The sequence below is a fragment of the Aricia agestis genome, chromosome 9 (assembly GCF_905147365.1).
Source record: "Aricia agestis chromosome 9, ilAriAges1.1, whole genome shotgun sequence".
Taxonomy (NCBI): Eukaryota; Metazoa; Arthropoda; class Insecta; order Lepidoptera; family Lycaenidae; genus Aricia; species Aricia agestis.
The window spans coordinates 10,984,977-11,056,507 of record NC_056414.1 but is presented as its reverse complement, the minus strand read 5'-3'; the positions used below and the strand labels follow the sequence as shown (position 1 = coordinate 11,056,507).

The 71,531-nt window shown below is 37.3% G+C and overlaps 5 protein-coding genes and 1 long non-coding RNA gene across 12 annotated transcripts in view; 2 read left to right on the top strand and 4 right to left on the bottom strand.

Annotated features, from left to right (window-relative positions):
* LOC121730429 (agrin-like) overlaps nt 1-9,619 on the bottom strand; it is a 15,311-nt gene extending 5,692 nt beyond the window's left edge. Inside the window, exons 1-14 of one of the 3 annotated variants that reach the window (XM_042119456.1) lie at nt 9,463-9,619; nt 9,154-9,247; nt 8,215-8,451; nt 6,691-6,906; nt 6,335-6,547; nt 6,001-6,073; nt 5,674-5,813; nt 5,130-5,230; nt 4,116-4,230; nt 3,180-3,410; nt 2,368-2,666; nt 996-1,137; nt 590-667; nt 172-354 (exon numbers count right to left, since the gene is read on the bottom strand). In XM_042119456.1, coding sequence (XP_041975390.1) covers nt 172-354; nt 590-667; nt 996-1,137; nt 2,368-2,666; nt 3,180-3,410; nt 4,116-4,230; nt 5,130-5,230; nt 5,674-5,813; nt 6,001-6,073; nt 6,335-6,547; nt 6,691-6,906; nt 8,215-8,451; nt 9,154-9,238 — 2,113 coding nt within the window. In that variant the 5' untranslated portion in view covers nt 9,239-9,247; nt 9,463-9,619. Of the gene's footprint in view, nt 1-171; nt 355-406; nt 668-995; nt 1,138-2,367; nt 2,667-3,179; nt 3,411-4,115; nt 4,231-5,129; nt 5,231-5,673; nt 5,814-5,860; nt 6,074-6,334; nt 6,548-6,690; nt 6,907-8,214; nt 8,452-9,153; nt 9,248-9,462 lie in introns of all 3 variants that reach the window. The other 2 variants (XM_042119455.1, XM_042119454.1) reach the window with 2 other exon arrangements.
* Nucleotides 9,620-10,876: 1,257 nt separating this feature from the next.
* On the bottom strand, nt 10,877-30,474 carry LOC121730617 (chromodomain-helicase-DNA-binding protein 1). Of its 4 annotated transcripts, none has more exons than XM_042119738.1 (24): nt 30,056-30,474; nt 29,081-29,163; nt 28,618-28,974; nt 28,355-28,534; nt 25,268-25,449; nt 24,507-24,836; nt 24,174-24,424; nt 23,976-24,089; nt 23,725-23,889; nt 23,371-23,651; nt 22,932-23,289; nt 22,452-22,826; nt 21,811-22,062; nt 21,350-21,517; nt 20,509-20,629; nt 15,272-15,456; nt 14,500-14,668; nt 14,255-14,417; nt 13,792-14,164; nt 13,483-13,701; nt 13,023-13,331; nt 12,724-12,941; nt 12,139-12,483; nt 10,877-11,858 (listed from the first exon to the last, which is right to left on the bottom strand). In XM_042119738.1, the coding sequence occupies exons 1-24, from the start codon at nt 30,062-30,064 to the stop codon at nt 11,648-11,650; spliced, it is 5,418 nt and encodes a 1,805-aa protein (XP_041975672.1). In that variant the 5' UTR covers nt 30,065-30,474; the 3' UTR covers nt 10,877-11,647. The 4 variants fall into 4 exon arrangements, with proteins under 4 accessions (XP_041975672.1, XP_041975673.1, XP_041975674.1 ...); XM_042119739.1 differs by having other exon boundaries at nt 10,877-11,861; nt 25,268-25,446; XM_042119740.1 differs by having other exon boundaries at nt 25,268-25,446.
* A 14,294-nt stretch (nt 30,475-44,768) lies between these two features.
* On the top strand, nt 44,769-46,995 carry LOC121730620 (CD2 antigen cytoplasmic tail-binding protein 2 homolog). The gene is made up of 3 exons (XM_042119744.1): nt 44,769-45,108; nt 45,602-45,911; nt 46,479-46,995. The coding sequence occupies exons 1-3, from the start codon at nt 44,926-44,928 to the stop codon at nt 46,964-46,966; spliced, it is 981 nt and encodes a 326-aa protein (XP_041975678.1). The 5' UTR covers nt 44,769-44,925; the 3' UTR covers nt 46,967-46,995.
* A 3,735-nt stretch (nt 46,996-50,730) lies between these two features.
* Nucleotides 50,731-53,199, bottom strand: LOC121730622. Of its 2 annotated transcripts, none has more exons than XR_006036136.1 (3): nt 51,863-52,936; nt 51,602-51,772; nt 50,731-51,165 (listed from the first exon to the last, which is right to left on the bottom strand). It is a non-coding gene; the product is annotated as an uncharacterized LOC121730622 (long non-coding RNA). The 2 variants fall into 2 exon arrangements; XR_006036135.1 differs by lacking the exon at nt 50,731-51,165 and adding an exon at nt 52,952-53,199 and having other exon boundaries at nt 51,599-51,772; nt 51,863-52,860.
* A 2,220-nt stretch (nt 53,200-55,419) lies between these two features.
* LOC121730619 lies at nt 55,420-57,345 on the top strand. The gene is made up of 3 exons (XM_042119743.1): nt 55,420-55,516; nt 55,638-55,884; nt 56,446-57,345. The coding sequence occupies exons 2-3, from the start codon at nt 55,654-55,656 to the stop codon at nt 57,343-57,345; spliced, it is 1,131 nt and encodes a 376-aa protein (XP_041975677.1). The 5' UTR covers nt 55,420-55,516; nt 55,638-55,653.
* A 356-nt stretch (nt 57,346-57,701) lies between these two features.
* On the bottom strand, nt 57,702-68,885 carry LOC121730618 (major facilitator superfamily domain-containing protein 12-like). Its single transcript, XM_042119742.1, has 10 exons — nt 68,705-68,885; nt 66,469-66,638; nt 65,943-66,026; nt 65,322-65,544; nt 64,862-64,973; nt 64,339-64,547; nt 62,014-62,200; nt 61,357-61,468; nt 58,482-58,632; nt 57,702-57,879 (listed from the first exon to the last, which is right to left on the bottom strand). Exons 1-10 carry the CDS (start codon nt 68,773-68,775, stop codon nt 57,750-57,752), a joined length of 1,449 nt encoding a protein of 482 aa, XP_041975676.1. The 5' UTR covers nt 68,776-68,885; the 3' UTR covers nt 57,702-57,749.
* Nucleotides 68,886-71,531: the final 2,646 nt, after the last annotated feature.

Here is a 71,531-nt window from a genome sequence, read left to right as displayed (position 1 = left end):
ACACTTGAGTCCGCCGACGCCGGGCCGACAGGAACACTGTCCGGCCTCATCACACAACTCCGACGAGGCTCCGAGTCGATGGCAGCCACACTGCGACGGGCAGCCCCCACCGCCCGGACCCTTGGCAGCCGTGACACCATGCACAATTGGAAGTCTGTTAACACTACTCACGTATACAACCCGTGTGTCCAGTACCGATACGCGGCAGGCCCCAGTAGCCGGGCTCGCAGCGGTCACACTTGAGTCCGCCGACGCCGGGCCGACAGGAACACTGTCCGGCCTCATCACACAACTCCGACGAGGCTCCGAGCCGATGGCAACCGCACTGCGACGGGCAGCCCCCACCGCCCGGACCCTTGGCAGCCGTGACACCATGCACAATTGGAAGTCTGTTAACACTACTCACGTATACAACCCGTGTGTCCAGTACCGATACGCGGCAGGCCCCAGTAGCCGGGCTCGCAGCGGTCACACTTGAGTCCGCCGACGCCGGGCTGACAGGAACACTGTCCGGCCTCATCACACAACTCCGACGAGGCTCCGAGTCGATGGCAGCCACACTGCGACGGGCAGCCCCCACCGCCCGGACCCTTGGCAGCCGTGACGCCGTCAGCACAGCACCCGTACCACGATTCTTGACAGTCCTTCTTGTCTTCTACGGTCTTGTCTATAATAAGAGGTAGCTATAATACATTTGATTTTACGAACAAAAATGACAGACAAAGAATAAACGACTAGATGTACCGTATCTCGCAACGTTGCGGGGAAACTAATTCGTTCTATGGAATAAAATCAATGTTCTTGATACTTATTATAATATTATGATCTAAAAGTTTACTAAAAATCTAAGTCGCCTTAGAGGTTTAAGCGTAAATAGGTACCAGACTGACAGACAGGTAAATGAACTTCTATATTACGAATTACAAGTACCACAGAAGATTTTTCTCTACTATTTCGACGAATATATACATCAGTACACATAGTAAAACTCTCACCTTTTTTACAGCATCTTGCTGCCTTGGCGGTGTGATGACAGTAGCTGCCGGCCGGACAGTCCTTCCTGTGGGGCCCGCCGCCGCAGTCCATCGGCCGACCGTCAGCGTCCGTTATTGGCTCGTCGTCCCCACATGGCTTGAACTAAGGTCACACTATTGTGGTGTATAACTTAACATTATAACATTAAAAAGTTAACAAAAAAAAAATTACTTTGTGGTCATTACAAGGCTATCTTATACATCACCTTATAATGATAGTAACACCGTATTGGTAATTAACTAACTAAAGGTTTGTCACAAACAATATTATAGATTATAATTATCTGTAATATCTACTGACAATGCCAAAATAAACTGTAGATCAATCTTTAAGCTGCCCATACACGGGACAATTTGTCATTTCGATCGATCGTCAAGAAAATCGTCCAGTCGATCTTTTGAACGTAAAATCGTTTGCGATATTGCTACACACATACAATTTGTCGTTCGATTTTAACATCGAGGAGATAAATCGTTACGATAATTGTCCCGTGTATGGCCACCTTTACTCGACTGTATGTTCCAATTGTATAAACTTAGTTCCAGAGTTCTGTATTAATATAAAAACAAAACTTACCTCTAATCCCCTACATAGAGCTAACGGCCTTAATCTCAAGCCCCCTTTCGTCTACACGCCTCTAGTTCCATATGACATATCACATAACGTCGGATACATGCGCATGTCAGACGCATACAGGCGCGGACTGCTGACGCAGCCACGCAAACGTAACTTATTTTTATTTTTTTTAACAACAAAAACTTACCTCTAACCCCCGACAAACAGCAAACGGCCGCAACCTCTGGTCCTCTTGTCGTCGACACGCCTCTAGTTTCATATGACATAACGTCAGGTACATGCGCAATTGCGCATGTCAGACGCGCATACGGGCGCGGACGCAGCCGCAGCCGCCGCGCAATTGAAACTTAGTTTTTTTTTTTTTTTTTAACAACAAAACTTACCTCTAATCCCCGACAAAGAGCTAACGGCTTTAATCTCAAGTCCTCTTGCCGTCGACACGCCTCTAGTTTCATATGACATAACGTGGGGTACATGCGCATGTCAGACGCACATATGGGCGCGGACTGCTGACGCAGCCACGCAAACGTAACTTAGTTTTTTTTTTTTAACAACAAAACTTACCTCTAACCCCCGACAAGGAGCAAACGGCCGCAACCTCAGGTCCTCTTGTCGTCGACACGCCTCTAGTTTCATATGACATAACGTCGGGCACATGCGCAATTGCGCATGTCAGACGCGCATACGGGCGCGGACGCAGCCACCGCCGCCGCGCAATCGAAACTTAGTTTTTTTTTTTTAATAACAAAAACTTACCTCTAATCCCCGACAAAGAGCTAACGGTCTTAATCTCAAGTCCTCTTGCCGTCGACACGCCTCGAGTTTCATATGACATAACGTCGGGTACATGCGCATGTCAGACGCACACACAGGCGCGGACTGCGCCGCCGCCGCCGCCGCGCAATCGAACAGGCACGCGCATCGTGGCTGGCCGCTAGCGTCGACCGAACACGTGGCTTCATACGCGCATTGCACGCGCGCGCACACAGCACTGCCCGTGCCCGAGTCGGTGGTCTCGTCTCGGATTTCGTTGCCGCGGTCAAAACTTTTGTTGCCTGTAAAAATGTTTGTAGGTTATAATATGTTTTTGGTTTATAGTTTAAACACAACGCGTAAAGGAGGGTAAATAAAACTTGTATTTGTAAGTAAATTGAAAATTATGTGAGACCATGGCCACACCAGTCGTGACTTTAAAATATCTTATGATATAATATTGTAGATAATTAATTGGGCCCGCAGACTACAACCAATTCTCTTAATCTTAATAATATATATCTATATATTATACAATAATAATAAGATAATTAATAATATATCTCTTAATCTTAATAATCTTCAAAGTTAAGAAATGTTCCGCTTCTCAGCTTGCGATTCCGCGGAGCTCACACGATATGTACCATCGAGGAAGTTGATTCCTATGCAATTGACAGACCAACGTTATTTGGTCGAATATGTCAATTCAATGTTAATTGTGATCTGTCAGCTGCGCTTGACATAACGCAACCAACGCAACACACTTGGAGCTGACGCGAGGTGTATAATTTAGTCAAACTGAAGGATGAACTAACCAGCAACAGTCATATTCCCGTCGTAGTTATCCGTGCATTCTCCGTAGTAGCTCAGTCGCGGCGGGGGTTCCCCGCGTAGTTTCGCCTCGCACGCTGCACGACGCAGCGCACACTCGCTGGGGAAGGTGATGCCGCGCGCGCACACGGGCTCGCGCGCCGTACACACACTAGCGCACGAACACTCGCCGCGCGCGCACGTGCCCGCTTCGCACTCTACACCACCGCAAGATTCTGTAAGCGGAAATGAAATTGTTTTTTAATATTTTTTTTATATTCTAAATAGTAGTAATTTTATCCATCTCAAAGTTTCATCAGATATTAAATTTTAACCATGTAAGTTTCCAAGTCTAGTGTTTCCCAGTTAATAATGCGTTTCCTGTTTCCACTTGAACTTAGCTAATGGTGCATTGTGAGGAAAGTGTTCGAGGTAAAAAGAATCGCTTCCCTATGCGAGGTTAGGCAAATGAAGCGATCATTTGGTCATCACAAAACACATTCACCGTAGCGTTTAGCTAAGCTCCAATGGAAATTAATCCTTAAGTAGGCTCTGACCGAAAGGTTGGAAGATCAAAATTAAAATAAGCAGTCGTTTACAGTCGCTTTATGAAATAAAGAGTATATTTAGGCCCTTATTAATAAATATATTATTTCAGAGTAAGAGCCATCAGCCAGTCCACACGGCGCGTTGCATCAGCGTTGCGTCGACGCAGCGCTGCCGTTGCGTTGATTTACATACAAATAACCAAGGTGTTCACACGGCGCGCTGCGTCGTCGCAACGCAAACATGACGGAGAGCATGAGAGGTGTTGACGTTAAGACTGCTTCGTAATAAAGCTGACGCAGCGCCCGTGTGGCCGGCTATGCGTCAAACGGCAGCCCTGCGTCGACTCAGCGCTGATGCAACGCGCCGTGTGGCCTGGCTCTAACATAGCTTACCACAGGATCCCATATGTTTGACGTGTAGTCTCTTCTTTTCCCGGCAAGCGACGTCCCTCAACGAACACATACTGCTGTACGTTTTATTGTCACTACCGCAAACCTCTTCAGTTTCCTAAAAAAGTATTTAGAAGTTTCATTTTAAAAGTGTAGTATTTAGTGTTACTCGTAAATAATGTAGCTTTCGAATGGTGAAAGAATTTTTAAAATCGGTCCAGTAGTTTTTGAGACTACTCATTACAATTAAACAAACAAACAAACAAAGTTTACCTCTTTTATATATTAGTATAGATTATTATTGAACAAAATACAGTGTGTAACAAAAATAAGTGATAATACTTTAGGGTGTGTACGTGTTCCTTGTCGAGAGTTCACTGTGAAAGTAGCGCTAAAAGACGAAATTTTTTTTTCAGTTTTGTATGGGCAAGGGTCCGAGCGTCACAAGTTTCCCCATACAAAAGTGAAAAAATTTTTTGGTCTTTCAGCGCTGCTACTTTCACAGTGAACTCTCTACAAGGAACATGTACACACCCTAAAGTATTATCACTTATTTTTGTTACACCCTGTATATACTTAATTAAGGATTTAGTGAATATTTTAGGTAAGTGCCTACTTATTGCCGTTATTGATTACGAGCAAAAAGGCCAAAAAATCAGGTTTGTTGTATAGGAGCCCCCTTCAATATTTTTTTTATTTTAAGTAAGTATTTGTTGTTAAAGTGGCAACAGAATACACAATGTGAAAATTTCAGAAGTTTAGCTATAGCGGTTTTTGAGATAATACAGACAGACAGACAGACAGACAGATAGACAGACAGACAGACAGACAGACAGACAGACAGACAGACAGACAGACAGACAGACAGACAGACAGACAGACGGACAGACATCGAAGTCTCAGTAATAGGGTCCCGTTTTTACCCTGTGGGTACGGAACCCTAAAAACGATATAGGTGTTTCTTTGGTAAGAGATTTCAAAAAGCTATCGTAATAATAATTATGAAAAGATACTCACTGTGCCCTCTTCACAATGTTTTGGACAGACGCAGCTCGCTTCTGATATGCCATCACTCTCGCATACCGCGTAGAATTCGCATTTTTTGTTCTCACATCCATCTGTTAAAGTATCGATGTTATTTTAATATGACTAATGTTAAGTAACGAAACTATTCCGATGTGTAGAGTGTATGGACAAGTCATAATTATTCAGAGACAGACAAGTCTTAATTGCAGGCTTAGTAGGAGCACAGTGAAATTGAGACTTTAGAGATAAAGTTGTATAATATTTCCTACGGAAATCTGCTACTTTGTTTATTCTGTATAACAAATCTCTTTATTATCGTGGTCTGCTAAAGAAAAAAAAATGACTTACTGCACGGTCCGTCGTACAGAACAGTGACGTCGCGGCGATGCCGGCACGCTTCTAGCTGCAGCTTGCTGCGGTTGCCGTACGAGATGCCGTCGGAGCCGCAGACGGGCGCGAACTCGTTGGAGCAGCGCGGGCAGCGGCACATGCCCCTCCCACTTAATGACATGCAATACTAATTTATACAACTTACTGCACGGTCCGTCGTACAGAACAGTGACGTCACGGCGATGCCGGCATGCTTCCAGCTGCAGCTTGCAGCGGTTGCCGTACGAGATGCCGTCGGAGCCGCAGACGGGCGCGAACTCGTTGGAGCAGCGCGGGCAGCGGCACATGCCCCTCCCACTTAATGACATGCAATACTAATTTATACAACTTACTGCACGGTCCGTCGTACAGAACAGTGACGTCACGGCGATGCCGGCATGCTTCCAGCTGCAGCTTGCAGCGGTTGCCGTACGAGATGCCGTCGGAGCCGCAGACGGGCGCGAACTCGTTGGAGCAGCGCGGGCAGCGGCACACGCCCCGCCCACCTGCTGAGACGCACTCGCCCCCGTGCGGACACAAGCGCCCCGCGCACACGCCGTTTGAACCTAGAAATGACGTCAGTAACTCTAGTTATGTAATAAAGAGTGATATGGTTAGCGAAATTATCTAAGTAAACGAACCGCACTATAAACTCGCACAGCGGCAAGCTAAGAATAGGCCACGTAAATGGAACTTACATAGAGCTGCGACTTAAGTAGAGCCCACTATATTTTTAGCCGTGTTATTAAAAGTTTTTAGTCGCAGATATTTGCGAATACGTTGCGAATTCCAATTTATGTGTGGGAGCCTATAGACGTGTTACATACCGCAAGCACCGGCGTGCACGACTTTCAGTTCCCGGCCTAGTAGACAGGCGGCGCGGCGCAGCTCACACTCGCTGTCGTGCGTACGTGCGTCGGAGCCGCACACGGGCCGCAGCACGGGCTCGCACGCCGGTGGGCACGCACACACCGCCCCACCCCCCTCCACGCGACACTCCGCTCCGTGACGACATTCCACCTCCGCGCACGGGTTCAGTCCTGATAACATGGAATTATAATCCTATAACTCCATTCCTGTGATCCTATCGACTTCACTGACCTTTAACATTTTAAAGATCGACAAAATCGCAACCAGAGATAGCCACTTATATTGTTACATTAATGTATTTAAAAATACCTACCAGAACTGCACTGTCCTTTAAATATGATTTTCAATTGTTTCCTCGCTCGACATGACTCTCTGTGCATCTGGCACTCATTGGAGTAAGTTTTACCGTCGGAGGCACAAACGGGCGAGAATTCTAGCGGACAGGGCTCCGCGCACCGACACGATGGCTGCCGTTTGTCGTCCAGCTGACAGACTTCTGGATCTGGGCAGGTTACGCCTGCACAAGGATCTGAAAAAAAAGTTATAGGCTTGGTAAAAAATACATGCATCACCAGACAGGAAAATGTTGAAGACGGCCTAATGCTACTCATCTTTTTTAGACGTTAACAGCAAATAAAAATAATAAAAGCCTGTCTATGTATAATTAATAATTATATACCGACAATTTCAAAATGTTTTGAAAAGTATGGTTAAATATTTGTATGTAAAGTAAGTCGCGGAAAAACACATGGATTTTAATAAAACATGATTGAAAAACTTTTTAAAAACTGCCACCCGAACTTGGCAAACTTGGCAAACACACACACTATGTAAGCTATGAACATAAAACTGATGAGTAGGGGAAGCAAATTGCAGCACTTCATTGGCTCTTGGCCAATAAAGTCAAAAAGATTGCACTGTCAGACATAAGACCTCTTCAGATAATAACGGTCAGCACCTGTTTTAACTGGAGTGCTCTTACCATAATTTATGGGTAAAATCCATTTTATAACCTTGAACTAAGCCCAAGATGGCATGGGCGCGCCGAGGGGGAGGGGGGGCAGGGGGTGCAGCTCCCCTGGATCATATTGACGTTCCTACTAAGTATATTATCTAGTACTTTTATCTATAAAAATTAAAAATTAAGAACGAATTTTCGCCATTTCTTTTCCCCCACCCCCCACTGGCCCAGAACCTGGGTGATTTGCCCCCCCCTGGCACCAGAATCAGGGTAATTTGCCTCCCCCCCCCCCCCCCCCCGGGCCCAGAACCTGGGTACGCCCATGCAAGATGGTAGGCAAAACCAGGAAAACCAGGAGAAGAGTGATGCAGCTTCATATAAAAAAAACAATTTTGAATGACATTTTGTGACTCATCTCGTGGTTTGGGCTATAATGATATGTATTATAATTATCTAGATTCTAGATGATTAATTACTTACCTAAACAATCCACAATAATTTGTTGCCTACAATTAGGTAATTATTGTTTTGCGTTATGAATTACCTATAAGTATAGTCTGTCAAGAAAGTGAAGAAATTAAAAAGTGGCAACATCGTAGTGTCATCCCTTCTTTCTTAGATTGATTTGAAAGGGATGACACTACGATGTTGCCACTTTTTAATTTCTTCACTTTCTTGACAGACTATAAATCTGCTTAGATTTTGAAAAATGTAAGCAGGATTCCCTGCTTTCTTAGAGTAAAAATAATTTAATTAAGTACATAGATAATGTAGTAGGGAATAGGGATTAGGGTGCAATGTGTAGGTATTTAAAACTTTGTGTAATTTGTATTTAGCTATAAATTCGAATAATCAAAATACACCAGGCAAACTCACCACACTTGCCGTAATACTTGAAAGTTATATTAGCGTTCGTCTCGCAAGCGGCCCGTCGCATCTCACACACGTTGGGGTAGTCCTTGGCGTCGCTGGCACACAGCGGCCTGGAGCCCTCGTGGTCGCCATAGCTGGGGCATGAGGCGGGGCACTCGCAGGTGTAGCTGTGGGCGTCGGCCGTGGGCCGGCAGAGCTCGCCGGGGCCGCAGATCACACCGCGACACGGGTCCGGTACGTCTGACAATACACACACACTGTAACAATAGAAACGTAATCTACCATACGACGAGTTTTCTACGTGTGAGGTAGGTATGCTTCTGTTCTCGATTTATGGTTAGGCAGTTTAGGCCAAGGCCTATGGGCGGCAGCGTCCATGGCGTCCTAGGAGGGGCGGCAGCGTCCTAGGATAGCGGCAGAGTTCGTACATAGGTGTGTGTAAAACAAATGTATTAGACTTTGTATTAGCTCCGTGTGCTATACCTACTCATAAAAATATAAATCGTATTCGTTGGGTATGCTTGTGAAAGGACACAAAAAAATATCGGACGGAGTATTGTAAATTGTAATCTACCATACAACAGGTTTTTTCTGTGATCCGAATTCTGAGGTATGCTTATTGCTTTTGGAATACCAAAACTTGTCCTCATTTTGTTTGTGTATGTGGAGAAGCAAGTTACCATGTCATTTATCTCGTTTGCAAAATATTAATTCCACAGCCCCAATGTCAAGCATTTAATTGTGTTAATAAGATTAAATCACTGTACCATACGTAGGTACCTAATGTTGGGAACAATATGATGTCTATTTGAATGCAAAATTAATTTAAAGTTGACAACAAATTCGTCACTTATGTATATTATCTTATATACTTACCAATAAATGCTCAATTAATTTAAAGTTAAGACCACGATATGAGTAAAAGACAAACAGGATCTTTACCGCTAGGAAACACGTAGCATCCAGAAGCGCAGGCAAAAATAAGCGCCGATACTATAGCAGACTCCAATAAAAAGGATTTTGTCATATCGCGATCCTGCAACAAAACTTCAAATGAGCCCTGAACTATTCTAATCCCAGTAATTTATAATAGAAACCCACGTAAGAACCTTTAAATATGTCTAGTATGTAAATATAAAGGAGCCTGGCTATTTATTATGATAACTTACATAGGTACCTACTTTAATAAACGTTGACTTATAAAATTTTTGGAAAGGTTATTTTATTATTAAAAATCAATACGAAACTCACCAAATTAAGTCGCGCAGTTTATAAATGGATTAGCACATCGTTTCTTTGGAGATAAAAGCTCCTAACTCAACACACGAACACATCGTAACTGACTAAAGTGCGAAGATGTGAATTGTGAAGCCTCCAAAGCGAACACTTAGGAGCATGCGCGAACGTTTTCTATGTTTATAAGGACACATTGCTGCAATTATGGATTGGAAAATACAATTCCTAGAATGCAAAATTCCTTATTAATAATTTGAGTTATGTTAATAAGACGCGTTGCACTTTTGCTTTATCAAAATAGTATTTTATTATTTTCCTTGTTGTCATAAATATAGTCGTGTATGAAATGCGCAGGCACTACACTACTATTTATATCCTCTTTGAGCACGACGACATTTTCTGCTGTCCCACTAGTTCAGCCTTTTCAGAAGTGGGCGATAACGCCTCCTTGTGAGCGCTGAAGGTTTCTAAAGGGACTGGGTGTGGGACCCAGGGACCCAGAAAAAAAACAATTTGTTTGCGCTAAAACATAATTTGTTCTCAAAGTGGGCAGTAGACAAAATAAGTATGGGAACCTCTGCACTAGTTACTAGAGAGCTACAGGTTAAAATATTATGTAAAACCTACGAATATAAAACGCTGGAATTTATTGTTATTATCCATACGAATAACTTCAGTAAGCATTGGAAAGGCCTAGGGCCATTTTTGTTTCTATTACACATAATATTTGTTAGTAGAGTAATATAATATCTACTGATAGCAAATAAATACACAAAGGACTGCTCCTTTGCGTATTTACAGGACTTATTACAACCTCGTAAGTGGTGTGATTTTAGCCCACTTGAAGAGATCTCTTGTCTATACTTGCGTTTTTATGACGCCTACAAAATATTACTGCTGTCATGTGTGCAAGACATACTTATAGACGGAGAGCTGGCGACCAAATCTGTCATGTGGCTTCAGATAAAGCCACATGACCGATTTGGTCGTCAGCTCTTACGGCCGTTCCCAATATTTGATCTATCTCTGGTTTTGCCCTACTAGAGATAGGAATAGCTCACAATTGACATAAAATATATGTGTCTAATGTCTAATGTGAGCTATTCCTATCTCTAGTAGGGCAAAACAAGAGATAGATCAAATATTGGGAACGGCCGTTAGTCGATTAGAATTTATCGATATCGAGCGATTAGGTGTCACAATTTTTTATTCACTTGTTTTTCTTTCCATAATGCGTGCTATGTGACGATACCATTGGACGATACATCATACACGATCGTCCAATGGTATCGTCTCATAGATAGAACGAAGCTTCGCTACGATAGACACATGTGCGGCCGCAGTATATTACCTTCCGCCCTCCCTTACCATGAAAAGGTTTTAGGTTTGTTACCTATAACGCCCAGAGGATGCATAATAAGAACCAAAATCAATTTAATAATATGTTTATTATCATGATATACACCATTTAAGATGCTTTTCACCCTCATTACATACTCTCGCAGTTTGTAAAGGAGCAGAAGACTATACAATACATAAATGTATAAAAATAGGACTGTACGAGGCCTATTTGGACTCGTAAAATGCATATTATATAATGAGAAAGAAAATACAAATGATATTCTTCCATTAATAAACACTGCTAAAATGCAATGACCAAAGTAATGTGCCCTGCATCATGCTACACTTACATGATACTCAAATTGCACATGATTTATTTATATGCAAATCTACACAATTAATATTTTGTACAACTACCAGTTACATAATAATATATACTATATCACCATTTTCCGACCCAAGAATAATTGGAAATACAAATAAATAGTACAAACAGCTATCAAAGATGAGAATTCAATTTAATCCGGTAATATTGACAACAAAATTGAAACAATATAAAAATTATAGGTAATTTGTCTAAAATCTGTACAACAACAACTAATCGACAGACTCGGCAATAAATAAATTCACTGTACAATCGCACTTATAAAATAGTCATATTATTAACATAACCCTCATTAGTCATTTCATTGTTCTACTCTTATCACAAGGAGAAATCCACAGCACTTCTCGTCACTTCCACTTAGCACTGTAATAAAAAGTTTAAATCCGGCATCAGCGGTAGGATATCCGAGCTATATACATTTACGAACGAAAAACTAATCTATATTTACACTGCGTCCCGGCCGACACTCGACGACTAAGTCTGTGGCGCGCGGCGGTCATAGTCTCTCCTGTACACTTCTCGCTCGTACTCGCGGTCGTCGTAGGGGTAGTCGGGCTGCGCGTAGCCGCGCCAGTCCTCAGGGTAGGGCCGCACGGGCGGGAAGCCCATGCCTCCCGCCATCGGCGACCCCTCGTACGACCCGTATCCCGGGTAGGGCGCGCCGCCCATTGCGTAGCTTCCAAACCTGCTAAATGTTCAATTTTTAGTAACTAAGTTTAGACAAATAATTGAAATTAATAGTCACCAACAACTACTATAATCTTTACTAATGTTATAAATGCAAAAATGAAATGTGTTCTTCTGTCTGTGGGTTCCCTTTTCACGCTTAAACGGTTGGACCAATTTAGATGTTTGGTATGTAAATACCAAATTTGAAATGGAAATACTTTGAGAGGCGCGGAAAAGGTTGCGCACTAGAGTGGGCGTCATCCAGTAATTTATATAATTCATCGAAATCATAGTACCTTCTCTTATCGTGCGGGCGCGGGTTCCGGTCGCCGCGGTAGGTGCGCGGGCCGGGGTAAGCGGGCGGCGTCCAGGCGGGGTGGCCGGGGTGGGGCGGGTGGGCGTGGTCGTGCGCGGCGTATGGAGGACGCGCACGCGTTGGCCCCGCGCCGCCGCTGTCCCGCCGCGTGCGCGACCGCTCCCGCGCCCGCTCCCTATCGCGGTCCCGCTCTCGCCCGCGGTCGCGGTCCCTATCGCGGTCCCGCTCCCTCTCCCGCTCCGTCCGACTCCGATCTCTGTACAAGAAATCGTCCCGCTTCAAGCTCCCGTCCCTATCCTTCCGACTCTTGTGCTTGTGTTTACTTCTGCAGGTATGGAAGAAGCGACATGGTAATGAGCGAGGATATGTTAGCGATGACGATGGTTGTTAATAAAGAAAGATAAATAAATAATTAAAAAAAAATGGGAGTTAAAGATAAAATAAGTATAGAATAAAAGAAAAGTTGGTTGTTAATAATAAAGGGGTAAAAAAATATACAAGAAAAGAAAAAGTAATGGATATGAAAGCGTGTCTGATGGCTTGTTATGTAATTTGATATAATTACCTCTCGTGTCGTTTGTTATCATTGGACTCTGGGTCACACTCTCCGTCTTCCAATTTTCGTTTTACTCCCGACGGATGTGCATTCTTATCATTTGGCTTGTCTGATTTATCCTTATCGATCTTTGGCCTTTTCTCCTTGCGGTCGTTACTATCTTGTCTGGATTCTTTTTTATGCTTCACATGATTATTTGAATTATTAATATTGTTCTTCGAATTAGCCTAAAATATAGAACATGAAAATGAATTATCGCCTGACTAAAAAAGATGTTCGAGCCCAAAAGAAGAAAATTAAAGACTAACCTTAACATTTTCTTTATGTTTTACATTTTTCGATTTAGGTTCTTTTGTCTTTTTGAGACCGTATTTGTATAGCCTATACAGTTGCTTGGCATCAAAATTTGTGAATTTTGACACAAAATACCAGAGATTACTTCTCCACTCCACTTTCTTCTCAGGATCTGGATAAGCCTCCAGGCATATGTCTATTTGATTACCTATTTGTGACAGACACGCCCTTGTTCTTGTTACTTGTTCTGATTCAGATAAAGCTTGATCAGGATTATCTAATGCCCTTAAAGCTTTCTTCACAGGCCTCATTTTTTCTTTACACTAAAAGAGAATAAACCAATAAAATTTAAAAAACTTCGATAAACAAATAGAAAGTTAGACATGAGATAAAAAATAAGATTTTAATAATGACATATAGGTATTAGATATGTAACCATAAAATATATTTAAAATAAAATTTTATATCAATTACCTCTTCAAACACAGAGGGATCTAAATCACCCAAAACTTCCAATGCTCTGGGCTCGTTATTGGCAGTAAAATGCATAGGGCCAGCAGGTTTCTTTCTACTTTTTGACTTTTCATTTTTGGGTCGATCTTTCCCTTCTTTCTTTGTGCGTTTTTTGTCCTTCTCCTTTCTGTCGTTCGAAGTTTCATCATGCGTTGATACTTCCTCGATTTTTAATTTGCCCTAGAAACAAAAAATAAATTATAGTCATAGGTTTGAGATACATTTAATGCATACAGGTCAAATATATCACTTGTATTATATAAAGGTAACCTTTTCTGGTTTTTCATTTTTGGTTTGCTTATTTCCTTTTTTGGCGTCTTCTCCTGAACTGATATCATCCTCTATTATATCTTTCGTTACAGGTTCTTTCGCACCTTTTTTCACTCTCGGCTTTCTTTGTCTCTGTTTTCCATTTTTTTGGTCAAGCAATTTCTTTATAAGTTTTAGCAAATATTCGGCTCTAGACTGTAAATGTTTCGCTTGAGGTTTTTTATCCTCATTTGTTAGTATTTTATCACAAATGCAAAATGATGAATCCATTTTGATAGCTTCCCAGGAACCCATTCCATATTGGTAGATTCCAGCTAGCAACTTGGAGTCATCTTCGACACCCCATTCGACATCGAAATTTGCAGGCCTTGTCCTAGAAGACAAGAATTATTGTTATCGTTACATAATATGGAAAAATACGTAATAATATATTGACCAATACTTAAAATTGTGACTTATTTACCTAAAATCTAATTGCCATTTCAGCCTCTCTTCTTTTGTCTGCGGCAAAAACTCATCCAAGGGAGCAAGCTCGTCCAAGCATGCAACCATTGTCTTTGCATTGACAGGTACTCCACCAAGTTTGAAACTCTTTCTAGCATTCTTTTTGCCTTCATTTTGATCATCTTCAAATAAATATTGACATTAGTTTCGATTGCTTTACTAACACACTGGAAACGTAAAAAGATTTATTTGGTTTAAACTTACTTTGTTCAGCTGTATTATTCATGACAGCTTTACATCTTTCTTGAAGAGTTTCTGCTAACTTTTTCAGATCTGCCAGTGGCTTCTCCTGGAGTTCTGCATCACACGCTATGCTATCGAGATGTTTTAGAGGCGCAGAAAACTTTTTGTAACTCTTGACAAATCTTCTAATCTGTAATTAAAAAAAAAGACTTTCAAACACTTAATTTGTAGAGCAATTTTTGTTTTCTACAACCAATACAAATAAAAAAAAGCTTGTGCAATAATATAATAATATGAAACTGACATCGACATACACCACATATTATATTTGTATGTCGTTAGTTCGCATTTGCGAAGTTATCGATTTTTCGAACTCTTTTGGGAGTTTAGAAGTGCATGTGTATATACTTTATCGTGAGTTAAGTAATTAGTAAATCATAATGTCTGAAATGCATAATTGGTAGATTATGCGATCGGTCGGTGATAACAGGATAACTGACACCTAATTAATTAGTATCAGTTATCCGTGCTCAATGATCATCTAATGGTTAGGTTAGTTGTTGTGAGTACGTCGTTTCGTCGATCTGAGCGTGATGAAGCGTTTTAGTTAATAAAAACATATGTATACATACATACAAACATATGTACATACATACACTTGAAATTTGGCACATTTGTTCAGACACCGATATAGACGTAACATATACGAAAATTGGGCACTTCTGGAAATATTACATACATACGCGTCGAATTGATAACCCCCTTTTTTTGAAGTCGGTTAAAAAATACCCACCTCTTGATCAGTGAATCCCTTGATTTTCTCTCTGTGCGAGGCGGGCGGGCGGCCGCGCTTGCGGGGTCTGTCGTCGCCGTCGCTGTCACCGTCACTCGCGTCACTCTCGGCGTCACCCTCGGCGTCCTCGCCGTCAGCCTCGCCGTCCGCATCGCCGCCCCGCCCGCGACGAGAACGTCCACCTTCTGTAAAATATTACGCTCAGTTGTCGATCTAACCGTCCACGTTACGGCGTCGTCAACGTGGAACGGTGCGGTAACGTGGCACGGAAATATGGACGCTTCACACCACGTCAGTCTGGCCCCGTGCTAAGTACCCGAAAGACTTGTGTTACGGGTTAGTACCCGTATAGACGTAACGTGTGTCTAGTGACAACGGAAATATATTTAATACTTTTATACTGAATAATATTTAAGATTTTAGTTATAATATCACAAGTTGTCTACACACCAAAGCCGCCGGCCCGGCGGCTTCTGAATGTTGCAATTCGGATAACTTGGCCGACGACGGCATGACAGTCGCGGCATGTACGTTCACCAATTTGATTGCCGAGTGCTCGGAGAAATTGCAAGTGTGTTTCGGTTATTACTATGTATTTTTAAACCCCGACCAAAAAGAGGGGTGTTATAAGTTTCTCGTGTCTGTCTGTGGCTTCGTACCATCCAAACGGGTGGACTGATTTTTATCTACTTTTTTTTGTTTGAAAGCTGACATGATCGAGTGTGTTCTCAGCTATAGTTCATCATTATCAGCCTGCTCATTGCTGGTCAAAATCATGGTTTATCTGGTTCGTGATAGGCCGATTAGCAACTTGCAGTAGTTTGATGGGTTTTATATTTTGCATTGTGGCGGTACCCACAATTCGCCTAACATTCCTGCATCGCGCTATCGAAGTTTTCTGAGCGCGTCGGTATATATACGACGGCTGAAATGTATCACGTGGGCTCCGGCCTGACCGAGCATAACACCTCGCTCGGTCGGAAGATCTTCCTTTGTGGCCACCACGCATTATTTCCACATTGGTGACCCTCGACAGAACACGCCTCCTTCATCATCATCACTCGCCGCCCCTCCGCCTCGCGCCAGCCAGCATCGCCTCATCGGGTACATTGTCCACTAGCCGCAATGTATCGCGGCCTGGGCGACTCCGCATCGGCATCATCGGGCTATCTCACTACACCGACCGGTCAGCAAGCAGAGCACATCTCTCCTGGTCAGCACGTAGCATCGGCCCTGCACGGCAGCTATCCGACTCACTGGTTACCGTGTAGCGGCTTACAGTTCCGACTCACTGAGACTCACTGACAGTTCCGACTCACTGGAACTCTCTGGCACTAGCGACTCAAGCGACAAGACTGCAAGATTCGACCTCCGGTCTTCGGGGGGGAGTGATGAGGCGGTACCCACAATTCGCCTAACATTCCTGCATCGCGCTATCGAAGTTTTCTGAGCGCGTCGGTATATATACGACAGCTGAAATGTATCACGTGGGCTCCGGCCTGACCGAGCATAACACCTCTTTCGGTCGGAAGATCTTCCTTTGTGGCAGCCACGCATATCCCACAGCATTCTGGTTCGTGACACTTATGAATATATTATACACATTAATGGAAAGTTATCCTGGTGCTGCAGAATCACCTGGTAATCGATAGGATCTCCTCACCAATTTAGAGCAGAGGTTTCGTGTTTGGGCTCATTTTAATTGTGACAGCCAGTAAGACGTAGATAAACAGTAAATATTTGCATGCTGCTGCAGCATCGCCTGGATTTTATAGGAGCCGAACTCCGTATGAACCCAAAGTGGAGGTTTCACGTGTGGGCTCATATTGACGGCCTCATCCAAGAGGATATATTTTATCATAGATGATATTAATTGGGATATGATCCTGTTGATCGGAATTATTATTCTGCACTGTAACCAACGCAAGTTTAAAAAGCATAAAATAAAATTAGGAATTTAAAAAAACCCCGCCAAAGAACTTTAAAAAGTAATAAAATATTATTTACTACTGACTTTAAGTTTAAATAATTCCTAAGTCTAAAGTAATATTTTAGCCCATAATTAACGCTGGGCTTACTGACTTCTTCACGAAATTGAAAGAGAGAAATGGTCCTGAGACTGTGCAGTGCAGTGCAGTGTGCAGCACTACCACAAAATGAATACGACACTGAAAATAAAGATGGAGAAGTCATTCCAGGTAAACGACGAAGGAATCCACATGATAGCTGTTTAGTTAACATCCCTAGAGAAGTCAATAATACTACTTCAGGCCCAGATGCAATATTCATCGCCGAGGATACAAGGATGGAGTTGACTCATTATTTTCTTTCTAAAGATTAGAATGGCAATATAACCAGTAAACGCCTAATAGTCTTTAACGTTGCTAGTGGCGGCCGAAAAGGAAGATCTTCCGACCGAGCGAGATAGCATGCTCGGTCAGGCCGAAGCCCACTGACGTCATCTCAGACGTTGTATATATCTTGCCGTTCTCCGAAACTTCGATAGCGCGATGCAGGATTGTTAGGCGAATTGTGGGTACCGCCACAAGTCAATTAAATGAAACTAATAAAATAAATCATTAATATTCACATTTATTTTTTATAATTAAATGTTCTTATAAACATCCAATAAGTCTCCTGGCGAGATACATTTTTATTTTAATTATTTGAAAAATAAAGTTTTTATTTTAAATCAATCAGTATGATCATCAGGGTGCACGGTAGTGCCCCGCCAAGGCGAGCCAAGCGAAGCGCAAGGGCACTACCTACCTTTTCTCGAAACGTTTCGTTGTATTTTTTAACCTTCGTAACTTTGGTTTGGATAATTTATTCATTAAAGGATGTTAAAACATTTTTAATATCCTGGGTACTATTACAAGGATTTCGAGGTGTATTTTCATCAAATGTTTCTGGAGGTGAAACTGCTTGTGGGCTAGCGTTGGATTGGGCGGAGTATGCAAATATTAAGTAGTTTGTAGATGCAGCCGTCGTCGAGTATTCCGGATTACTATGTGCTGACGACGGGACAGCCAGATTCGGCTTCAAATATTATATTATTGATCCGATGTTTTACAATAGCTTTTGTTGACTGCTCCATTTTTCTTAACTGGCCCGCAATATAATCTCCAAATAAACCATCCTCATCTTTTTCTGGTATCTTTGAGGCATTTTGTCGTTCGGAGATATTCCTCATAGTAGTCAATGCATCGGACACCATCTCATCTTTGTGATTGATTCTAGGACGTTTATTTGGTTTCGGAAACTGTGATAAATTATTTTCTGATGATTGTGAATCTGAATTTTGTTGTGAATTGTGTCCAGCCATATTATCCTAGAGGAACAGATAATTTATCATTTATATTATAACAAAACATCGCATTAAAGAGTACATAATTAGGATTGATATATAATCGGCCAAGTGTGAGTTGGACTCGCGCACGAAGCTTTATAATACCGTTATAAAGCAAAAATAGGCCAATAATTGTGTTTTTTGAATAGAGAGCCCCCTAAAATCTTCATTTTATTTTAATATTATTACTAACTGTTTGACCGAGCTTTGCTCGGTTTTCGATAAAACACGAATAAAATGTCATTTTCTAAAAATGATTCCTAGCTAGATCGATTTATCAAATTACACATATAACTAAGGGCTTTGTGAAAATTTTAAGCGCCTACCTGTTGCCATTATTGATTACGAGCAAAAAAGGCCAAAAAATCAGAGTTTGTTGTATGGAAGCCCCCCTTAAACATTAATTTTGTTTTATTTTTAATATTTGTTGTTATAGCGGCAACAGAAATACACAATCTGTGAAATTTTCAGAAGTCTAACTATAGCGGTTTTTGGTACGGAACCCTTATAAAAGGAATAGATAAGTAAAGTAATTAATTAGAAAGGTAAAAGTGGCATTATTGTACTCAGTGTAAACAAAATTAAAAACACAAAGTTACATTGGTAACATTAATACATACGTAGGTAATTTTCTCCTTCCTCTTATTCCTTCTCCTTCCAGTATCGATCGTAGCTGTAGGCATATTATAGCGCAGAAAATGTAATGATTTGTAGGCAAACCATTTACTTTGATATATTTTATTGGTACCCGCTCCGGATTTATTCGAACTATTACTTTTTCTCTTTTCGCGGTAATAGTGACTTGTTAAATTTTTTATTTTTCTTTTCACTTCATTAACGGATGTAGACAATTTAGTCGCAATGTCATTTAACGCGTCGTAGCGTTTTGGTCGCAATTTATAGTCACGGTGTTTTGGGTCCCATAATAATTGTTTTGAATGATAGAGTTCTATTAGTTTCATCACTTTTTCGTCTTCCCATTCCATATTGTTTTTGTTGATGAAAAACACAGTCACGTCATTATTCTTCGCAAGCCGGCGGGCAACTGAACACACAACAGACCTGAATGAGCGAGAGGTGTGCTGCCGGGAAACACGCCGGCAAGTGTATAGTCCCGGCGCCGGCCCGGCCTTGCCCGGCGGGTTATGTCGTCGGGCAGGCGGTTTTGGTGTGCCACCGGCAAGCTTGTTTCAAAATGAGGCCGCCGAGCAAGCCCGGCGTGTTATGCCGCCGGGCCGGCGGCTTTGGTGTGTAGACAGCTATACATATATTATTTAATACACATCCATGACCCAGGAACATTGAAATCTTTTTGTTCCGTCGGCGGGATTCAAACCCGCGACCCCCGGCTTGAGCTGCCACACACTAAACCATAGAGCCACAGAGGTCGTCAAAAATGGCGGAGCTACGTAATTAGGTCGCGCTATGTCAAATCCAGCCAACAGATCACGACTTACTTTGAATTGACATAATCCAACTAAGTTACGTGGGTCCGTTAACTGCCTATGAGTCAATTTCTACAAGGGTACATACCCTCTTATCAATAAAAATATTAACGCAGTGTATAAGTAACGACAGATAACTAAGACCAGAAGCATATTTTTACATACATCGCAGACCTTGTATAGTTATTTGTTGTGTAAATATTTTTATTAGCATGAAGATAGTATTAGTAGTCATAAATGCTACCTAGTCGTCAGTGCAAATTTAGTAAGCACGAAAAGGTAACAGTTCAAGGTTGTTGATAGAAAACTCGTAAATACATAATCGTACTTCTAAGTCGTATCATAGCATCACTCGTTTAGTTCTTAAAGAAGTCTTCACTTCGTATTACATGTGAAAAAACCAAATAAGAGTTCTTTAACATGGTAAAAAATGTGATACTTACTGCCATCAGCATTATTTTGTTGTAAATTCTTTCGTCTAGGTGGCAAATACAAGTCCTCCATTTCCTTATTCTTTTCCTGTTCGGCTATGTTTTTTCGAACATTCTCTGGTATGATATCATCCTAAAAATAGCAAGTCAGAAAATTAAAGGATGAAACACTGAAATTATGCTTAACCTCTCGAATACCGGGATGTCAAAATTTTATTAGCTATGTCCACATTATGCAATTTCATCTTCAATTTTTGTTATCTTCTTTTTATTCAACTTTCGTTTGGCATATTCAATAATTGAATGCGTCAAAATCCACCCGCGTTGAAAGAAAGTGTCATAGCGAGCGCTACGATTTCAACGCGCGTCACGGGCATGCCTCACGTTCGCTGTTGCCTGTGCTATAACGCATGCCCCTGATGAACAAAAAAATGCACAGTGTGGACAAAGCTATAGAGCCTCAAATACCGCGTTCTATGGCGCCGTTTAAATTTTTCTAAATTTTTTCTTCAAGTTTTACAAAATTGAGCCAATCAGGTACTAATTTAGTGCATTCTTTTTGTAGCCAACTTCATAATCTTAAAAATAATGCATAGAACAAACGAAATTAAATCTTAAATACACTGAAATAAGTTACAAAACAGCGTGAGGTCGAGTGCATCAGGTGGCTCAATATCGAGCCGGTGGTACAGAGGTATTTTCACAGGTGGCTCGTTAAGGTGTTGGTGGGGTTCGAGAGGTTAAATTAAGTCATACCGTTCTGTCATTTGATGAAACAGAAAATGAAGCTATTTTTCCAGATCCTTTAATATAACATAGAAAATAGGAAAGTTTATAAATACTCAGTGCTTACCCAGTCTTTTGGCTCCTCACCCGCTTCTTCTTTCTTCACTTCCATCACAGCCTTTTCTTCGTCAAATGCAAAGCTAGCCACTTTAAATGCTGACAATAATTCATCGCCAGCCATTGAGGGAGCATCGTCTCTTGTTTCTGCCCTTTGAAGGATTTCATCAATGTCACACTGGAAATTGATTTTGATGAATAAAAAAACTTAATAAAATAGATTTTGTTATATTAGGTAATGCTCGGGCCACACTAACGAGAAACGCCGTTAATTATCGCGTTAATTCTAAAACATGTTATAGCATTATCGCCTTTACATGCCACTAATTAAAGGCGATAATGCAAGTTTTAGCATTATCGCGTTAATTAACGGCATTTCTCGTTAGTGTGGCCCGAGCATCAGAGGTTGGAAGAGGGTAAATAAAGAAGCTGGGATGTTCAACTATATTATTATTTTAAATCATTACTCACGACTGGTTCTTCGTCATTCTCATCGTCGTCTTTGAACAACTCTTCGGCGCCAAATTTAAGAATAGCATTCAAATCCTCCTTATTGAAAGGATTATTTGCTGTGGTCGCAGTGGCATCGCGTTTGTTAAGTACTGTCCGTCCCGTTGTGTCCATCCTCTGAATTACGAGATGATCGAGTACCATTTTTCTTTTTGCCCTCTCAACAATATCTTCTTCAACTGATCTAGCAGTAACTAATCTGTATATATTGACCTGGAAAGACAGTTATTTTTTTTATTCTTCACACGTTTCGTGAGTGACCCACTGACTCAAACGTTCTTGGAAGTAATTTGCCATTCCATCTGGACGAAAATTTTTATTCATTTGTTTATTTAACTAGTGTTGTATTTATGTAACTAGTGCTAACACCCTTTAGCACTCTGTCGTCAGCAAGTTTTTAAAGAAAATATTAAACTAATTATTGCCAATTAATTAAAGCCATTGTACCCTATTTTATATGTATCTATTTTATTATATGTTTATCTCAATGGCATTTGCACATAGTAAAGAGTAAAAAAAAATGGTTTTGTGTTATATGGACAAACGCAGCGCTTATGACTATGACTTGATACAAAACAAAGAACATTAAATTGAACAATTACCTGATTTTTCTGTCCAATACGATGTGCGCGAGCCTGTGCTTGTAAATCATTCTGGGGATTCCAATCAGAGTCGAATATTATCACAGTGTCTGCAGTCGCCAAGTTAATACCCAGGCCACCGGCTCGTGTGGACAGGAGGAAACAAAAATCTTGAGACCCCTCAGCATTGAAATGATCCAGCGCCTGCTTTCTAATCTCACCCTTAATACTACCATCGAGTCTTTGGAATGGAAAATGCCTTCGCTGTAAGTACTCCGCTAGGATGTCCAGCATTCTAACCATTTGAGAAAATATAAGAACCCTATGACCTGTTTCTTTTAACCTACACAATAGCTTATCTAGTAAAAGCAACTTCCCAGATCCTCTTAAAAGTTTCTAAAACAAAAATTTCGATATTAATAAAAATGTTAAACAGCATGATAATACTTTAGTGTTTGTATTTATGAGAAAAAAATGAATGATGACTGAATGAATGTTCACCTCTACAGCATCTGTGGTAGCTAGGGAAGCCCTGGACTCAAAGTCCTCTGGTTTTGTGAGTAGCGCGTGATTACAGCACTTTTTCAACTCAATTACAATATTTATAAACGTGTTTATAGACCCCTTGACGCCCTTTCTTAGAGCGCTGTAATTTTTTGTGAGTATCCACTTGTAATATTGTTTTTGTATAGACGTCATTTCTACCCTCAAAATTTGTTCTACTTTGGCAGGCAGTGACTTTTCTACGTCTTTTTTTTGTCTTCTCAATATAAAGGGTTCTAATTGCTTGTGAAGCTTTTCATAGCCTTTCGTTGCGGCATCTTCATGATCTTTTTCAAAATCTTCCCATGATTCAAATCTAAAAGCAGATTATTTTTTAGATAAAATATAGTAACGAGTAAATAAAGTGGAGAAGGTTTTAAGAAATCCAAATACTCACTTGTATGGCATAATAAAATGCAATAAGGCCCACAATTCTTTCAAAGAATTTTGTAATGGTGTACCAGTAACTAGTAACCTATGATTGGTATCAAACTCCTTTAAAGCTTTGTACAATAGTGAATCGTCATTTTTAAGTCTATGAGCCTCGTCAACTAGCAGACAGGCCCAACTGAATGACCTTAAAAATTGTCTGTCTTTCAACAAAATTTCATATGTGGTAAGTATGGCATTAAACTTCAATCGTTTCGAACTAGCGAAACTCCATTCGAATTGTCTGATCTGTTAAAATAAAAATATGTTTAATGGATGTATTTCACAGTTTACTCTATAGATAACGAACAGGAATACTTACAATATCTCTGCTAGTGACATCTCCAATGTAGGTAACAACATTCACATCAGGCGCCCACTGGACAAACTCCCTTTGCCAAGCAGTCATTGTGCTCAAGGGAACCACGCAGAGAAAAGGGCCGTACAGTTGTTGCGATTTAAATAAATAATACAAAAAACTTATGGTCTAAAAAAGAAACATTTTCATTAGGACAGGACTGTAAAACCTTTTAAAAACACAAGTAACTGGTTTAATTTTTATAGTTTTGTTACCTGGATTGTTTTTCCTAATCCCATCTCGTCTGCAAGTATTACAGAATTATCCTTACACCAGGAATGAACTAGCCAATTAAGCCCATCCATTTGATAATCTCTTAGAACAAAAGTCTGCAAAAATGAAGACAACAGATATAAACATAACAAAATAATGTGCGTAGTATATTACAAAATAAATTACATCACTGAACATACTTTATCTTTGCCTAAATATTCTGGTTGTTCTTTGAGTTGATGAAACTTTGGCCTTCTCCTTAGAACTGGACAATGTCTGGAGGGAGTGGTTTTCGCCGCCTCTCTATACTTAAAGTTTTCGACTTTCTCCGGCCACCTCCTTTCTATTAGTGCTGCATCCTCCCAAGTGGCATCAGCGTAAGGCAGAGACTCCCACTTACAAAAGTATTCCCGTGTAGTCGCACCGCCTTCTAGTTCGCGAGTTTGTTCAGCTATAACAAATAAGGTTCTTGAGATTTTACTGCTATTAAAAACGCGATGAAAAATTATATTTATAGAAAACTATGATCATACCTATAATTCTTTCAACATAATTGTAGGTTTTGACTAACTCCTGTTGCAGTTCAGCTTGACACTCGAAATAATCAATATCTTCAGGGCCAGCCTGCTTCCTCCAATAGGACAATTCACCCTCCTTTTTTATGTAGTTCTCTAATTTCTTTAGTCCTTTAACTTTTTGTTCGGCCAGAGATTTCTCAGACTCCCAGGTATTGTGAATATGAGACCACCCCTTCCACTTTATCAGGTACTGCAGCTCTGTGGACTCCTCGTCATTTGGATCGCAACCCTCGTTTGGATCCCCATGCTCCTCGATATAGTAAACTGTGGTCACATTGCCAGTGACTGCGACAATGATAAGAAGACATTAGCTAAAATTTAATAATTAAATGCCAAAACGTAAAAATTAAATCTGAAACAATATTAGTTAAAGCCTGGCCAATGAATAACCATAACAGTATTTTTTGTGTAAAAACAGGTTTTACAATATATTTTTGTAAGTACTTAAGTATATAAAATATACAAATATAAAAAGGTGTAAAAGTAATGCATTGAACAAACGAAATTAAATCTTTTACTTATTAAAATAAGTTGAAAAAAACTGCGTGAGGTCAGTGTTCTTTTTAAGCAGTTTTTTTTACACAGCCACCTTAGGTGGCTCAATATCGAGCAGGTGGTACACAGAGGTATTTTTACGGGTGGCTCGATATGGTGTCGGTGGGGTTCAAGAGGTTAATAATTATTATTGTAACTTGGTATTAAATGTTACAACTCACCTCCTTTTTTCCCTCTTCTGATACCAAGAACCCTTTCAATGGTTTCGCTGTGGTCTTCTGGTTCTGGTTCTGCTTCAGCTTCCCCATCGCCCTCCACTTCCAAGAGATCAGACGAGTCAGTTTGCTCATCGCTGGCTTCTTTATAACTAACAGCAGCACCAGTCCGACGTGTGGCAGTTCTATTAAAAATTAAGTTAATATTTAGCAGCAGCCAAGTACCTACTGAAGTCTGAATGTTATAATGTTCGTGTGTATCTTTTTTTCTTAGATATTATAGTAAAAACATCAATGTCATGCTTCACACCATATTTTTTAGTTCATTTTCATAATTTTTAGCTGTACCTATTTGTTTAATATATTTATTTCATAACTTTATAGCTATAAATAATTAAGATTATATGCTTATTTAATTACTTATTAAAAAAAATATTAGTATTTAAGTGATAACAGTGGGCAAAGAGTTAAGGACAGTGATAGATCGTGAAATGTATTGAGCCATAGCTTAGTTACGTAATTCAAGGCCACATGTCGCGACTTCAATACAGTTACAATATAATGGCGGCAGTGTAAAACAAAATGGCGGCAGCTTAAAACAAGATGGTGGCAAATTAAAACAAGATGGCAGCAGTGTAAAACAAGATGGCAGCAGTGTAAGGGGGATATTAGATTATCATATATATTGGATCCGAGATGATATTGGATAATGTAATATAGACATATGATTCATTTCTTCCTTGATCATAGATTTTTGATATTTGCTGAGAGATTGGATCCAATACGGTCATAGAAATAGGTGTTGCCAGTTATTTAATATAAAAAAGAGTTTTTAATATCTTGTTCGTTAATGTATTTCAAATAATGTAATGTAATTATTTTTCTAATTATATACTTGGATAATCTTAAAAATAACAAAAAACAAGCCATATTAAAAATGACGATGTCTTTTGACAAATCGAATTCTCTGAGATCTAGTAACCCTGACGTCAATACCTGTCAGCGTTAGCGCTCTCCATTGGCTATTGAAACCACATATGATGTAAAATAGGATCAATGAAATATGATAATGTAATATGCAGATATGATCAAATGATCATATATATTGGATCATATTTATGATCATAGAAATGATCCAATATAAATGGTAATGTAAAATGGCGGCAGTGTAAAACAAACTGGAAACTGAGAAATTAAAATTAAAATTTAAGACATTAAATGTTTTTTAAATATTTCTTTAATATCTTTAACATATTATATACTTGGATTGATTATGTTTGATCAAAAAACCCTAAGATTAGCATACCTAGTATAAAAATTAGTTTAAAATAATAAACTGAAGTTTTAACAGTAATTGAAGTTTACATTTAAAACAGCAATTACTGTTCACATTGCATATTTTTATTATTACAATAATGAGGGTAGACGTAAAATCTATTTTGCGTAGTAACGCAGTCCTTCTCCATGGGTTAGCAGGTGGCAAAACTATTGTTTTGCTTGCTTATTACATATTTATTTGCTTGTTAAATAATATTAATATTATTACAACATTGCGGGTAGATGTAAAATCCGTTTTGCGTAGCGTGACACGTCACAATTTTAGTACTGGGTGCTGCGTCGCGTCGCTCTGCTTTTCACCTGTGCGTTGTTGAGCACAGGTGAGTTGAGACCGCACTAGGGCGTAACTACACTGCAGCAGAGCGACGCGACGCAGCACCCAGTACTAAAATTGTGACGTGTCACGCAACGCAAAACCGATTTTACATCTACCCGCAGTGTTGTAATAATATTAATATTGTTTAAGGCGGAGATTAATCTCAATCCAAAACGATAACTTTGCACACGACCAAAGACCAAGCGTATACGCATCGCAATAAGATTCATTTTAGCTTAGCATAAAACTGTAGTCACTCGAGCGGATCTTCTCTATTTTTTCATGTTTTTTTAAAATATCTTTGGAAAATGGAAATAAACATTAAGAAACAAAATTTTTCGGTTAAAGAATTTTTAATATAGATTTACTAACAATTTATTCAAATAAAATGTATAATTATCCTAGTTAATACTTATATTTCGATGAAATAGATTTTTATCGGAGGTGAGTTTGTAAATTAATTACAGACAAAGTATTAAGTTTTATTAAAATGTTTATGGTTTAAGGTATTTTAAATAATGTGCTTTATACCTCATATTTTTTAAAACTTCGTTATTATATTGGAACTAGGTAAACCGGAAGTCGCGGAATAACAAACTGGAGTTTATCTTCGCCTTAACAAGCAAATTAATATGTAATAAGCAAGCAAAATAACAGTTTTGCCACCTGCTAACCCATGGAGAAGGATTAACATTAACTAAATATTTATAAAGTGAAACATGATTCACGGAAAAAATTAGGTACTTGTAATTTTTTTATTACTTTATATGTCACACAATTGCTGTTTTTTTTCCCTCATGTCCCTTTGTTGAGATTAAAGGGAATCTTTAAAACTACGCAACTGATTTTGATGCGGTTTCCTTTAATAGACGGGATTAAGGCTCAGGGCATGATGAATTAATCATTTTTTCAGTGGCTATATATTTTATACCTGTGCGAAGCATACTATTTTCTTCTCAATTTTCGTTGTTTAATTAATTTTAACTGATAAATCATCACAAAACCCACTTTTAACTTGATTTTGTTTGTTAATTTTTTTTATTTTGATCGGGAGTTAGCCCATTATTAATATCTGCTTGATCAATTATTGTTCTACTATACCAATATATTTTGTTGAATGGGTTTTAAGGAAGAAAAAACGCATTTATTTCGTGTAATTTATTGTGAACCACAATTCGTAGAAGGTAAAAATTGAATAAAAATAATAAAAAATCATATTATTATGATTTATGACTATGTTTAATGACTTTTTTACAAAGTAGAATTACTAATGGGTCTGTGTAACTTGGTATTATCATCCCATTCACTGAATCCCATTTACTAAATGGGAATATGGAAAATGCAACCTCTCTTGAACATAATTATAAAAATAAGCTTTAACTACTAAGTTTAGAGACTGATGGAAATAAAAGCAACTTGACCTCAAACCTCTACATTACCTCCTGTTTTCTTCATCTGAAGCTTCTGAGCTTTCATCTTCCTCACTGGAAAACTGTCTTCTTCGTGATGGTTTCTTTTTTCTTAATGGTATACTTCTTTGGCCTGGTCTTTTCGAAGGGGGTGGTGGGGAGCCTTTGTCAGCACTGTCACTATCAGAACTATCTGAATTCCATGAATCGCTATTTGAAAGAAAAATATTTAAAGTTTTACATGACCATGTTGTATTCTTAGATAAAATTACTTATTTTGTAACAAATACTACCTCTTTTTCCTACTTTTCCTGTCACTGCTCCTTCCTTTATCACTAGAATCACTATCGGCTAGTTTTAACCTATCAGGTTCTTTCCTGGATCGACCTGACCTTCTTATGCCATAAATATCAGGATTGTCTTCCCAAAGATCAGACTTAACCTTTTCATGGCTGTTTTTTGATTTATGTTTGTTAATTGTGTCATCAGAGGAGTCCTTGTCAGTGTGATGATCAGATTTTGAGGAGTTAGCATTTCTATGCTTTGGTGAAGACTTGGTATCGTCACTATGTAACCTATCCGCATTTGAAGACTTTTCTGACCCAGACCTGCCTGCAGATCCAGAACCCGAGGAACTTGACCCACTGTCACTGAGGAAAAGCATAATATAATATTAGAATAAAAGTAATTAACTACTCAGTGCCCATTAAACATGGAACAAACAAATGCAGCACATTTTAGCTAAAAACAATTTACCTGTCACTACCCGAACCACTTGAGTCACTTTTTTCTCCCTTATCGCTCATGGAATCGCTGCCAGAACCATGCATGGAACCCTTCTGGAACAAGTCATGTTATGGTACAATTTACATCATAGAAAAATACAAAATGCTTTGGCATTCCTAAAAATAACCCATATTCCCATATTCCAGCACTACTGTAGTTTTTTTTAGCAAATTAAAAAGTTAATTCAACTTTTTTTACTGAATTTATTGTTTTTTCTATAACAAAAAATATATAATTAAAGAAGATTATATTATATTTAACTTCACACATAAGTACAAAACTAAATTCAGAGAAAATTACAAAAAAAATAATGACTAGTATAATTAAAAAACAGTGTTAATTTCCCTTTTACAAAAAGACAAATTTGAAAGCTATAATTGAAAGCTTTATTCAAAAAATGTATAGGAAAAGGTTTATAAAACAAACCTAACCTAAAAGCTGCTGTGTTTGTTTATAAATATAAACAAAGATAGTGTCTAATACAATGCAAATAACAATTTAAGAACCCTAAGATTAAGAAGTACTTTTATTTCCCATAGATTACACAAAGTTACTGAAACCCAAATGAATTTGATACATTATAATAAGAAGTGCTGGTGGAACATGGCAATGTCCTAGGAAGACCCATTTTCAAAGCTAAATTGCTAAAATGGGTCCATTTTCAAAATCATTTTCACTGGCCAATATGGAAAGATTACGTAACATAGTTGCATTGTAAACCAATTTTTGCGTGGAACAAATACTTTTTAATACATAAAAACACGAAAATCAATTGTAAACAATCGAGGAATACTATTTTTTCACTATTGCGTCTTGAAATTTTATAATTTTTCAGGGCCACACCCAACACTTCTCGAACTTTCTATTGTATTTATACCGATACAAAAAGATATAAATTATAATATACAGCGGAAAATATTTAAAATAAAGCTTTTAAACACTTACCGTGAGCATTTTGAAGAAATTCTAAAGGTGACCGCGTATTTTAATCGACAGTAAAATAAAACTATTACAATGCAATTAATTCATTTAAATAGTTACTAAAAAAGTAGTATAAATTCATATTTTGCCTTATTTTTGTGAAAAAGTGATGAAATTGAAAACTAATTTTTGCAGCAAAATCTTGTCAAGCGACGCCATTTTGTCGTCGCGTGAATTCTGGTGACGACGAAAATGAAAAACTACTAATTTTGCAACAGAATAATGAAAAAAACACCGTAAAATATAAAAACAAATGGTAAAAAACTTAAACTGAAACTTTACAAGCGTCGGAAATACTTCGTTTTATTATGCTAAAATTAACACGAGCACCGCACACTACCACGAAATCCGAACGCCACGGCCATATTGCCATGTTGCCAGCAATTTGCAAGCTTTGATAAAAAAATGTTGCCAGTCGAAATCCAAAATTGTTTGAACTGCGTAACTTCCGCTTTCAAGCGCGAGTCGCGAGTCGCGACTCGCAAGTCGCGACCATTGACTTTTATGTACGGGCCACACTAACGTCAAATGCCGTTAATTATCGCGTTGTTGGACGTTAGCCGTAGGTGTAGCCACAATTTAACGCGATACTTTTCAACGGCGTTTACAATGCCGTTTGCCGTTTGGCGACAGCTCTAGTGGCGGTACATCAAAGAGATTAACGCGAGAATAAATGCGATGAAGCGGCCACACTACGTATCGTCACTGTGCGTTGAGAGCCCGACGGGATCACACGTGTTGGCTTCGACTTGTTTGCATTTAAATCGCACGTTTTTTAAATTTAAATACGTACCGTACTTTGGTTATGGAGTCTTCACTCCACTCTAGTCACTCCTAATGAGAAAGTAATTGCTTTTTTCTTGAGATTTTGTAAACCGAACCATGTTTGTAGGATCTGAGACTCAAAAGTTACAAGAATCGTGGAATGCAAAGTGATGCTTGACGACGAATAATAGAATTATTACCTTTTGAAGAAATGAATTAACATTATAAAAAGATAAAAGCGACTTCAAAATTGTACGTAATTTAGAATTAAATCTCCCTACCTCCAAAACTACTGAACCAATTTTGATGCAACTTGCACTATTCCCTAAGTTATATTGTCTAGTATATATCTAGTACAACAAAAAAAGATTTACTGAAATCGCAATGGTAGTTTCAGAGATATGCGAACACAAACATAAAAACATACATACATACATACATAAATACCTACACTTTTGAAATATTTTGGCATATTTGCTCAGACGATATACGAAAATTAGGCAGTTTTGGAATATTATATACATACGCGTCGAATTGATAACCTCCTTTTTTTGAAGTCGGTTAAGTAAAATCAACGCCGTTTTCAACGCCGTTGGGCATTAAACGTTGAACGTTCAAGTGTAGCCACCCACTTTAACGCGTTACTGCCGATCCACACTCGCAAAGTTCGCGACATGTTCGCAATGTTGCCACTTTTTAATTTCTTCACTTTCTTGATGCACTGTAGTTTGCGCCCTTGAGCCAAATTTATCTTACTTTATATTATAAGCTAGATGTCCCACGCGGCTTCGCTCGCGTAAATTATTAGGAATTTTACGGAAATCGTACATTTTTTCGCAACAAAATAGCTTATCTCTCTTCACGTAGCAATTTTGTATGTTATTTGGCACAGATATAGAGTAGCTATATCTGTGCCAAATAACATACAAAATTGCTTTAGTAGTTTGTGAGATAAATAAATAAATTAATTAATTAAACTTTATTTCAGACTAATTTTGTCCACCCTTGCTAATAATTTTCCGTTTTATCCACATTTCCTCTGTTTCTTCGTTAATATTAGTTTGCGTGATAAAATAGCCTATAGCCTTCTTTGATAAATGAGCTATCTAACACTAAAATATTTTTTTATCGGACCAATAGTTCCTATGATTAACGTGTTCAATCAAACAAATAAATAAATAATCGCTTGACAAAAAAATAGCTTGACAAAATCGAATCTTGATCTAAATGACTATGAAAAGTACCAATGGGTCATAATAGGCTCATAATCATTTTTTATAAGGTGCTAGCTGTTGCCCGCGACTTCGTTCGCGTGGACTTCAGTTTATAGCGCGCGGTGTCAAAAAAATTGGTGTCAAAAGCTTTTTAAAACCCTGGTAACCCTTAAAGGAGTGAGCACACTGAGACGGGCCGTGCCGGGGCTCAGCGTGCCGGGGCTCATCGCGAAAATCCGCCTCCATGCAATTTGTATGGAAGCGGAAATCCGCTGCGCCCCGACACAGTGTGCGATACGCGCATCCGCTTCCATACAAATTGTATGGAGGCGGATTTTTGCGATAAGCCCCGGCACGGCGCGTCTCAGTGTGCTCACTACTTCAATTAAAATACCCAAAACAGCAGTGTAGTGTGCACATAATATTATTTTTTTAAAATTAAACTTTTTTATACCAAATTTTAAGGGCGCTTATTTAGCTTAACACAACTTAGCTGCATTACACAACTTTAGCTTTACCCATGAACTATTTAGTAGTCATTATTGGTATGCTGTTGTTTCTGATATCTATGTTGGTAGGTGAGTTATTTGATGACGTGTATAACAATCGAAAGAATCGAAAAATCAAAAATTAAACCCAACATGGTACATAATATGAGCAAGCGATAGCGCGATCTAGGCGACTCTTGGCGCCATCTGTTATGAGTTTAGAACTAACTTAATTTAAACAAATTTACCCATAAACACCCCCTTACAACCCCTTTTTCCAGTAAAAAAGTAGCCTATGTCCTTTCTCAGGCTTTAGACTATCTGTGTACAAAATTTCATTACAATCGGTTCAGTAGTTTTGGCGCTGTTGTTTCTGATATCTAAGTTGGTAGGTGAGATATTAATTAATAACGTGTATAACAATCGAAAAGCCCTCCTCAACATCGTACCACCTCTTATAGAAATACATATTATGAGCAAGCGATAGCGCGATCTAGGCGACTCTTGGCGCCATCTGTTATGAGTTTTTGGAACTAACTTAATTTGAACGCATTATATAATACAACCCCTTTTTCCAGTTAAAAAGTAGCCTATATCCTTTCTCAGGCCTTAGACTATCTGTGTACAAAATTTCATTACAATCGGTTCAGCAGTTTTGGCGTGAAAGCGAGACAGAGAGACAGACAGAGATACTTTCGCATTTATAATATTAGTATAGATTCACCAGCTGCCGGGCTGGTCATAATCTTCGCGGCGCAATCAAGGCGTACCCCCGCCTTGATAGCGCTCACTTCGAAACGGGCGTACCGAAAATCGCGAATTTTATTTCGCCATAACTTCTAAGCCAAACGTCCAATTTTAATCATTCAAAGACAAAATATTATTTACACAAATGATGAAATAATTTATTTTGATAAGGATTATCAGCATGAGTAAGATAAATACTTTTAAATGTAGTCCAAAAAAAAATCAAGATTTTGAAATAAAAAAAATGGTTGTTGTGCCTCAATCGACATAGATAGGTATAGTGTGTCGCGGACATTTTTGTAGATATTTATAAGACCTACATTTACTTAGAACATTGTATGGTTCTGTCTTTTATAGTTTAGGCAGCGTACGCAAAATAAGTAACTTTTATGGTTGATTTTTTTCACCTTGTGTCAGAAAATTCCAAATATCTTACGGAACCCTATATTTTCCAAAATAAAAAATAGCCTATGTTACTCGTAAATAATGTAACTTTCGAATGGTGAAAGAATTTTTTAAATCGGTCCAGTAGTTTTTGAGCCTATTCATTACAATTAAACAAACAAACAAACAAACATACAAACAGAGAAACAAAGTTTATCTCTTTATAATATTAGTATAGAAGTATAGATAATATGGTAGTGATGATGAATGTAATTTGCATAGTAGCATATGCGTTCTCTCAGCACCTTCCCAATCTAATCATGGTATACCTTGGTGCAAAATCTTACTTGTTGATTGCATATGCTTAGACTACTTCCCACGAAACCGAAGTCACCACATGTTTCCATATAAATTTTAAGGAGTTCCCTTGATTAGTCATGGCTCCCAGCATCAGATCACCACTTTTGTGAGTGTAGTACCAAATTGGGATAACACTCTGTACGCCAAAAGAATTTTTTTTAAATTCGGTTCACAAACGGTGGAGTAATCGTTGAATATAAAAAACGAACATAACACCTCCCCCATGTTGAAAGTCAGTTAAAATTGTAGCCTATGTGTTATTCTGATGTATAAGCTATATTATTGTAAAGTTTCATTAAGATACATTCAGTAGTTTTTGCGTGAAAGAGTAACAAACATCCATACATCCAAACAAACTTTCGTCTTTATAATATTATAAAGTATATCAAGTATAAAGTATGATTATTTATATTCTGTTCACTAACCAATGCTGGCATGTCTTGTATGGCAAAAGCCCTTATTAAAATAAAGATTTAAAAAAAAAACTCTTTGTCGCGGGACAGAAAACCAGAAAACCGACAACAATCGGGGAACGGGCCGCGAAGTGCGAAACATATGCGAATCGGATCTCTCACTCATGCTTCGCAGGAATTTCGCGGCGCCGCGGCGTCGCGCACGTTTTGCGCGCGAGTGGGGATGCGGTCGGAGAACCAGCCGCGAAGTGCGAAAAATATGCGAACCGGATCCACACTCACGTTTCGCGGAAATTTTGCGGCGTCGCGCGCGAGTGGGGATGGGGCCATACAGTCGGGTCATTTTTAACCGACTTCCAAAAAGGAGGAGGTTCTATGTTCGGCTGTGGATTTTTTTTATGTATGTTCAACTATAGTGACGCTAGCTGCAGCAAAGGGTATGGAATTAATGTAGCCGTTGGTGACAAAATATAAATTGAAGTTAACCGAATAGTCGAGTCACAGAATTACTGGGTTAATACCAATATATTTTGAAAAATATAACCTAAAATAGCTGAAATAAAAGCTGCTAAATGATTTAAAATTTACCCTGTTGCTACTGTAGCGCCACCCTAATTTAAAGGGGGTGACAGACACGCGAGTAAGTACGCGGACTTATGGCTCGACGACCTTACTCGCCTGTGTAGGGGGTGACAGACACGCGTGTAAGTACGCGGACTTACGGCTCGACGAACGTGCCTGACAGACGTACGATCTTAAAGTACGCGGGTTTTAAGTTCGCGAACTTACTCAGCTCGCGTCATTGATAGACGTACGTACTTAAAGTACGCGGGTTTTAAGTCCGCGAACTTACTCGGCTCGCGTCGGTGACACACGAGTACACTGGGTTACCATGTCGTCGACGGAAGAAGCTTTGTGTTATTTAGGAATAATATCATATTACGTTTTAAAAAGAAAAAACTAAATCGAAAAGTTTAAGTGTATACGTACGTACATATTTTTCACACAGATGAAAACCAATTTCGGTTTCGTTTGACAGCTCGAAATTGTTGCTCTATTCCGCTAGGTATATTAACTTTATGGTACCAAGGAGAATTTATAGTTTGGACAATGAATTTTCTACGTCTACATGTAGGTATATCCGCAGCATCAGCTATCGATGAACACCAATAAATTAATATTTTGTTTAATAATATAAAATAAATTGAGATTTTGTTGATTATTAAAGATTTAAAATTTAAAAAACGTTTTCTTTGACTGAAAAATGTTAACATAATTTTTAGCATTAATTATAGTAAAGGGGTTTGGGTAAATTTGTTTGAAGGTTGGCTTGATTTTTTTTTTGCGCGGCCACCGAAATAATTTCATTTGTTTAATAGTACTGTATGTGTGATAAATTCCTGACAAAAAAATTTGGGCGTAAGTAGTATCGAAGCCGAGATATTTCGGGTCAAAGGTTTCCATTGTGTGTAAGAGCTAAACGTTGTTCGCCTTTGTATCAAATGCGGATTTTCTATTTTATTATGGATTGCGACATAAGATCAAGTTCAGGATAAAATTAAAATGCAAGTAAGCACTGTTTAATGTATTTATTTATAAAAATATGGTAATTACAGCTAAACAAGGTATCGGTAAACGTTCTTATAGACCTAGTTTTCATGATCATTATCTTCGTCAGCTTCATTTTCTACATCTTGCCTAATTATAAGGTCTAAAAACTGAGCCGGTGGAGACAGATTTTCTTGGTGTCTCCCCCAGCCCATATACCACACTATCGACATTATATGTGAACAGCAGCCTAATGTTCGTTTTCCCACTATACACGAGCAGTAATGCCCTAATAGGGCGTCCCGGCCTTGAAGCCCCCTTTCCAATAAAATATAAACATAATATGTCCGACTTGATACATGTCTTGACTGTATTCTTCCTCTTAATAGCCAAGGATCAATGAGGTCCAGATTTTCGTTTGATAAATCTTCTATGTTTGGTTCCTTAAATATTTCTATTAAATAGGAACCATTTTTAATGTGCTCGCCGTAATAGCTCCGAGCTTGTTGTATTTGGTATGTACCCATGGCATATATAATTAAATCGTCAGGACTTAAGGCTGGAAATTCATCACCATCAAGAACTGCGGCATCTATAACCTGAAAGTTAGCCCGTCTCCGATTCATATTATTCGCAATAACATATTCGCTCAAACGATTATGCTCACCTTCCCTCAGCCTGATCTCTCTTATTATTTCATTAACTAAGTAATGGTCAGTCAACGGTTTTCCAAATGCATTTAAAAGTGCTCCTGAAATCTTTACTTCGTCGAATAAGTGTGATGCAGCCACATTAAAATATTGAGACCGTAATTGTCGAAATTGATTTTTTAATCTTCCGTTTATTGTCTCTACAACCCAACGGCACATCGACACTTTTCTTGACTCATTTGCCTGTAGTGTGGTTAGTTGATATTGTGCTTCATCCTTTGTGGCAGGCATATATGCACGGTACCCACGGGATTCTATTTCAGCGACACTATCTCGAAATCCTCTGTCCAATATCAGGACATCATCTTCACGAAATGTTTGATGGAACGGATCACTCTCTCTGCGCATCATTTCTGACATAATCTTTGCATCAGATTTAGTAGCTTCATACAAGCCATATATATCAATTATGTGACCGTCTGGGCAAACTATTAAAAAAGGTTTTACCAATTGTCTATACTTATGAAGGCTATAAGATTTTCTCTGAAAAAAATAATTGCTGCTTTTTTGCAAATAAATATACGTGCCGTCTAATATAATTATGGCTTTTCGGTCGAATAAAGGGGATTCGGGGCTCCCGTATAAAGCATTGGGAATGGATAGGCACCGAGATATTACTTCTTCTCGCGTTATATGGCCAAAACCCATATGTAAGGGAACGAACTCTGCCATTAAGTCTTGTCTTACTAGACGCATAGTCTTTTCCAATGTTTTTCTTGATATTTTGAAAACTGTAGATAGTCTTTCATTCGATTCACCTGTGTGAAGTTTCGTAAGGACTGTAGCAAGAGCCATTCCGGCCTTTTTTTTATGTCGCCGTGCAATGCTTGGTGTACTTTGGAGAATTTCGTTGAAACATTGCTTAGAAAAGCCAATGTAATAATGAAATACACTGTCATTGATTGAAGATAGCCGTTCAAAGTCTAGAAAAGGCTTGCGGTTTTTTAAAATGTCCATCATATCTTTAATCATTGTTGGTGAGAACGAGCTTAATACATGGCGTGTATTCGTTTCAATATCTTGCCATACTGAGTTGGAGTGCTCTTCGCATACACGTGATCCTCTAGGAATATAAAATGATTTTTCCTGGAGAATCGTGGTTCTAAGAGCAATATTAATTCTCTGAAGGTTATTATTGTTGCAATGAGCATAAATGCACAATTGAGAATTAAATGGTGCTCGTAAATATCCAGGTAAATCGACTGCCTGCATTCTGTTCACTTGAACCGCTTGATCTCGAACGTTTTGATTTATTATACTGGGTTCTGCTAATGCTGAATTGTTACCTTCTTGCACTGGTTCATCGTGTCTCTCTTCTATTATTTGCGGTTGCTGGTTATTACCGTCCATAGTATGCTCACGTTGTTGTTGAGGAACATAGCGCTGAGCACGTTGAAAACATGGTCGGCATATTCGTTCGCCTCCATTAAACTGAAAATAAAGAAAATATATTTTATAACATCAGTGAAATCGGATACCTAGACTTATTCGAGACCGAGCAAAACTACCAGTCCTTCCGACTACCATGGCAGCTGCGAAGTGGAAAGTAGCCGAAACATCGGAATAAACTACTTAAAATATAACAAACCGCTATAAAATCCATAAAAGTAGTTTCATTTTCAATGAGTAATATAAAACATAAAAAAAAAACTTAAGAGCTGTCAAGGGACACCCTAATGGAACGAAGTTATTTCTTATGTTCAAAAAACCTGTATACATAAATACTAAAAAAAATATTTAAAAAAACGCCAACAATTGACGCCCAGGAATATATAATAAAAAAGTGTCGTTACAACTTTTTCAGTCTAGCCCCCGCAACGCGCGAAAAGGAACTACGTTCCAAAAAAAAAAACAAAACGTGTGTTATTGCACATATTGAATTGACAGTATGATTGCAATTATGTACTTTCTAAAATGGAATACTAATACTAAACTGACGAGTTACAATTATTTGTAACTCGCCAAAGAAGTTGTAAGTTACAAAGAGGCATAAAATACTTCTTTGGGGTACATAAGTATGAAATAGTTATGAACATTTATATAATAAAACAATTGCAAAATACGTACCTGATTTATATTAATAACTTCCACGCAATATGCTATCAAATACTGGTGACTCTCCATGAAGTCTGCTGTTAGCGTTATAGATCTTCGACGATTCCCACCGATGCGACGTAAGCTGCGCTGGCAAGCAACACACAGCACATCAATTGTGTCTTCCATCATGAAATCCAAATAACTAAGCCTGATCGTTAAAGAAGTATCAAAGTCCGAAATCAAGCCAAGTCAAGTCACTGAGAATAAACAACAAAGAAACAGATTTACGCACACACTTAACACAAGCCAAATGGTGAGTGATAAAGAAATATGCGAGCAGCGAGCGCCGACCGCTGAGCGGTCGCATGCGGCTCCCCCCGCCCCCCTGTGCCCGGACGCAGGTAAACAAATGACGTTTTGTGATTGGTCTAAGTGATCCACAGTTGACCCTCAATCGTCCATTGTTATCAATTAGTGGGATAAGTTCGAAATATGCAACTTTTGACGAATACAAATAACGGATATAATGGATTCTATTTTTTCAAATATCTGAGTTTCGATACACTTTAAGCAAATATTGTACTAATAAAAAAGTTATGGTTTGTGGTGTACTATAACTATTGTAAGTTTCATAAGTGGCCGCTGACTTTGAAAATCAAGCCAGTTTTACCCAAACCCCTTTTAACAGTAGTTTAGCAAATTTTGTATCAGTCGTGTTGGCAACACTGCCTAACGGCTCGCGGCTCGCGGCTCGCGACTCGCAGTGCTGCCAGACGTACGAGCTAAGCGGGGAATTGACTATCGAGCCGCCCGCTACGGGCCGCCCGTCACGGGCAGGTCTGTCGCATGTCTTGGAATTTTACTCGTAGTGCGAAAATGTGCAGTTCCTACACAATATACTTTTCTGATTTGCACGTAAACGATTCAATCGATGTACGGGATCAACTATAAACTAAAGTCCACGCGGACGAAGTCGCGGGCAACGGCTAGTAACATAAATATTTCTCCTGTAGTTCTTAAGATAATAAGCAATTTCATATAATTTTCCCCGTTTTTTCCACATTTTCCTCGAAATTAGCTTCTATTAGTCTTAGCGTAATAAAATATAGTCTATAGCCTTCCTCGTCAAATAGGCTATCTAAAACTGAAAGAATTTTTCAAATCGGACCAGTAGTTCCTGAGATTAGCGCGTTAAATAAGCCCTTTTAAATAATTTCCCCCGTTTTTTCCACATTTTCCTCTATTTCTTCGTTCCTATTTGTTTTAGCGTGATGTTATATAGCTTATAGCCTTCCTCGATAAATGAGCTAGCTAACACTGAAAGAATTTTTCAAATCGGACCAGTAGTTCCTGAGATTAGCGCGTTCAAACAAACAAACAAACAAACAAGCAAACAAACAAACTCTTCCCAATTATAATATTAATAAGTATAGATTTTTCAGTCAAATAAAACATTTTTTAATTTTAAATCATTAATAATCAACAAAATCTCAATTTATTTTATGTTATCAAACAAAATATTACTTTATTGGTGTTCATCGATAGCTGATGCTGCTGATGTACCTACATGTAGACATAGAAAATTCATTGTCCAAACTATAAATCTCCTTGGTACCATAAAGTTAATATACCTAGCGGAATAGAGCAACAATTTCGAGCTGTCAAACGAAACCGAAATTGGTTTTCATATGTGTGAAAAATATGTACGTACGTATACACTTAAACTTTTCGATTTAGTTTTTTCTTATTAGTTTTTAAAATGCAATATGATATTATTCCCAAATTACACAAAGCTTCTTCCGTCGACGACACGGTAACCCAGTGTACTCGTGTGTCACCGACGGCGAGCCGAGTTAAGTTCGCGATCCGTGCGTTTAGCACCGACGCGAGCCGAGTAAGTTCGCGGACTTAAAACCCGCGTACTTAAAGTTCGTACGTCTGTCAGGCACTTAACGCATTCAGCGGACACTTTTTACATACAGAGATATAGTCCAATAAAATTACGGCTCAAAATGGGTTAAATAAACATGAACGAATACAGTTTGGGGATTTTAAGGATCGATAGGGGTGTATTCTGAGCATAAATTCCAATTTGAGGGGTTCTACTAAGGTCAGCTCAAGGTCATTTCGATGGAAACGCGTTTAATTCGATATCTCGAGAATTATCAGTGTTAGGCAAAAAATTGTAGAGACCTTTTCTCTTCCAAATTAAATTTACTAACTTTTTTATGTGAAATTTTTTTAACATTAATATTTTTCAACTTATTACTCCTGCAAGGCAAAACTTTACTTTTTTTCTATTTAAAAAAATCGACTAAGTGCAAGTAGGACTCGCGCACGAAGGGTTCCGTACCGTTATAGAGCGAAAATAAGGAAAAAATTGTGTTTTTTTTGTATGGGAGCCCCCCTAAATTATTTATTTTATTTTAATTGTATTATTGAATATTAAAGTACGCATATAAATTGAGGATTTTGTGAAAATTTCATTTGGAAGAGAAAAGGTGTCTACAATTTTTTGCCGAACACTGATTATTCTCGAGATATCAAATTAAACGCGTTTCTATCGAAATGACCTTGAGCTGACTTCAGTAGAACCCTTGAAATTGGAGTTTATGCTCAGAATACACCCCCCATCGATCCTCAAAATCCCCAAACTGTGTTCGTTCATGTTTATTTATTTCGTAATTTGATTGGACTAATATAGTTCTCCTCCATCTACACTCCATAGCCAAAAGCCAAGTGCCAATAAAGGGAGTTTTGCTGGGAATGTGAAAGAGTGATTTTGTGTTTTTGTATTATTTTCCTAAAATTGTGTTATATGGGTTTTAATGTGTAATATTGGTAGGATAATAACCATTATACCGCATTTATACTTACATTCGCACGATTAGCGAGGCGAATCACGAGGCGAATGACGAACACGAATGTGTAAACAGTGCGCTCGCTATTCGCCTCGCACTTCGCCTCGCTATTCGTGGCATTCGCGTTGAGAGCGGTTTTTCGGGCGCGAATCAAAGGGCACGAATAGCGAATACGAACTTACTGTTTACACATTCGCCTGCATTCAGTTGACAGCTAGCGTCCGACCCTACAGGACGTACAGTACAAAGCCGTACGTGCATAATATTTGACTGTACACTGTACTGAAAATAAGCCTATTTTTAGTGCAGTGTATATTAAAAATGTTATTATATTATTATTATGTTATAGTACAATGTTATTAGTTATTACAGTCGTTTCTTTTCTTACTATTGTGTAAACTTATAAGTCATAATTTAAGATCCTTATAACTTATCGTACATACAAAAAGATGTTGATGTTAAAGTATATTCTTATATTTATTAGTTTTAATATAGTATTTATGAGCGCGTAGCTCGCCGATAAACTACTATACAGTTCGGCGGGCTAATATTATAAGACTGGGTTGCACCAACTAACTTTGACTTTAACCTTAACTATAACCGGAAATATTGACAGAAGTCGTATGAGAATATGGGGTGTTTGGACGCCATATTTAACTTTAACTATAACTACGCCTCTGGTGCAACCCAACCTAATGCGCCTATTCCACTTGTCCTATTTAGAAGTCCTAGCTAGGATCCTACATAGGAGACTAATTAGTTCGCTTCTTATTCCACTTGTCCTAATTTCGTGACTAAATCAGTTGTCATTTTGGTCAGACGTCTTCTTAATGGCTCCAGTTATATCAAAGCAACAAAAAATTGGTCTTCTCATAGGCTTAGCTGTTGGCTCAATGAAAATAAAAATAAATAAAAGGCGAAAAAGATGGTTGAAAGAATTTTTGCTCCACGTAAAATTATGAATTATGAACTTTCTGAACTACTTGGAACCAGCAGACTTAAGAAATTACCTACGAATGGATTCCAGATCTTATAACATAATTTAAATTGACTTTAATACAGATTTAGCAGTTCCCACTACAGATAAAAAGTTGAAACCATCTGGCAACACTGATTTAGTCATTCAGGAGCCACATTTTTTTCCGATTTAGGATCCCAGCAAGGATCCTAGCTTTCTAAATGTTATTCCACTTGACTAAATTTTTTAGGATCCTAGCTAGGACTTCCTAAATAGGACAAGTGGAATAAGCGCTTTAGGAAATATATTTTGGTTTTTAATAAAGATTAATTACTATTTTTATTATTATTTAGTATTATTATTATTATTATGTAATAAAAATGGAGTGGAGTGAAGGGCGAATTTTAGAATTCCTATAATTTTACAAAAAGGATGAGCTCATTTGGGACTCAAAATATCGCTATCATAAATTTCATATTTCTCATTCAACATCGCTATCATAATATGAACACGTCCTCCATGTTCGTGTGCGAATATCAAATTGAATCACCCCACGAATGTGTGAACGGTAGTTCGCGACAGTATTCGTATATGAATGTTTCGTGGGATGTTTCGTCGAATGACGAGGCGAATAGCGAACGCGAATGTATAAATGCAGTATTAGATATTCGTTATCGTGCACAAGTGTAGGAAAGTGATGTAATAACCAGAAACGTGCTCTTTTGTGTTCGCTCCAAAACTTCGCCGAATGTTTCAGTAAAGCGTCTACCACTTATTACTGAATCAACCGACTTGACTTCTTGACTGTATTGACTTTATACTTAGACTTTGACTAGACTTTAGGCCTGACTGACCTGACGATATAAAAAAAAATTGAATATTATTGTAAATTTCCCGCCATAATATTATACTCGACAGTGTCGAGTATAATATTATGGCGGGAAATTTGGCCAGTGTCGAGTCGACACTGGCCATGGTTATAGCTGAAGTGCCATTATAAGAAACACTTGACAGCATTCGTTTGTGAATGAAAAAAAAATCGTTTGTGAATTGTGCATGTCAGTGTTGCCAACTTAGTGGAATTTCCACTAGATCTGTTGGTTTAGACGTACCTACCTTTCGGCGGGAAAAATTTGGTTTTAGTGGCTAGTGGATTTCTTAGTGGATTAGATTATTAAGGTTAGTGGTAGCTTCGACTTTAAACCACTAGTTTTTTTTATTATTTTTCTAACCCTTGAAGACGCACACTGGAAACTTAATTATATTATTATTATCTTTATTCGTTTTGCCGCATTCTAAGGCAATATAGAGCGATTATTTGGCATGATAAATGTTGTCAAGACATAAGAAAGAAACCGGATGAAGTTTGATCGCCTTTCTTTCGTGCAAGGTTAGCACGCGAAGGCAAATGCTGCAATAACAACATTTAAATACCAAATACCGTATTACAAAAATTAGAACTAAAGAAATTTATTCTTCACGAACTGAACAAGTAAATGACAATCATTCCTCTGAAGACGTTCATCTTTACTCTTAAGTTAAGTACCTACTTATACATAGGTAACTAAACTTTTCCTTTTGTAGTAACAAAAATATTTTTTTCATAATTATAATAACGTTGTTGTATTATTTTCAAATTATATTCAGATAGGTTGTTGTTGTCTTTACTTTATGTAGTGGAATTCTGGTGGTTTGAGAGGCCATTTAGGTTTTAGTGGTTTCTGGTGGTTTTCGCTGCTGAATTTGGTGGGTTAGTAAAAAAAAGTTGGCAACACTGGTGCATGTCGTGCATGTGAACCCCGCCACCCAGAAGATTTACTGTCTAATTACAATTTCTTCAAATGTTTATACCGTTATATATGCTCAACGATGGAAAAAGTTTAAATTGTAAATAGGTACCGTAGTGTTTTGTTTTTTTTTTTGTAAATAGTGCTTAGTGTGAACCATAAACTTAGTGTGAACATTGGTGAGAGCCTGTGGTGAGAACCAACATAGAAGAAAGACATTCCTATTTTTTTTTTAATCTGTTGTATTTTGTATTATTATTGTATTTTTTTTGGAGCAAAGGACTCGTTTCCAGCTCCCAATAAATTAAAAAAAAAATCGTGCATGTGACATATCAAATATATACTAGTACCTAATCTGTGTGTCATATTATGCTGTCAGACGTTGTATGCAAGTTGATTTTCATTAATTTTTAGCATTTTCGCGTTTTCAATTTTTCAATTATTGTAAGTTTTTCGTCATTCGTGTCTTATTTAACCCCTCTAATAATTTCTGGAGTCATCCAATTTGGAAATTGTAAGGGCTTTTCAACGTTTTGAAAAAAAAATCTATTCATAGTAAAAAATGGCCAAACGTTCAGCGTCCGTTGCTTTTGAAGCGGATCCACCGTCGGTGTCCAAAGAGGGAAAGAAACATTCTTTAGATTCAGACGAAGAGGATAGTGCCGCAGAAGAAGAAAAACAGAATGTTCTTAATGCTGATGACATAGAAGGCGAAGAAGATGGAATAGGGGGAATGGAAGGTGAAGTAAGTCTTTGAATTTTTTTATTATTTTAAATATTGAACAAATACCCCATTTCACGTTACAAACAATATAAGTTATATTGTAGTTTTACTCCCTCACTGTGAAAATCCTAACGTATATATATGTATTATCTATGATCCTAACTGTGCATACCATAAACTGATGTTTTTTATGTTTTGTGCCTTGGTAGATGAAGACAAAACATTGAGTTAATCGTCCGTCATAAGTTTATAACAGCTGTAAGTCAGTTCATGTTCCTACAGGTACCTACTAAACCTTTTAATATGGGTCACAAACATGTTTTGCTCTTGTCACAACTCACAGGCCATAACCAAAAACCATTTAAAGATGTATTACTTACATCTTCAAATGGCTCTTTTATCATGGTAAACATTCATGAATATTGAATAGTATACCCGTAATCCCGGTTACTCATAAAAATAGTTATTAAGTAATAATTTTTATTAGTAACTGGGATTTTTTGTATATTTCCAGATTACTATTACTCCTTTCAACATGAAGGAAGAATTAGAAGAAGGTCATTTTGATACACAAGGTCATTACCATTGGAAAAAGGAAAAAGAAATCAGGGATGGATGGTTAGACAACATAGACTGGGTAAAAGTGAAGGGTCGTCCTGAAGACAAATATAAAGTGCACAAGGATAATGAAACCTCCAACATTTTAGATGACACCGACAGTGATTCTGAAGAAGAAGAGAAGTTTGACCTGATAGCTAATTACAAAGAAATCCTCAATCATATGAAACCTAAAGAGACTATAGCAAAATCTCTACAACGACTAGGTGTGTTATCTTTTCTTTATTTTCATATAGTGCTGATTTTTCAATTGTCATATAATTGCACCAGAAAAAGAAGCAAAAGTCCCTTGGTCAGTATACGGCTATTGTAATACACCACATATTTTGTCTTAGCAGTAAAATATTAGCCTCAGACAGTATTACACTGAGTTAAATTATGGAACTTCTTTTTCTGGTGCCGCAATGTAGTGTTTTTGTTGATGACTTTCGGAAAATGCATTCTAAAATACTTTTGTATTTTACAAAAACTTGGAAAATACTATTCAATAAAAAAATAAAGCAAAATGTAATAGTTTAAAATATAGAGTTTTTTAATTTTATTTAATCTGCATAAAATTTACAGTTGAGCATTTGAGATTTAGCCGAGCCGCACATTATCCGAAATTTCTGATCAGAAAAATCTGACACACACTGTTCATACATTTTGTTGTGGACCCCACATCAATACCCACATTCATACATTTTGACAAGTCAGAAATTCTATTCTGACTTGTCAAAATGTCGGATAATGTGTGGCCGGGGTTAAGCAAAGTAAGAGTAATTTTATTTCAGGAGCAAAATCGAAAATATCCAGTGCTGAAAGATGGAAAAGGAAAAAAGCAGGTATTGTGGATGAAGACAACAAAATTGTTACCAGAATTACTGAACTTGCAAATCAGATATTAACTAAGCTAGGCAACATGGATGTGTACCAGGAAACCTATGAACAAATCACGAAAATTATTGACAAAGACAAAAACAAGAATGGTGATACAGAATTAGATATGTACGCTGATGACTTTGATGTTAAAGAAAAGATGAATATGACAAATAGTGAGACAGCTGCTGGAACAAGTGATGATTACGAAAAACCGAAGGAGGTTCAGTGGGAGTTCAAGTGGGACCAAAACAGTGATGATATATCTGGTCCTCACTCCACACAACAGATGCATAAATGGTCCACTGATGGACACTTCAAAACTGGTGTTTGGGTGAGGAAACATGGTGAAGACAGTCAGTTTTATAGCTCAAGCAGAATTGATTTTGAACTGTATATTTAATAAAAAATATTATGTACTTGTTTACATAATATTTTAAAGTCTTTTATTAACATAAGACCAATAGCCATATGTACAATCTTAGAATGTTTGAGACGGTAACATAACAATAATTTTAAACCTCCAAAATAAAGAAGACGAGCCAAGTACCCAATTATTGTATGAAATGCTTACTTTTTAATTTGGTAGGATAATAATAATTAATAACTCCGTCGTAGAATAAAAGATGGCGCTTGTAAAACTTTCGCATCAGATTTTATTATAAATTGTACTAGATGTCACTACTGAGTTATTTGTAACTAAAATACATATGTAAATATAAAAAATTTGAGAATCTTTTATGAAAATAGTATTTTAAAATAAAATATTTTTCAATAAAAGGTACTGTGTTGTATTTTTTTAACATAACTATAATATTATTTTTCCTTCTGGTAACATCGATGAAAAAAATATCCCAACAAAGATGTCAAAGTCAATCAAACTTTTTGAGGTCCCTTCTTTATCATTTTGATAATTACAAATTGATATTCTTGTCTAAATTTATAAACCTAAATAAGATTAAACTATAATAACCTCTAATCTGTCGATTAAAATCAAATGACAGACTAGAGGTTATTTATTTCCTTTGATAACCCACCCACTTATTTGTATTCCTCATTATTTTGTTATTTATAAACCTTAAATGTTTAACATACTATAATTAAACTAACAATATTTCTCTTTTCAGATCTCAAATACCAAAATTAATTGTTTCATGATTTTTTACTTATTCGTTTCGATATTTTTTTATTTCAATACTTGTAACTGGCAGAATGTCGCAAAAAGCGATGGTTTGCCGTAAATAAAATAAGAAGAAGAGTTTTTGAAAGAATGTGAAAGTGATGTTGTGTTTTTATATTATTTTCCTAAAATTGTGTTATCTGGGTTTTTAATTTGTAATATTGGTAGGATATTAACCATTAAATATTCGTTATCGTGCATGAGTGTAGGAGAGTGATGTAATAACCAGAAACGTGCTCTTTTGTCTTCCCTCCAAAACTCCATCAAACGTTTCAGTAAAGCGTCCTACCACTTTACTGAATCGACCGACTTGACTTCTTGACTGTATTGACTTTATACTTAGACTTTGACTAGACTTTAGACCTGACTGAGACGATAATATAGAAAAAATTGTTTAGAGAAATTCAAAATTGACAAGCTGTCAATGACAGAAAATGACAGCCCTCTCGAATACCGGGATGTCAAAATTCTATTGAGCCTCAAATACCGCGTTCTATGGTGCCATTTAAATTTATCGTTTTTTTTTCAACTTTTACAAAATTGCGCCAATCAGGAACTAATTTAGTGCGTTCTTTTTGTAGCCAACTTCATACTCTTAAAAATAATGTATAGAACAAACGAAATTAAATCTTAAACACACTAAAATAAGTTACAAAACAGCTTGCGGTCGAGTGCATCAGGTGGCTCAATATCGAGCCGGTGGTACCTACACAAAGGTATTTTTACGTGTGGCTCGTTAAGGTGTCGGTGGGGTTCAAGCCTTTTAACCATGGCCAGATACGTAGTATCCCAATGATATTCTACTTATACAGATATGTTACGTCCATACTATTTTCCGGCTTAAATCTCTTCCGAACAATTTTCAAATTCCAAATTGCAAACATTGACAAATTTGTCAGATAAGTGAAACAAAAGATACGAAAAACCATTTATATAAAAGAGACAGTTCTATTTTTAAACGTCGAATCGTATCGCTGTTTCCAGATTGTTAAAAAAAATAATTGAAAATGTAAATAATCGAGGTATTTACTGCAATCAAGACATGCGGTAAGAGATTCCATGTGTTTTGTTTACTTTCGAGTCATAATTGGTACATTTTCGAAACACGCACGACGTCATTTTCAATTTATTTAAGTAAGACAAGACGCGGCACGTTCGTGACTGTGCTCGATGCAGACTAAATAACAGACGGCCCAATTGGGCCGTATTTGAATCTTCACAACGCGCGCGGTAGTAACATATCTACTTTGAGTTTTTCATCATTGTAGTATCCCCTTAGTAGTCTGATATGGCCAGTGTCATGTAAAATATGGCGGGACGAAAAAAAATAAAAAATAAAGAACCAGGCATGGAATGAACCAGGTATTTAAAAAAAAATATCGACCATCGATGTCGACATTTCAATAGGTATTGAACTATCGATATATAATTATAGTTTGTGCGTTTTATGATGATATGCGTGACACATAATTTTATTGGACAATAGTAGGGAAGTTACCTAATAAAAATTTATCGATAATTTAAAAATATCGAATCACTTCGTAAAGGAATTGCAATCGAAATTATCGATTTCGTACTGACATTTCAGTGGTGCCGACGATTTAAGATGGCCGCCCTTTTTTATCGATTTGATTTCGATTCAACAGAGTCAATCTCTATTGACATAAGTTCCATTTCATGCATCTGACATTTTTCAAATATTTTCCTAACAATAATTTTTCACAGTTAATATTTATAATTTTATATTAATAAGTTAGCATTTAGCAACTTTTCGTTTTTATTCATTTACAATTATAGGAAACATTTGTTTTTGTAGATGGAATATAATTTATTACATTTAGATTTTTTTTGTTTTCTTGTAAAACGACCCGTAGCAAGGAATATAAAAACTGTCACCCATATCATCTTAAAAGTTAAAACGCACAAACTATAATAGTCCAAAAAAAAATATTAGTAATAAATATCGATATTTTGAAATAATAATATGGATATTTCGATATATCGATATTTTATCAACAGCCCCAGCTCTCAGCAGTCAGCGTTTGACATTTGGGATTTGACTTTTGACAACTATCAAAATTCAAGAAAAAAAAGCGCGGGAACTTGAAAAAGGCGGTCGCGGTATTTTTTCTTAAAATTTTAAAATTATTTTTTATATGTAAATAGTTAATTATACAGTTTTATTTTTAGTCATATTTTCTCTCATTAGTAGTTTAGTTAAGTTTTATTTAGGTAAGTCTTCTTTTATTTTGTAGTTTATAAGAATACCATGGAGGAGCCTGACCCGGGGGGACCTGGTCCCCCCGTTGGTCATTATGTGACCATTTCGAATGAATCGAGTATGGATACAGATGCTTCATACTCAACAAACCCACGTAAACGTCCAGCTATATCTAAAAAGCGCTGTAGGAAATGTATGAAAAAAATTAAAAGTGACCCAAGAAAAGCTAAAAAAGATGTTAATTGCATGTGTTCTAGCGATTCTGAAAACAACGCAACTTGTAAAGACAATAATATAATAGCTGAGACACAAACAATTGACAATACCGCGAAAAACCAAGGATTAGTTGATTCTAGGGTAAGTAGGTTAACATATAAAGACACTGACTCGACTCCATATGTAGTTCACATACAGAAAATAACAAAATCTCCTAATGAAAATGTTAATTTTCATCCCATTGTTTTTGGCCATTATTTAAAGAAAAATAATATACAAAATATAATTGATGGTAGCATAAAAAAGATCGCTAGAAATAGACTTTCTATTTCATTTTCTGTGTATTCGGATGCTAACAACTTTATAAATAGCCAAAAATTAAGTGCAGATCAATATAAAGCCTTTATACCTTCTTTTCAAGTTAGCAGAATAGGCCTAGTCAGAGGGATTCCCGCTGATTGGTCTGATGAGGATGTTATTCATAATATAACAGTTCCCTTTGGTTGTGGGGAGATTTTAAAAATAAGAAGGCTAAAGAAAAAAACTGTTGTCAATGGAACAACTCAATTTAATAATACGGAGTCGGTCGTAATAACTTTTGATGGACAAGTATTACCCAAAAGGGTGTTTATGTGCTACAATGCTCTGCCTGTAGATCTGTATATATTCCCTACCATACAATGTTATAACTGCTGCAGATATGGTCATGTAAAAAGTCAATGTCGATCCACACCTAGGTGTTACAGGTGTGGTCAAGGTCATGCTGGAGAAAACTGCTCAGTTGAGGAGGATTCCATGTACTGCTGTATTTGCCATGGTTCACATATTGCTACAGACAAAAAGTGTCCTGAATATCAACGACAAAAGTCCATAAAAGAGTCGATGGCTCATAATTGCTTGTCGTATTCTGAAGCCTCTAAACTTCATCCAACTGTCTCTAAATTATATTCAGATGTACTTATATCATCCAATACTTTGACAGCACCTGTAAATATACAAAAATCAAACTTTGTAAATAGCAACATTAGAAATAATAGTAGTTTAGGTCAAAAGTCATATAAAAAAACAGTTTTTAAACAACCTAAATCTCCTCATAGACAGGAGTATGGGTATGATAGACAAGCTCATAACACTTTAGTAAAAGATTATAATCCTCCATTAGGAAGTAATGGTTCAGCCTATCCTACACCTAATTTTGATGTTAACTCTATCCAAGAAACCGTCCTAGCCTTAAATAAATTAATAACATTGCTATCTACTTTTTCACCGTCCAACGTAGCTTTATTAAATACAGAAACAAATAGTAACAATACATCCAATAATGGACCACATAATACAGTGGAATTGCCGAAGCGCAATTAGCAAAAAGCATGAAATCTTATATCTAATTAATAAATATAAACCATCTATTCTTGCCTTACAAGAGACATGGCTAAAACCGGAATCTCATTTTAAGATTTCCGGATATTCCTGTCTTAGGGAAGATAGATCTGATGGGCATAGTGGTACAGCCTTGCTCATCAAACATCATCAATCATTTCATCATATTTCTCTCCCTCCACATCACTCAGATTTCTCAATCATTGCTGCATCTGTAAATAACATATGCTTCGTTTCATTGTATATACCTCATCCTTCATATAACATTTTTTCTGACATTAATAATCTAATCAGTTCATTACCCAAACCAATAGTAATACTTGGAGATTTAAATGCACAACATCAAGCATGGGGTAGTCATAAAAACAACTCATGGGGCAATGTATTGCTGGACTTGGTAGATTATCACCAACTGTGCATTCTTAATTCCGGCCATCCAACCCGTCATACTGCTCCTCATGAAGGTTGCAGTGCTCCTGATTTATCCATTTGTTCACCTAATCTTTCATCTACTTTTTACTGGAGTGTTTTAGAATCAAGTCACGGTAGTGATCATTTTCCCATCATTATATCATTTCCAGGTAGAAACAGTAATAAATCGCCTTATCATAATCAGTCCTCAAAAAAATACAATTTAAACAATAATTCAGATTGGGATAAATTTATAGATTTACTTTCAAATCAGTTGCCATTCCTCCCTGACATAAAATCAGAAAATACATCTATTTGTGCAGATGCCTTGGCCAAGGCATTCATTAAGGCAGCTGATGACACTTTTCCAAAAAAGAATTTATCATCTATTCATCCACCATCTCCACCTTGGTGGGATCAAGAATGCACAGTTGCTATTAGGAACAGGAAAGAAAGTGAAAAACAGTATAATAGAAACCCAAATATAATTAACTATCAGCATTACCTTGATTGTGTTAGAGAAACAAAAAAACTATTCAGGACAAAAAAGGTAACAAGCTGGAGAAAATTTTGTCTATTTCTAAGTCCGGATGTACACCCTACCACAGTCTGGAATAACATAAGACGGTATAGATCAGTATTTAAACCTTCCTTCTATCCCATGCCTGAATCTCTGTCTAGTAACTTTCTAGATAACTTAGCTCCTCCTTCAGTTTCCTGTCTATCTCCATCTCCAATGCTAAACGAAAATTTTGAGGACCTTAACTCTCTTTTTACTCTGGACGAACTTAAAGGGGTAGTAAAAAATTTAAAAGACTCTTCTCCCGGACTGGATGGTATTCCTTATAGTTTCTTTGAACATGCAAACGACGAAATTTTACAGTATTACCTGAAATTAGTTAATGAAATTCTATTATCAGGGAATATACCAACTTCATGGCGGATGCAAAAAGTGATACCCATATTAAAGCCTTACAAACCACCGTCCTCCGCCACATCGTATCGTCCCATTATATTGTCTTCAGTATTATTAAAAATTGCTGAACATTTAGCCAAAAATAGGTTAGAATGGTTTGTTGAAAAACATAACCTCCTGTCAAATTCACAATTCGGATTTCGGAAAGGTAGAGGGACCATAGACACCATTGCCATACTGACCACAGATATTCGCATTTCATTAACAGATAATAAATTTGTCGTTGCTTGTTTTCTGGACATAAATTCTGCATATGATAATGTAAATCTATTTATACTAAAAGAAAAGTTAATTATTTTGGGTGTGCCAATAATTTTGGTAAATTTTATCATAAATCTACTGTTGGAAAGAATTATAATTTTAAATTTAGATGACCGTACACAAACAAGAGTTGTCCGTAAAGGTATTCCGCAAGGATTTGTTTTAAGTCCTTTATTGTACGACTTATACACTGCTGACTTAGAAAAATGCTTAGACTTAAATAATATAATAAAACTGTTACAATACGCAGATGATAAGGCTATTTACATAATTTCCAATTCTATATGTGATGCTTGTAGGGATCTGACAAATGTCTTAAAGAAATTAAAAATCTGGATGGACAAGAATGGCTTACAGTTATCGGTTGATAAAAGCTCGGTGGTTTTATTTTCACGGATGCGTATGCCTCCGCCTGTAACAGTTTTTTTATGATGGAATTCTTATTCCTGTAAAAGAAAATGTAAAATTTTTAGGATTGTATTTAGATTCAAAATTGAATGGTAACGCACATTTTGAATACATCTATTCAAAATGTGAACGAAACCTAAACATGTTAAAAAGTCTTTCCGGTGTTTGGTGGGGATCCCACCCCTTTACAATGAAATTATTCTATAATGCAATGATAAGAAGCATATTAGATTATGGGACTTTTCTTTTAGAGCCATGTAACTTGAGTGCATTACAAAAAATTGATAAAATACAAGCTAAAGCTTTACGCATAATCTGTGGTGCTATGAAATCATCTCCTATAAATGCTCTTCAGTTGGAGTGTTGTGAGCCTCCTCTTCAACTCCGACGACAATATCTGGCAGATAAATTTTTCCTTCGCTGCTACCAACTTCTTAATCATCCTTTAATTCCTAAACTTAATACTCTATCTCAACTTTGTTACGATAATAGTAAATACTGGCTTCATAAATCTAAACCCCCACTCATTCATAGCTATCGTAAATTCTTGATTTTGGACGCTCCTACTTTTCGCTCCCCTTCTTTTCCGTTATTTGAATCTTCATACGAAGCTCTAACCCTTATGCCCGATGTTCGTTATGATATCGGTATCAAGAAGTCTGATAAATATTTTGCTAGAAATATATTTAAGTACATAACTAATAACAATTGGCAAGGATGGCATCATTTATACACTGATGCGTCAAAGAATTCTGCAGACAGTCATGTAGGAGTAGGGATCTACCATTTACAATATAATATTGTGCAAAAAGTTAAATTTCCTCCCGAATCCTCTGTTTTTACTGGGGAGTGTTATGGTCTTTTCAAGGCTATCGAGTACATTCTACTCGGTAGGCTTGAGAAGGCTCTAATATTTTCTGATTCCTTAAGCGCTTTGCAAACCCTAAATAAGTTCACTTTCAAATTAAAAAACTGTTTTCCTATTATTATTCAGATTCGTAATCTTTTATATAAATGTAAATTAAAAGGCTACTCTATTACTTTTGTATGGATACCTAGCCATTGTGGTATTATAGGCAATGAGTTAGCTGATAAAATGGCAAAAGACGCTATATTCTGTGGGGACGTATTTCCTTTTCATAACTACACTCATGATTTGGTTGCTCTTGCCAGGAACTCTCTCGTAGAAGCGTGGGATGAGTCATGGAGACTGAGCAGTCAAACAAAAGCAGTTCATTATCAAAAAATTCAACCTGTAATCCCAACTAAGCCTTGGTTTGCTAAAATTCATCTCTCAAAAAACGTAACATCATCGATTATTCGAATGAGACTGGGTCATTTGTGCATTCCTACACACCTTAAGAGAATTGGCGTTCGACGTGATGATTTATGCGAGTGTGGCGAAATTGGCGATTTAAACCATATTATTTTATCCTGTCCTCTCCATGATCATTCCAATTTATATAATAGCTTATCATTGATTCCTATCCCATTTCCTACTTCTGTAAATACTCTACTTCATTATAATAATAAACATGTATATATTTGTATAAGTAATTACCTATCTGTAAATAACATTAAAATTTAATTTTGTATTTCATTGTAATTTATTTATATGTAAAGTTATAAACTATTTAATTAACGTATTCCAAATTCCGTTCCTGTTATTCCTTCCGCTAGTTCCTTACCTTTTACTTGTCTGTGGCACAACATACGCAAAATTGTGTCAAGTTGCCAAGAAGAAAAAAAAAAAAAAAAAAAAAAAAAAAAAAAAACTATCAAAATTCAAATCAAAATAAAATATTTCCAATCCAAAAAGAATTTCCAATCTTTCCTAAATTGTTATTGTTTCGTTTACTTCGTTTTCTTTTTCTTGCTTATTGTTTTATTTGAATAATAGGTATGCATTTTTGGGTACATAAATTTTTAATTTATAACATTCAATTATGTATAACTATTATAAGGCGCTTGAAAAGCACAAACATTTCAGCTACAGCACCTGTAATTTTTGATTTTCGCAGATGTGGGACATACAAGATGTTGGAATTGTTACCAGAAGATGTGCTCATTATAATTTTAAGGAAATTAGACTTCAAGTCACAATCTAATCTTTGTGAGGCGTTGAAAAGTATCAGAAGGATTTTTATGGAATATAAAATTACAAAAGAGTGTGATCTATCTCTGAGTACTAGTGCCACTGTAAAGACTTTACGAACACAATTCTTCAAAATCATAGCTCCTCATTTATGGAAACTGAACTTATCTGCAGTAAGTGACTTGAGTAAAACATCATTAATGCCTATAATGGCAAAGTTGAAACATCTAAAAACATTGGATGTGTCATATACAAGGATTAATTTAAAAGATTTCATAGATATATATAGAGTGTGTCCAACAATAAATAATTTAACAATACCAATAGATATACACCCAAATTGTTCTACTAAAGTTTTAAGGGGTATTTATTCAGAATGCCAGAAGATATTCAAGCATTTTGAGTGCATACATTTTTTAGGAAGTTATTGTAATTTGATTTGTAGATCAATTCAATTAATGTTAAAACTTTCAAACTTGAAAATTTTACAATATACCGTTCTAAATGGAACAAGATATTCATTTTTAATTGAAGATCATTTTGAAGATATAATGCTCTCTTGCAAGCATTTCTATATAATATTTAAATCTCCACATTGTTCATCTCTTAACACAGTTTCGATTTCATTTCCTTTTAATGCGGTACACGTTGAATCATATGAGTATTTAATTATTCAGTCTGATCTGAAACATTGGGATGTGTATGGTTCACCGGTATTTAATAATTTTTTCAAGGAAAAATTTGATGCAACAGTAAAAAACAACTTCCCCGTTCGTGATAATGGCCACATAATGTTATGGATGAAGGATGCTCATACCTTTGATGAAGTATTCTTTAAACAATTACATAAAACAATTAGGCAGTTCTTAGTGTACTTCACTCTGGACACCTGGAATTCAAACTGCATACCCAACTATGATAGATTTTGTATCACGCCTAGAGAGAATGATAGCTCTAGTACCCAATCGAGTGTGGAAGTTGGTTTTAAAAGAAAAAGAATAGTAAAAGAAAACTATGTGCTAGATTATGATAAGTACTTTCAGGAGAAAAATGAAGTAGAATTGAGTTTAATGTTTTCTCTGTATGTGCTAAAAACAGCGATAACTTTTAACAGTGAGTGCGAATATTTAAAAAAGTTGACCTATTTGAGCTTAGTGGGTGCAGAAAAGTATACGGCAACTTTTTTCAATACATTGTTTCGGTCATGTATAAAACTGGTGACACTAAATGTCGCTATAGGCAATTTGAATGCAAATGATGTAGTCAGATCGGCTCCCTTGAGCCATACCATAAAGAATCTAAGGATTGTTGCAAAAATGATTGATTTCAATAGTGTGTTGACATCATTGAGTCAATGTCCGTCTTTAGAGAATGTTCATATAGTTGATTTAAGCATTACCTCTTCAAGTATGATTTTTGATCCTACGACTATCGTACAGAAGTGTGTTAATCTATACTGTGTACACATAATATATGCATTTGAACTTTCAAAGAATAAACAAGCAAAACAATTGAAAATAATTGAAGATATAAAAACTAAATTTCATAAACCATATTTAAGCTTTAAACTTTTTAATTCTACTGGAGTTTATCATGAATCCAAGCCTTTTATTGATGTTTTTAAGATTAACTGAGAGAAATAAAAAATTATGTTAAATAATAAGTTATTTAATTTTTATTATTATACCTGTGAAACCAAGTTTTGCTAGGAGTTATTTTATTTTGCTTCAAGTCAACTTGACCGATTCGTTGCGGATGGCACGTTTCAGTGCCATCACTTTTTTGTGTTTGGCGTTAGGCACGGATGTGTGTCATTTTAAAATCAATGATAATTCCTTTAATTAAGCTTGAAGAAAGTTGCCCGATTACACCATACAAACCCTCCACACTCGCGGTTCGCGGGCTTTCGCGCCGCGAGTGTGGAGCCCGCTTAATGCGTTAATTATGTACTTACTTACTTAGGTTGAAAGAGTCAAATAAAATTAATAAACATATTTTATATTTATTTATAAAACTATTACTATATATTTTATGGTAGTTACGATTTCGATTTCGATGTTAGAATAGTAATGGAGAGAGATAGTATCCCTAAAATGGCACTACCACCGCAGGCGTAGGTCAGTACACCTCTATAGTACTGTGGACAGTCTAAGGCATCTTCACATTTACTGAAACAAAAAAACAATAATTATACTTACTAACATTATAAATGTGCAGAGGAGTTTGTTACCTGTAAAAATTCTATGCCTGTAAATGCCAAAATCTCAGAACCAATCTCCTTGGATGCCCCTTTTTGGGGGTCACTACTGGGATAATTTTTGCAGTGAAATATCCATACATTTCGCCTTGACAAAAAAGGCGTTATTGTGCAGATCATAAGTATTTTCTGTTTTCATTACTGCACGTGGCTACATATTCTAGTACTTACTATTTACTAATTACTTATAGAGGCAGTGAGTAACGAAATCAAATGTTTCCCTTGGTAGGTATATAGAGCTTACTGTGAAAATAGTAGTGCTGAAAGAGTAACTTTTTAAATAATATTATTATATAGGGCAAGTTGGGGCATCTCATCTAGTCAAAAGCAACACTTTTAGAGCTGCTACCTTTACAGTGAACTCTATACAGGGGTCTCATACACAACCTAAGGTATTTTTACTATGGTTTCACCCTGTATATAAAACTAACAGTAAAAGTAATAGTTTCTCTTAATTTCGTTACACACTGTTGATGATAATTAATTGTGGTGGCAAATGATGGCGATACTTACTAATTTTCTATAGCAACTACTGCGATTCCCGTGACTAGTTTGTCAGCGAAAGTAACGATGGAATATATAAGGGCGCCTTGATGGGAATGTGGCCCTATAAGGTCTGCCGTCACGCACAAACTTGATACCAGAGTAATGGAACTACCGGCACCTGCAACAGAGAAGTAAATAGTAATACCATAGAAGACATTGATTCATAGGCAGTTGACGGACCTGCGTATGCTGGCTTCTCACGGCGCGTAATATCACGAGCCGCGCCGCGCGAGCTCGAGCTACGCGCCGTGTGAAGGGGGTGGCTCGAGGTGGCGCGGGCTGGCTCGAGCAGGCGCGTCCGATCCGTGAAATCGGCAACTTCAAAGGCGCGGCTCGACGCGGCTCGAACGGCTCGTGATATTACGCGCCGTGAGAACGGGTCGCGCGGACTCGCCTGTTGGCTCGTGCTCGCTCTCGGCTTGAGGTACGGCTCGTGATATTACGCGCCGTGAGAAGCCACCATTATTTGGTCGGATTATGTCAATTCAATGAGTCATTATCTGTCGGCTGGGTTTGACAAAACGCGACAAACATACGAAGGTCTGCCATCTGCATATGAATCAACTTCTCCGATAGTACATAGACTGTATGACAAGAGATATAATTATGATTACTTACTAGAAATCATTTACGCCAAAATTCGTTTATAACGGAAACCGTACATTTTCCGGGGTAAAAAGTATCCTATGTCCTTTCCCGGGACTCAAGTATCTCCATACCAAATTGCAGTAAAATCGGTTCGGTGGTTTGAGCGTAAAGAGGTAACAGCAGACAGAACACTATTTTGCCACTCCTCGAAAGGTGTAATCTAAGGCTTAGTCCACATTTATATGGAATCAAAGCAGCGCCATCTACTGGCTAACGCGGATACTGCTTTGATCCCATATAAATTCACGTTAACGTGCTCGATGCGTCGAATCGAATAAAACTCGCACTAACCCCTCAAATCTCCGATCAGCTCCGTCGCGATCATCGCGCCGTATCAAGTATGCGTATCATAGTGTGGACGCCTATTAGATCATTCTGCCGATCATGCGCGTATCTGATACGACACGTATCAGATACGTTAGCGATCGGGGCGTATCATGATACGCGTATCATTTTGACACGCTTCGATGATACGCGACGGAGATCTGATGGGAGATCTGATCGCGCAAATGATACAAATGTGGACGCAACCTAATATGAATATACTTGGCCGAGGGCACTGTCTCGCCACTCCAACAACAAGCAATTATTGTACTTATCACAATATGTAATGAGTAATGACTAGACATCGGATTATATTATGCATTTGCATAATATTTGCATATGCAAATGCATATATTGGAACTTTTTAGACGATAGTGCATATTTTGGCAATTTTTCGTTTATAGTGCATATTTCGGCCATATTAAATGTTCTCGTAGTCTCCAAACTAGTAATCATAATATACACCGAGGCCACGAAACAGAGATATATACGATAGATCAAAATACGTCTTTAAATATGTGGCCCTTCCGCAATACACCCGATAGGTACAATATCTTTCTAGAAATAAAATATTTCTTTGTACTTGACAACATTAGAAAAAAAAATGGAATAAAGTAGGTAATGAACTTCCATGAGCACTAAGATTGCAATCGAAAAGAAGGAAATCCTGGATTTGATGGAATTATGGAAATTATTGTAGCGCATTTATCATGGAAAACACTAAAAACTCTTCCAAAAATAATACATTTTGATAATAAGTGACTTTTGATTGTGCATATCTGCATGCATATTTCGGCACTTTGATCGTGCATATTATAATCCGATGTCTAGTAGTGTAGTAATGACTAATGTCGCCGGTGTGATCATGACCCCTGGGCCCTGACCCTTACCGAGTACAGTCGCGATCTGACGAGACTGTGCACTCGACCAAGCACTCGGTAGGTTTATTATCATCCAGGATGTGCTCGGCCGAGGGAACTGTCTCGCCACTCTACTCGATAGGTGTTATGGCATAGGTAAATGAGCACGCTGCTATTTGAATAGGTAAATCGTTACTAATGTACTATACATTAAGAGGAGTCCACACCGCCCTTTTTTCCATACAAACGTTGTCCCCTGTTTCCTCTCTGGATAGTGCTAGTAGAGTTATAATTTTTTTCCTGAATATCTACGGCCACTAATACAATGTCCCTATGTTTTCTTTTTTTTCATAATTTAATTATTAAATAAGATATGAACGTTCCAAAACCCAAAAAAATGGCGAGATTTTTCTGCTGTGTTCAAACATCCAGAAAACAGATTTGGCTAGATTATACAAAAAAAAAAAAACATAGGAACACAGCTTAAACCATTCTTTAATCTTTAAATAAAAAAGTACTTAAATCGGTTAAGTTTTGGAGAAGGAATCAGGGGACAACGAATCGTTGATTTTCTGCAGTTGTCTTTATCGCGTTCTGCGGTATAGGCTTGAGGTAAGGGAGACAGCTATACATATTACACGTACTTTTTTTTCATTTCTCTAGCCCCTGGTGTATCCTCTTAAGAGCACCTTCACATTACGTCGCAAGCAGTGCGGCTGCAGCGCTACTGCCGCAGTGCTTAAGAGTTGCGACGTATAATGTGAAGTCGAAGTCTTAGGCCGGTATAAATAGTCAGTACTCAAGATGCATCTCGGTCTCAAGACACGGTTCAGGCTCTATGATTGGTTGGCTGTCAGGAACAATCACAGAGCCGAACCGCGTCTTGAGACCGAGAGCATCTTAAGTACTGACTATCTATGCAGGCCTTAGTAATAGGGTCGAAGAACGAAGTCTTAGTAATAGGGTCCCGTTTTTACCTTTTTGGTACGGAACCCTTAAAATGATATTACCTATTAACGTAGCCACTAAATATATCTGAATAACGTTGGCGTCGGGGCTTATTGCAAGCGCAATCCAAAGGCAGCTCACTAGACTGAGGGTGCTTCCAATAAAATACGCTACCTGCAAATACAATAAAATTCCTTTAAAATTAAACTCATAAACCACGCGTAGCTTAATAAAGAAAATATAACGAATAAGGGTGGGTTGCACCAACTTACTTTAGCTATAACTGTAACCTTAACTATAACTACAATGCAAAATGTCAAATCTTTGGTTAAAGTAAAAAATGGACGCCATATTTAACCATAACCTAGAGCTCGACAAGGATTGAATGAACGTGGCGAAAAAGGGAACTATCGCTGTCATCATACAAAATGGCCATTTTTGACAGTTCTCCTTTACCAGTAGCGCCTCCGCCCACGTTCATTTCAAGCCTTGTCAGACCAGCTGTCATCTGTCAAATTCTGTGGTCAAAGTTAAGGTTAAAGTTAAAGTTAGCCTTAACTATAACCATAACTTTAACCACGCCTCTGGTGCTACCCACCCTAAAGAGAAAAGACATAACATGAAACATAATGAATACAACCAGCCCTGGATGTAAAAAAAATTAAGATTGACTGGCAAAATATCCTTATAGGTTTAAATGAAAAAAACATGAAACTTACATGATGTCCAAGCCTATTGATTTTGCTTTTTAGAAGGAATGAGCAGAGCAACGATGAGACGTACAAAGCTAGGGGCACACTGGCGACCAGCTCTGAGCCTTCCGTGGGGTTCACCGACAGACGCTCTTCTAGGAAGAGGGGAACATACACCAGACTTAAGGCCCAGTACAGCCTAGAGAATACATACCTGGAATAGAGAATAGAGTAGAATTATTTATAGTTTTTTTATTTGTACTATCAGAGAAGTTGATTCCTAGGCAGATGGCAGACTATAAGTAACTTTGTCGCGTTAAATCAAACCCACCCGACATAAGTCGACCTGCGACCACATGACGTAGGTCCGTCAACTGCCTGGGAATCAATTTCTACGATGGTGCAACCTAAAACTAAACTTAAACTTAAAAACACAATATAGGAAAACTATGTAAGTACTAGACAGTCTGACTGCTAGCAGCAGCTTCTGCGATGTGTAAAATCAATCGGTCTTACCACAAAAGATTAAACAATTGTTGAACAGTTGTTTGGAGACCATTTTGTACTGAATTTTTCTCTAATCAACTGTTCAACAGGTGCTTATACAGGGTGTAACAAAAATAAGTGATAATACTTTAGGGTGTGTACGTGTTCCTTGTAGAGAATTCACTGTGAAAGTAGCAGCGCTGAAAGACCAAAATTTTTTTTCACTTTTGTATGGGGAAACTCGTGACGCTCGGGCCCTTGCCCATACAAAAGTGAAAAAAAAATTCGTCTATCAGCGCTGCTACTTTCACAGTGAACTCTCTGCGAGGAACACGTACACACCCTAAAGTATTATCACTTATTTTTGTTACACCCTGTATACATCTTTTGTAGTAAGACCGTTTTTTAACTTAAATCTGTAATTTAAACTCACTGGATAATGGATATTAAAATATTTTTTCTTATAATTTTGCGGGAAATCAAGATTTAACTAAACAGTATTTTTATTTATTTAACAACTAGCGTTTGCTCGCAGCTTTGCTCGCGTTAAGAAGTATTATTATTAATAAGATATCAAAGTACCTTACTCAGATCTAACAGTGATGACAAAATAAAAATGTTCTTATTCTTATTCCCTTCCTCCCGCACGCGCACCCCCGCCTTGGTGCAACTTCGCAACTTTTATTTTGCCCATAAAGTTAATATAGCTAGTTATATTAACTTTATGATTTCGCCACAACTTCAAAACCAAACGCCCAATTTTAATCATTTAAAGACCAAGTCTTATCTACATAAACTGCACTTAGTGATGAAATAATTTATTTTGATAAGGATTAATAGCGCGAGTAAAATAAACGCGTTTGAATGTAGTCAAAAAATCAAGATTTAAAAAAAATATTGGTTGTTGTGCCTCACTCGACATAGATAGGTATAGTGTGTCGCAGACTTTTTTGTAGATAATTATAGGATCTACAATTAATTACAACATTTTATGGTTCTATCTTTTATAGTTTAGGCAGCGTACGCAAAATAAGTAACTTGTCTGGTTGATTTTTTACACTTTGTGTCAGAAAAACCCAAATATCTTACGGAACCCTATATTTTTACAAAATAAAATTTTGCCTTTGTTACTCATGGATAATGTAGCTTTCGAATGGTGAAAGAATTTTTAAAATCGGTCCAGTAGTTTTAGAGTCTATTCATTACAATTAAACAAAGTTTTCCTCGTTATAATATTAGTGTAGATAATGAAGTCGTAGTAATGCTACGGCGTAGCCCGTAGCTGTTGTGAAGATGTAATAGTATTTAAAGATGTAATAGTTTTACAGACAGAAAAGTCATACGTGGGAGAGCCATGCTCCGGCACGAATGGGCCGGCTCGACCGGATAAATACCACGTTCTCACAGAAAACCGGCGTGAAACAGCGCTTGCGCTGTTTCACGCCGAGTGAGTGAGTTTACCGGAGGCCCAATCCCCTTACCCCTACCCTATTCCCTTCCCTACCCTCAACTATTCCCTTCCCTTCCCTTCCCTACCCTCCCCTATTACCCTATTCCCTCTTAAAAGGCCGGCAACGCACTTGCAGCTCTTCTGATGCTGCGAGTGTCCATGGGCGACGGAAGTTGCTTTCCATCAGGTGACCCGTTTGCTCGTTTGCCCCCTTATTTTATAAAAAAAAAAAAAAGTACTAACGGGAATATCATCAGTATAGCAATATGACGTTATTGCTATACTGTGCTATGGGTCAATACAAAATTGAAATAAGTATCAAGCAGCACGACGTTGACTTCAACTTTATATCCTTCTCTCGTTTTGATGTGATTAACTTACCTTGAGAAAACAGTATCATAATTCAAAATACTCACAATAAACTAGTTTGATACAACAGCGGCATCTGTAAGAAGTGCATAATTTTTGATTTTGTAGTCACAATTTGTGATATATTGTCTCCTTTCTCGGCCGTGTGTCCGTTTTGTTTCTTCTGCTTCGTCTCCTTCGGGGGGTTCAGTTTGAAGAGCACGTGGAATATCACGTAGGACGCTACTCCGATGCCCGATATTATGAGCGACACATCCTGAAAATAAACTACTTATTTCATGAGCTGCATCTACACAGATAAAGGCCACTAATAAAGGCTCGCCGGGACTTTATTAGTGGCCCGCGAGACGTTAAACCATTTTTAAAATTCACGCCCACCATAGTGCAAAGTTGTCGTGAAAGTCGTAAAAAATCGCTAATTTTGAAGAGGGTTTTTTAACCCTAAAAATTTTGGCTTCGGCCCGCGACTCCGAGACCAAAATGAGTTTGTGGCCCGCAAAAAAAATTGAGTACCACTGGTATAGTACATATAATAACAGCTAATTTAATAAAATTAAGCTGATACTGTACCCTAAACTTGTAGTCATCGGCAGGTCCTATGAAGTTACTATAGTTCGTCGCTCTCAATACTATCCACGTGATGAAGTACACCGTCAGACTCGATATCACTGAAGCCATATACCTGCAACAAATTATTATTTGGCCTTTTGAACCACAAGTCACCCTTTTAAACTACAAAGCAAAGAGTACTCCGATAAGTAAAGTTTCATAAAAATATATTTTACCGACTTACATACGTCTTTACTTTAATTCTAATAAAAAAATATTATGTTCTCTTAAAATGCGCAGAATAGCGCTGAAACTAAAGTTAGCTCAAAATTTATTTGACCAAAGACGTAAAAATAAAAAATAAATTAATCGAACAAAAAATTAAAATTTGAGGAAATTAACACAAAAAGAAAAGCCCGAATTGGCGGCCATACTGCCAGAAGCAGTTTCTTCCAGGCTTCTTATAAAATACCTTACGTACCTTATAGACGTGAGCTCGGAGCGTACTTGCAGGCTCTCAGTGATGGAGGGTATGATGGCGAGGTGCGATATCTGGACTATCGCCCATCCGATCTGGAAGAGGACTATGAGTGTAGCGTAGTAGACCGGCATCCACCAACCCAGGTACTGCGTCTCCCGCGCCGCCCGGCAGCCCCAGCAGCGGATGAAGAGGAGGGGAAACGTGCAGGTCACTATAGCACAACCTGAGGAAGTCAAATTCCATATATTTTACAAGTAATTTAAAAACTTATTGTTCATGATCTTTGATGGAGATTAGGCCTTCAGGCTTTGAATTCTATTTAGATTAGACGAGTATCTTGCGGTCTGAATGTTAGTACTTTAGTAGTTCCGAATTTATGCTTTTTTAAGACAGTATACTGTCTTAAAAAAGCGTATAGGCCACTTTATTTCCGCCGCCCTATAAGTCGTTATAGGTTATAGGCCGTGGGCCGTGGCTTATAACGGCCTATTTATAAATTTGGAGCTGCATGTTATGATTCAATTGTGATTATTCATTATATCAACAATAACTACTCTGATAAATCGTTCGGCACTCTTAAAAAGAATTGCATGGAATTAGTAAATTCTATGACGTACTTACCTGTTAAATGCCAGAATTTCTTGGTGCTATATTTATCTGCTAGTACACCGACTATCGGTGTGGCGAGAGCATCTACTACTTGACCTGTAACCAAGAAGAATTAGAACAATATACATTGTTTGAAGCATAATATGTTGTAATTAACAAAATGATATTTTCTCGGTACAAACAATTTAACAAAAGTGTTAAAGAACTTTCTTTTTTTCAAGTAGGTTAAAAAGGATAGGAGGAGTTTTAACTTTTAATGTATTAAAAAATGGAGTGACTCTACATTTACTCTTTATAATTAAGTCTACGACTCTTTAAAAAGTGTATTTAAATGCCTCATAGTCAGTCATATTATTTTTGTCATTAGATACATTTCAAGGATCCTTATGTCTTATCCAACAGGCAACAGGTCGTTGTAACTGAGAAGTTGATTCATCAACGCGACCAAATTAAGTAGGTCCGTCAACTGCTTATGAATCAAAGATGCTACACGTGCCGCAGGCCGTACACCAGCCGCTGGCTCATCACCACCACCTACCCAACAGCAGCATGGCGCCGGCCACCACCGCCCGCATCTGCAGCACCGCCTGCAGGAACAGCATCATGTAGGAGAACCACATCGCGGCGCACAGGTCGTTGTACACGTGCCCCAGGCCGTACACCAGCCGCTGGCTCACCCACCACCATCGCCGCTGCTTGAACGGTACACTGGAAGAAGATATAGCGGGATAGTCATTATTTCATAGCAAACCACCAAATTATACATTGGCACTTAACGGACGCACTTACAAAGATTTAATGCTTACGTCTTAATTTTTTCCACTATTTTGACATAAGCTCAATACTTTTTTGACAAACTCTTCATTAAAATTTTGTTTAGTAGGTAGTCATTAATGCCTTTGAGTAAGGCCGTAAAAGTGACTGGAACAGCACGCTTGGCGTTGCCCCCGCACTCCGCAGAAAGGGTTCTTTTCCACCGTAGAATAGCGGCTGATAGGCAAAGGAAACTGACAGATATTTTAGGTCTCAGACGGTCAGGAAGAAATAAATTTGTTCCTCAAATCTGTCATTACAAATAACTTTTTCAGCGTTGTTACTTCTACGGTGAACTCTATTTATAGGGAATGAGGGACCCAATACACACCTTAAGTGTTCCGCAAAAGGTGTGCCACAAAAAATGACATTTTATCTTCATATAATTCCTAATTTTTAAGAACCAAAAAAGGCAACATCTCAGGACGATCGACAAAAGGAATGGAAATTTATAATTGGGAACAGAGCACACCCGTACAAGTAACAAGCTGATTAATTTGTGGTGTACCTACAAAAATATTTTTATTTTTCTAGCTGTATCTTGAACAAAAAAAGTTTGCGGAACACTAGGCCCTAAGGTATCACTTTGTTTTGTTACATACTGAAAGTATTTGTATTTTTTAAACTTAACTCTAGCTAGGGTTTCTACGGCTGGTGACTGGTATGGTCTATTAAGGCTTTTTTTGTGTGAACGAATGTCAACGATCAAGACGTATTTTGTTTTTATTTAATCTCAATTAGCAACTATAAATTGTTCGTTCCTCATCCTTCGTCTGTTATGAATATTAAGATGCCTTGAAGAAGATTAACTTATATCTCTTAATGACATTTGCATTAACTATATTACTAATAACACACAATAATAATATTCCTTACTTTGTAGTTTGTTGAAACCATACAAGTAGTCCGTGACCAAGAAGTGATTGAGAAGATGAATAATTATTATTATTTGAGGCCGAGAACAAAATATTACATACGGTCTACTGAAATCATTAACACATACTTACTTGATACTGCCCGAAAGTTAATTGTATCGGGAACCGTACATTTTTTCGTTCATCACATTACCTAAATCGGATCAGCGATTTAAGGATACCTAAGTAAGTGATAGGCAGACACTACCGCATTTATTAGTACGGATTTAGATTATTTGGTATCCCATATAGACCCTATATTTAGGTTTGACAATTTACTTAAGTAAATTTTCGGGTTACTTTTTTTAACGAAGTTTATAGATGTATTTTGTTATAAGTAAGTATTAATACTTACTTATAATAAAATACACCTATAAACTTCGTTAAAAAAAACTAACCGCATCACACTATAAGAACTGTAACTAACTCACTAAGATTTTGGTTAGATTTTCTTATAAACCCTGCACTAGAATGCTGCTGTCAATAACCGTGTCACTTATCTTCTTGATGAGATAATTTTGAGGATATTCGGTAAATTTGATCAAAATCGTTTGATGTTGGAATAAGGATGTACTAATTTGAAGCCAACAATCTTCGTTTTGTGGTACTTGTGCCAATTGCGTGCCGTGAATGCACTGAATTGGAAATTATATGGTACAGTACCCACTATGGTATAACTATACATTATGTGATAGATCTCACCTATTTGAATCCTTGTTCATTTATTACCTTCTTAAGAAGGTCCAACTAAAAATAGGCCAGATAACCAGACTACCTAGCACCTAAAGGCTAAAATATTTTATTATCAAAAATATTGATAAGTATTGTAATGTAGTACTTAGAATAGTCACTCAGGTATCTGTAGATATTAGATACTATAATAATAATGCACTATACTCTATGTCTATAGCATCCAACTAGACAAAATAAAAATATACTTAAGCAAAGATTTTTCAAGCTTATTTTTTAAATAGTAAATATCGTTGCGCTTCTAATATTATTAAAATATACAATCTATAAGCACTAAAAGAAGTACCAAAAACCCACCTTACATCAATTTCCTCGATTTCCTCCTTTTTTATCGTGTCACAATTCGTGGAGCCGTACCTAGGCGACATTATTACACAGCAATACACAGAAATCCACAACAATATAGAGAAATACACAGAAATACACGTCAATGTACGAACATTTTCTTAAATTTCCACCGCGCGTGTGGCTTGAAAGGATTCCCTGTGACATGTGGACTGAACTCGACGGCAATAGAGCTACAATGATACATTCAGGGTTCAATTGAAAGTAGCTTAAAAATTACAGGTAATTTTCTACGTGAACTATAATATAGAAAACTTTTAAAAAGGTTAAAGGTGTTGTGAAACGTGTAATAAAATAAAATATATGTTTGGAAACCACAAAGTAGGTATCTAGTAAAAGTTAAACTAGGTGTTATTTAAAATAAAAATGGCTTTTTGTTTTTTTATGTTTTTATTATTTTTACCTCTTAAATAACTAAGCTCTATAAAAATAATTAAAAATTATCCTACTCTGTTACCTCTTCACGCCTTAACCGCAGAACTGATTTTGCTGAATTTTGATATAGAGATACTTAAAGTCCCGAGAAAGAACATAGAATACTTTTTATCCCGAAAAAAAAAGTACGGTTACGGGTACGGTACGGTATTACTATATTATATACGGTCATTAGTGATGACTGATGAGCAAAGCAAGACCAAGACCAAGATTCGACCAGTTGGTCTTGGTCTTCCTTGTGCAGTCTTGGTCTTGGTCTTGCACGCCTAGTCTTGGTCTTGCGAAAAGTCTTGGTCTTGCAAACATTTTCAAAACTTTTAGTAAACGTTTTAATTTTCTCTAAAAAACATTTTCAAACCTAAATTATTAGACTAGCTACATGATCTTATCTTAACTTGTTACGAGAATGATTCTTGAATTGAAAATACTAATGAAAAGTCGAGAGCCAACTCAACATAGGCTGAACTTTTAGCGAAATAAGTCCTTAATAAAAATAAAAAAATTTGAAAAATAAGAACTTTTAAGAAAAACTTTTAATTTAATAAAAATAAACCTTAATGCTACTTCGGAACCCTTCATGGGCGAGTCCAACTCGCACTTGGCCAATTTATTAAAAAAAAACGGATTTTCGGATTCTCTCTCGGTTGGAAGATCTTCCTTTTCGGCCGCCACGTATATTCCCAAATTTTTAGTTTAAATGCAAGGTTACAAAATCAAAGGGTAAAAACGGGACCTAACTACTTACATATCGCTGCCTGTTCGTCTGCCAGTTTCCAGGAGAACTTGAAATTCATGTTAAGTAGATATTGTTATAAATATTTTATCTCATAATATTATAGTCACTGCGACTAAGTAAATTTTTTGGCAAGAGTCTTGCATAGAGCAAGACTCTTGCCAACTCTTGCACTTGCTTGGTCTTGGTCTTTGCAAGACCAACACCAAGACTGCAAGACCAAGACCAATTTTGCCCATCACTATAATAGTTAAATACTAAGGGTCAATTCAGATCGCGCAAGACGTTTCACGCTCACAAATCTGTCAATTCAGGACAATGCATCTGCGCGTCGCGTTGCGGTCTGAATTGACCCTAAATCAGTAAATTATTATAGATTCTTATATAATTATTGGTATATATGGCTATTCGATACCTCATAGATGTAGGTCATTGAAAGGCGGCGGAGGCTTCCCCTACCGCGCGGTGTTGGGTTTCTGTACCAATTCGTGGTTCACTGCTCTAATCGTATTGATAATAATTTGAAACGACATATCGTCCCGAATTTAGGTAATCGACAATCTTTCTGTAATCGGAAGAAAATATTATATATCGTGTAGTAGTTGGGGAGGCGAAGAGGGGATTTCGGGACAAGCTCGAGCGTGTCAGATTAAGCTTGTATAGGCTTCCGACACGTGTCTAGCTGTTATCGTGGTATAGAAATCAGATTTCTCACGTGGTGGATAAAAAAATATATATTGAAATGTCATCGGATCTGTCAGATTAAGATAGGGGATGTTTAGTATACCCCAAAGAAGCTTCCATATATTCATATATCCAGCACTGACGATTCAAAGGTCCTGTAGGGACATTTTAAAATATAAAAAAATTAAGCTTCATATTTTCCTAACTAAGCTTCACAGATATTTTATTTTGCACTAAACTTTAGGCAACAATGACTATATCATTTAGATTTAGTCATTGTTGCCTAAAATCTTGTTATATCTGCTATATCTTGTATATATAAAATACCTTGAGAAGCAATTTTCTGAATATATTTTCTTTTTCAAAACTTTAAAATGGCTGCAGTTTCTGAACCCACCGCTAAAGTAAAAAACGCTCATATTATTTTTTTATCAGTTTTACCCTAGGACTCCATGACGCTCAAGTGACTACACAAATAGCACCTTCCCCTCCCATACTATAGGTGATCTAACTTTTTTATATGCATCCGCGCGACAGAACATAGCGAAATCACAAGCAATTGCATAAAGATTAAAGAGTGTAACAAAATTAAGTATAATACTCGATGTGTATGACTTATGAGTCCCCATATTGAGTTCAACGTCAAAGTAGCAGCGCTGAAAGGTAAACTTTTTATTCAACTTTTTTATCAGAAAATTCCTGAGCTGGGAGTTGGGAGTTGGGACGCTTGCCCATACAAAACACGAAACAATTTTGCTCTTTCAGAGCTGCTACTTTACTCTAACTCTATATAAGGCACAAATACAAACCCCAGAGTATTATCTCTAAGTTTTGTTACTTTTTACACCCTTTATACAATTGCTTGTGATTTCGCTATGTAGCGGCCTAATTATCATTGCCTATTTAAATAATTAGGTAATTAGGTAA

Coding starts and splice junctions, on each gene's coding strand:
- LOC121730617 (XM_042119738.1), bottom strand. Junction 14,165..14,254: donor AAATGGCAATTAGATTTTAG/GTAAATAAGTCA, acceptor CTTGTCTTCTAG/GACAAGGCCTGCAAATTTCG. Junction 11,859..12,138: donor CGCCCGCACGATAAGAGAAG/GTACTATGATTT, acceptor AACATTTAGCAG/GTTTGGAAGCTACGCAATGG.
- LOC121730618 (XM_042119742.1), bottom strand. CDS start 68,775: ATGTCGCCTAGGTACGGCTCCACGAATTGTGACACGATAAAAAAGGAG. Junction 64,974..65,321: donor TCCGAGCTCACGTCTATAAG/GTACGTAAGGTA, acceptor AATTTGTTGCAG/GTATATGGCTTCAGTGATAT. Junction 62,201..64,338: donor TTGTATCAAACTAGTTTATT/GTGAGTATTTTG, acceptor TCTCTATTCCAG/GTATGTATTCTCTAGGCTGT.
- LOC121730619 (XM_042119743.1), top strand. CDS start 55,654: ATGTTGGAATTGTTACCAGAAGATGTGCTCATTATAATTTTAAGGAAA. Junction 55,885..56,445: donor GGAAACTGAACTTATCTGCA/GTAAGTGACTTG, acceptor AATTTTTTCAAG/GAAAAATTTGATGCAACAGT.
- LOC121730620 (XM_042119744.1), top strand. CDS start 44,926: ATGGCCAAACGTTCAGCGTCCGTTGCTTTTGAAGCGGATCCACCGTCG. Junction 45,109..45,601: donor TAGGGGGAATGGAAGGTGAA/GTAAGTCTTTGA, acceptor GTATATTTCCAG/ATTACTATTACTCCTTTCAA. Junction 45,912..46,478: donor AAAATCTCTACAACGACTAG/GTGTGTTATCTT, acceptor ATTTTATTTCAG/GAGCAAAATCGAAAATATCC.